This window comes from Lissotriton vulgaris, chromosome 12, assembly GCF_964263255.1.
Source record: "Lissotriton vulgaris chromosome 12, aLisVul1.2, whole genome shotgun sequence".
In the NCBI taxonomy this organism is placed as follows: domain Eukaryota; kingdom Metazoa; phylum Chordata; class Amphibia; order Caudata; family Salamandridae; genus Lissotriton; species Lissotriton vulgaris.
In genome coordinates this window covers 798773377-798845046 of record NC_141700.1, presented here as the reverse complement: position 1 = coordinate 798845046, position 71670 = coordinate 798773377, and the positions used below count along the sequence as shown (strand labels likewise).

Genomic DNA, 71670 nt, shown 5'->3' with positions numbered 1-71670 from the left:
TCACGCAAATGTTGGTAGAAGTGCAGCTTTTATAAGTGCATTCATCCAAGCACATTAGACACCACCCGAGGTCTGATAATCTTACTGCGCAAATTGACAGTCTGAGCTGTAGCAAAACAAAGCCCTGAGGGCCATTTCATAAACATTCTTAGAATCCGTGGAGCTGAAGCTTGTAAATGATCAGAGGCAGGGCTGCGCGTTGGCACTCACGAGATGGGAACTACAGGATCGGTGCATCTCCGGGTCTAAATCTGGTCTCCACACTCTTTGTGACCCCTCCGCCCTGTGAATAACCACGGGGACCCTGGAACACCGGCTCCTTTTCCGGGGACAAATCCGGTGAGTCTCCTTTCCATCTCTGACCCGGAAGCAGAGGCCTGTGCTCCAGGGTGAAGCATTGCAAACTCCTCTGTGCTTTTCGGTGGGGGCGGGGGGCAGGGGATGCAGGCTAGGGCTCAGCCCCTGCCCCTTGCTGCCTGTGGTTTTAACGGGGGCAGATCCTGGCCCCAGGATTGCCAAGGGCCAAACCTGCATTGTCAAAAGTCTCAAAAGTGACACAAACCAGCCCAAATAGTTTTTAGGTCTCGCGCCTAGCGGTGCAGTGCGTAGCAGTGCTCGCGCAGTGAGAGACTTTTTGTAGGGAGTTTGAAAACGTAGTTAGGCATGGCACATGCTCGTGTGTGTGCTTTTCCTTTTGGGCCATACTATTTATCAAAGACAGCACGCAATTGGCCAAAGGCGGGCGCTTTGCTCTGCCCCAGGCCTATTGGTGTCTATTATGTGCACCGCTGCCATATGGTTTCAATTATTGTGCCCAGACACGGGCGCAATAATTGAAACCACATATCTTGCTGTGGCGCGTGCACCACTCGCGGGCTTGTTCTTTTTTGGATCCATTTTACAGGGAAGCAACTAAATGAAAGAACCGCTGACGTCTTTTGTGCTTCTTGTATTCAGATGGAGCTGGGAGCAGAGGAGCTGCAGCCACTCCTCGGGCTGTAGCGGGGTAAGTCACTCCTCTCTATTTTTCTATTACTTTTGGAACAGGGTTGGCAACATCACCCCGGCACCTTGCCTGTCCCAGCTCTCGCCACTGTACTCTGTGTGCGCTGGCTACTCCTGGGACATGAGTGAGTGTCCTACCTCAGGTCTTACTGTGTACCTTGCAAGCGGTTTTGACAGCCATACTCACGGGCGCTGCACCCTGACTGCTTGAGAGGGAGTGGCGAGTCCTGTTCAACTGGGAGTGTTCACTATGTTTCATTGTGCAGTGCAGGTCCGGACCCCAAGGCAGCGACTGAGCTAGACAGTCTTGCAAGTGAGTGGCCTCTATACAAGCGATAACCCGATAGGAGGCAACTCTATTATTATGCACGTAAGAGGTGCGGTTATTTGTGACAATAAAAACAAAGAATATATATCGCGTTCAGACTTGGGTGGTGCTGACAGAATTGTCGCTAGGGGAGCAAAGCAGTATCCCACTAATAATAAAATAGGAGCCCTGGCTGTGCGATCAAGCTCCTTATCACCTCTTGCAGTCTGGTATTTGTAGTTTGCACAGTTCCATCTTGATGCATGCCTGAACGTTCCAGAAAGTAAAACAAATACAAAAAAAACGGAGTATTGCTACTGTCTATTTGAACCATTTAAGACCCCTGCCTCAGGGCATGTAAGTTGGTGGATTACTTATATTTGTGTAGGCGGTGACCTGGTACTTACTCTTTCTTGCGCCCTCTCTCACAAGGTACACAAAAATACTTTATCGGGCCTGTCCCTGGCAGTGTTGGGTGGTGAGTGAAAACTGTCCCACGAACAGCGCCTCTCTGCACAGTGGCTGCCAGACAAGCGAGGAACTTGTAAATAATTGTCTCGTGAGCTGTAATGTGAAAGTCGGTCGTAGAGGAGTGGGCGCTCTTCATATGGGGATCTGCGCAGACCTCCGCTGCCACAGGGTCAGCTCAGCTCTGGGGGAGTTGTGAAAGTTTCTGGCATTGCCCCTAGCTCTGAGCAGCTGTAGTCTTGTGGCAGGCGAGCAAAGGCATTCACCCTGGGTGCTTTGTATATTGAGTTCCATACACCCTGTGCGCGTCTTATAAGTCGGACTGAGAGTGGCCGTTCACCCGCTGCTGCGATTGAAGAGCTGTGCTTGCTCCTGGTGGTGGGCAGGAGACGAGCAGCATGTCCTGATCTTTGTGCAATGTGCACGGAATAAGGGCGAATGCTGTGCTCTCTCTGCCCGAGCCTTCGATTTCCAGTGCAGAGAACGAAATGGAACACAAATGGAGTCTGGCTAATGGGATGTTATCCATTACTTCCCCCTCTGTGTTGTCCCAGTGAATGCTGCCCACGCACATAGCATGCCGCTGTGAGGCGGGGGGTCTCTTTCCTACCAGGTGGATGGGATATCGCAGACCCTGTTGGCCCCTGCTTCATATATCTGGAACTATGTAGGTCTAAACGTGCCTCATGTTTGTTGGTTATAAAATGTGTGCATAGGTGTACTCCTAGAGAAAGTGTAAGGAAATCTTCCTTATTGGGTGTAAAGGTAGTGTCCAGCCAGTCCCGTTTTCCGTTGCGTCGTGGTATTTGTAGTGCTGAATTTAAAACAGGCTAAGTAAAAGTCCCCGTATGTGAAGAAAAACAGTGTGAAAGAACCCAGACACCCCGTGCCTCATGTTTGTAATCAGTAACGTATGCCAGCCCCCACCCTGCCCCCAACAGATATGGTGTCGGCAGCTCTTTCGCAGCATTAAAAACATTCCATTGTTATGGTCTGGTGTCTGCGGTGGCTTTTGCCAAGGAGAGACCAGCAGCTTCTGTCGTTACTCTGGCTGCCCACCCGGGGTAACTGAGCTAATTGCGTGCGATTCCTGGGCTTCTGGTACTTGGTGTGCCTGCACTTTCCCCACGTGTGGTGTGAGTGGAGAGATTTATTTATTTGTTTATTTATTTATTTATTTGATTTGTATCGCGCGTTATAGCCACCGGGGCCTCTAAGCGCTGGTTGTCCAAATTAACTAGTGGGGCTGAGCATCTTACTTGATCTTGGTGGGCGCTTAGTGACTGCTCCATGCCTGTTTGAATAAAACAGTTTTTAACTTTTTCCTAAAAGTTAACAGATTGCGCTCCTTCCTTAGATCTGGGGTCAGTTTATTCCACAGAGCCGGGAGTGTTTTAGAGAAAGCACGTCCCCCCACCGTGGCCAGTCTAAATCGGGGTTGGGATAGAAGAGTAGCATCCGAAGAGCGTAAAGTCCTGCTCGGTGTATAGAGTGAAATTCTGGACTTAAGGTATTTTGGTGCATTTCCGTACAGCGTCTTATGCACTATGCACAGTCCCTTGAAAACTACTCTCTGCCGAATTGGGAGCCAATGAAGCTCCTGCATCAGCGGGGATGAGTGGGTCATCCTGGGTTTCTTATAGATCAACCTGGCCGCGTCGTTCATAACCCCCTGTAGCTTATCCAGCAGCCGCTGGGGTAGCCCTATGTACAGGGAGTTTCCATAATCCAATCTGGCCAAGATGGTCGCTGAAACCACCTGTTTCAGGGTAGAGAACGATAGCAGTGCCGATATTTTCCTCAGTTGCCGCATTAAACCAATGCAGGTTCCTACTACAGACGTAACCTGTTTTTCCATGGATAGTTTCCCATCCAGGTACAGACCCAAACTTTTGACTGCTACCGCTGGTTTCGGTGGTACACCCAGCTCTACCGGCCAGAAACTCTCGTTCCAGGGGTTGCCCGTGATGGAAATGGGCAACACTTCCGTCTTCTCCGGGTTAATTTTTAGGGAGTTTTTAGACATCCAATTAACCGTGGCTTTAAGTATGTCCTGTAGCCTGGTAGACGCTCCTGGCCCTTCCTCAAGCCGGATGATGATCTGGGTGTCATCAGCGTAGTTATAGACTAGGCAGTCCATCCTATTCAGGAGAGCAATCAGAGGCTGCAAATAGATGTTAAAGAGCAGGGGCGACAAAGCAGAACCCTGTGGGACCCCGCAGGTAATAGGCGCGGAGGTGGAAAGCATGTCCCCCAGTTGGACTCTTTGTGTCCTGCCCTGCAGGAATGATGCAAGCCAAGCCAGGGCTGTACCTCTGATACCAAAAGACCTCAACCGCGACAAAAGTTGTTCATGACACACGGTGTCAAACGCCGCGGAGAGATCTAATAGTACCAGGGCGCTAGGTGTTTTAGTATCAGCCCGACTCCTCAATTCATCCAGAATCGATAGCATGACTAGTTCCGTGCTATGATTAGCACGGAACCCTGCCTGATTGGCCTCCAACAGGTTATTACTGTCAAGATGTTTAGAGAGCGATACCAGCACATGCTGCTCGATTACTTTAGCCAGAAAAGGCAACTGGGAAATAGGACGGAAGTTCTTTAGACACTTAGTGTCCGAACCAGGTTTCTTCAACAAAGGGATCAATCGAGCCTCCTTAAATGCTAAAGGGACCTGTCCTGTGTGGAGAGAAGTATTCAGTAAATGCAAGACTTCTTCTTCCATGCCCGGGAGGGCTAGCTTGAATACTTCCGGCGGGCATGGATCCACCAATGAACCGGATTTAACTCGGTCCGTGATCTTGGTCAGTTCCTTCTGCATAATGAAAGGGAACTCAGCCAACGGAGTGAGAACTAACGGAGCAATATAACCAGGTGGGCTAGGACAGTCGAGGGTTATAGTTGCAGCGATTTCTCCCAGAATGTCGGAGATCTTACTCACAAAGAAGTCCTGGAACTTCTGGCAATCTTGTTGGGTGAACTCAGTGCTTTGCTCCTTGTTTGTCCTGAGTTCTGACAAAACCCGAAAGATTTCCTTCTGTGGATTCCTAGCTGCCACTATTCTCTCCTCGAAAAAGACCGCCTTTCTGGTTTGAATGGCTGATTTGTAGGACGCCAGGGAGGACGTGTAATCTTTCCTAGCAGTGGCGTCGTATTTCTTCCGCCACGCACGTTCTTTCCTCCTCACCCCACGTTTCATGTCACGTAGGGAGTCATTATACCAAGGGGCCCCCACTCCCCTATCCACCTTCTTCACCCTACGAAGGGGTGCCACCAGTTCAATGGCTCTCCCCAGTTTGTGGTGGAGATGTCCGCAAAGGGCATCGACATTGGCGCCCTGCTCCTTAAGCGGCGGAGACTGTTGTAGGAAAGACTTCATTCTGTCTCCGTCAAGATTTCTCCATTTTCGGGCCATTTTCCAACCTTCACCCAGCTTGGGCGGATGGCCATTCAGAAGGATTTTACATTTTATTAATGAGTGATCGGACCAAACGCATGGCAAAATCTCTGTGGCGTCCTGAGCTGGCATAGTAGTCCAAATTAAGTCTAGCATGTGTCCCTTCTCGTGGGTCGGTCCATTCACCTGCTGAGTGAAATCTAAGGAGGAGATTGCCTCCTCAATTAGAAGTGCTGGACCTTCTTTAGGGGATTTCTCCCAGTGATAATTAAAATCACCGACGACAATCAATTTATCGTATCTTGACCGCAGATCCTGCAGCAGTCTAATAAACAGCACAGGGAAGTCCGGTGAAGCCCCAGGCGGGCGGTAGACCACCAGGAACGCCACACACGCCGCCCCCTGTCTAAGTTTGACTCCTAAGATCTCAGCGCCCCCCATGGTTTCTGATAGAAATCTTTCAGCGCGGAGACGAGCTTGATGGAGGAGAGCTACTCCCCCTCCTTTTTTGGCTCCCTCCCTATTAAAGTGGAGTGCCAAATAATTGTCTGGCAGCGCCGCCACTAAATCCGGTATAGAGCAATTTTCCAACCACGTTTCCGTGAGTGCAAGGGCATCCAGCTCTCCGTCTTCCAGTAATGAGAAGACCTCCAGCTTGTGTCCCTGCAACGAACGCGTGTTCAGAAGACCGAACTTTAACGCCTGAGCTTTCGCGTGGCGCGCCCGCGCTGTGGTAGTCCTAGGAGAACGCAGCAAGCCCTCGCGAGCCAGCGCATGAATATAGCCCTGGGCAGGTTGGGACTTACCGCAGTTAAGCTCCATTAGCTCACCTCTGGTGTACGACAGAATTGGACCAGGGGTTCTGGCCCCGGGCCCCTGATGGGCAAAGATGGGCTCGCCTCTGGCGAGCCTCCGGCGTGCCTATGGCGCGCCCGCTGCGCGTTACCGCTGCGCGTCATCAGGGAACGTTTAAGTAGCACCCAATCGTGCTCTGGCTCTGCAACAACAAGAGCTAAACCGCCAACCAAGATGGCGTCCCTTTTCCGGCACTTCCCCTCCCAAGATGGCGATGGCGTCTAATCCCCAGCTAATGAGCCGCCAAACAGCGGTGCAACTTCCACAAATTAAATGTGAGTATGTCCTAGAGCCCCGCTAGTCATATACACATTCCCAGACTTCTGTAAAAATAAACGCACATAAAAACGCACAAGATCGCGCTGCAAGCGCCGAGCATGTAGCGCACTTTAAAAGGGTTCTCAATTCAATTAATGTCCACGGGTCAGTAGCAGTCAATGGCAGTAGTTCTAAATGGTTTTAAACACCAAGCGCCGCAGCAGCAGAGTCTCAGAAAATGCCTCGCCTGCACTAGCGCTTACCTGGACATGGCTCCAGATGGCTCCAGGCTGGAGGCTGGACGCATGAAGTGTTCTTACTCACGCGTGCTGCTTGCAGCAGGCATGTTAGGACCAGATGAGTGTGCAGTCCCTTTGACAGGAGCGTGCTGCAGTTGTGACAGGGGCTGGGCCAGGCCAGTGCTCACATCGTCTGCTTGGAGCAGATGGGGTGGGACCAGATGCCCCTCGACTACCCTGTTGTGGTTTAGGCTCCTCCTCCAGACAGGTAGATCGGTGCTTGTGGTTTACAGAGCTCTGTTGTAAACAGGGCTGTAAATCTTGCTCTTATCGTGCCACATTTTTTGTGCATTCAAAGACCGAGGTCTGTTTTGGCTGCAGCTGCCGCCTCCTCCCTCCTACCTTTGAAACGCACCCCCTGGCGTCACGGTCACGGTCCCTGCCTTCCTATGGCTGCTGTCACCTCAGTCTCAGAGCTCAACACGCATTTGGTCTCACATTTGCAAGAGTTTGAGTTATTGGCATTGTAAAGGACAATGCCTTTTATTTATTTGCTTTGCAAACCTGCAAGCGGTGCATAAAGACGCACTTTATACTTATAGTCGTTGCTTATGAGAAGCAAGGCTGACAGTAACTGTGCCTCTTTTACTGCCAGGCTTGCTTCTCGTAAGAAAGGACTACAAGTACAAAGTGAGTGTTTACGCACCGCTTGTTTTAAATTTACTTTCCAGCTCAAAACTTGTGCTGTAAAGATGCCTAAAAGCAAAACTGCACAAAGCGCTGACTTGCCTTACATAGTGTCAAGGGGGCGGGGCATAGGCGTTCCCATGGTTTTTGACGCAAAACCCTATCTACCAAAAATTTGAGCCAGGCATTTGTGTCAAAAATTGAACGCCACCTGAAAGCAGGCGTTAAGAGCAAAATATGTTTTCATTTCTCCTTTCTTTTCTGATTTTAAATCTGTGCTGTGCTGCACTGCACACAACACATATAAAGTAGGAAAAGTTTTAAAAGTTTACGGGGTCTAGTATGTTGTACTGGAAGGGAACCCGTCTAATACAAAACCTATGCTAGACTCATGCGGACACCCTTGCTCTATGGTGCAAAAAACGGGGGTGGGGGGCGTTGCCCAGCACCGAAATTCTGCACCAGCACTAGGGGAGGGGGCATGTTTCTGTAGATGTGGCGCTCGCCTACTCTCTTTGTAACACAACGAGGCGCAGTTTTTGGCTGCGGCGCTGCATTGCGTGAGGATTTAGTAAATCTACCCCAAGTGCAGTAAAATTGCGCCCACTAATTCTGGCTGCAGGAACTTCAGGTAGTATCCCCTACCCCACAGGGACTCCCCTCTGGTAAACCTTTAATGAGGGCCTTTCTTCTTCGGAAGCCCCCTAGTCTTCTCAAGGGTGGGTCAATACACTTGTACCGTTCATTGTCTGTAGGATGCATGTTGTGTTCCGGGCACCAAAAGGGGTTCTCTGACCAAACTAAGGCCAGGTTAACTTAAAGTTGTGGCTAAAAATTGCTCAGCATTTCATTTAGAGTTGCATGCTGATTACCACAACAGCACCGCTCAAGCAAAATTCCAAAAATGATTTTGCCCAACCCTAAGCGCTGCTCCACAGTGCAAAGCGGGTGAGTGGTTTCTTGCATGACGTTTGTAGTCGGGGGGATACCTTCCAGTGAAAATGTGTGCGCGCCAAGCGAACCACCCTGGAGTGCGACTTTGTAAAAATTACACTTTGCACGTGGTAGTGTCATGCATTATTCCTCTGGCCCATTGTTTGCGCCTGGTTTCGTTTGTTGCTAGTTCACTCGATGCGTTTCATCTGGAGTAGCACATCTGGCTTTCTGTACCATCCTAGGGGTGTCAGCGTACTTCCTGCCCCTTCTGACAGTGCCTGAATTATAAGGGGGCAAATCAGTTGTGGTGATGCACCGGTGCCAACTTTATGAGCAAAACAGGATTTCAAACAAAGTTAATCAATGGTGACGACCGTGGCGCAGTGATGCATGCGGATAGCAAATCTGGCGTACGGATTGATTCTGAAATATTGTTTATATATTGCTTTCTCAAATTCCTGTACCTGGACTGATTAATTAACACCCTAAGTGCTGCGCCCGTCCAACAGCCGACGGCACCACTACCTCGGGAGTGCTGCCGTCGGCCGTTGGACGTTCCAACTGCACCTGCGCAATGGAACGTCCAGCACTGGAGCTGGACGTTCCATAGCTGCTAAGGTGTTAAAAAGCACAGAAAACGTTCATCACCTCCTCAACATTCCCTTAAATGTTTAATAATAATAAATAAGGCGGCCTCCAAGATCCTTAGCACTGAATCCAATGGAGAAACCAGAACGTATGGTAGGGCAGGACTGACATCAAGAAAAGGCCTCAGTTTGTGCTGTAAGACCATCCTACCACTGGCCTCCAGCCAGCTCCAGGAAGCACACGTCCTTCCCCAAAGACCAGCACGTCCTAGACATGAACACGGCGGCATTTACGGAGCGTCCCGGAGCCTTCCAAGGACCATTCGGCATCAAGGGTTCCAGGCGCTTGTACATGGAACTTCTCACTGCAAGGACGGTCGATGGACATTTGATTCCATCACAGAAACTGTCCTCGAGAGGCATGCTTTGGTCCATTAAGGTTTCCAGAGCTACAATAGCTTTATTGCCACAGTGCTGCAAAGGGATTCCACTAACCTTCCGATAGCCATCCGCCGGGGGTGAAGGGAATGATCAGATTCTCAGAGGGCGCAGGACCGGACGGTCTAGAGCGGGCATCAGGCATTTCCCCGGGAGGCTGGAGGGCTAGTTTGGCAGCAGTGAGGGCCGGTTCTGTTACTAGGGGCTGGTTTTGCAACAGTGCTGCATTGTCAACCCCCTGTAACAAAAGCAGCAGTGTTTTACACTTTCACTTCCTACACCACCTCAGGGGCTGGTCCAACCACATTGCCCGGGCTGCTTTGGGGTCCCGGCTCTGGGTGCAGGCCAGAGCTCAGAACATGCAGAGTAGAAGGAAGGGATTTGCTCTGTAGCTGTCCAAGAGTACAGATACAAGACCTTTATTACAAACACGGTCAGTCATGTAGCGTTGAACTGCATTTGGGACAAGTAATCTTCCTTGTAACGCGCTGGCAGGTACACATCTCACAGACTTATGGGTCACGATGGTTGAAACTGTACATGTTCGCCAAGACTGTGTTGCCAGGTCAAACTTTGGTTGAACTGTTGGGTCTGCCAAGAAATAGTAGCTTTCACTGGACCACATTCATCAGAAAGCCCTGAAATTCAAGACATTTTTCAAAGGCACGAAGATGCTTTGCCAATCTTTGGCCCATTCAGGAGGTAATCACCGGGTCATCTGTATACAAGACGCGGCGGTGCTGGACTGAGGACAAATAGGGGCAGCGCCCTTTAGCGAACACGAAAAATTGACCGTCAACTGGATCGATTCTCCATTCTGCTAGGACAGTCTCTGAACCTCCACAAGGTCTTATCCGAGTCCTACCTCGAAGGAACATCAGATTACACTTTCAATTCCATCGCCGACCAAAGATCAACAAAAGAGAGAGGTACTTTCCACAACTGAACATTTTAGATAACGTGATTATAGTTTACAGCCTAAAACTCCACCCGTGTCTTGGAATACATTCTTTCAACCTCAATCCAGTCTTGGACTCGGTTACATTTTGTTGAAGCCAAAACTAACAGCCTTAGAGTAAGCGAAAACGGCTCTGGAACAGCGACCGATGCAGCGACAACTAGGGGAGTTCAGGCAAACACTAGTAAGCTAAGGACCAGGGCCTCAAGGCAGGGAGGCAAACATTATAGGAACAGGCACAGTCCAGGACTCCACACCTAGAGAGAGCAGAAAGCCACAAGGACGTGCTCACCAACGCCCCTTTTGATTTTCCAGACCAGCTGGTCACTGAAGCCCATTCACGGTGGTCAGGCTCGCCGCACCGGGCCCATTCACGGCGGTCAGGCTCGCCGCACCGGCCAGGCTACTCTAGTTTTAAATTGGGCGCACAAAGACGCAGATTCAAAGGACACAGCAAGGTTGATCCCATTTCAACTCTGGGAGCTCTTTCATGTTAGGTGTCCACTGTCTGCACAGGCCCAGATGTTGTCAAGACATTCCAAGTCAACCACTGGCCATGCCCCAGGCCAGAGCCTCCAGGTCCATAGACACCAGGCCGAATAGGGTTCACACATGAAAAACGATACATCCTTGCTTTACGCCAAAGGTCCACGATATAAATGGACGGTGATGATCTAGTCCAGACTTGCCCTTTGGTAGGAAGCAGTGTAGGCAAGCTCTGGGCAACCCACCTGAATTTCCTATCCAAGTGCGATTGGTAGGTGGGCCAGGGCCCGGCCACTCATGGACTGCTAGGACTCCCGTTGCCCCCTTCACCAGCTCACCCTCACGTGGGGCGGTTGTATTTGAAATAAGGAGGCAGAAGCATTGTAAGGAGGGAGCAGTCCTACGGATGCAGTCACCACAACTGCCACTGAGTTCATTTGTTTCACCTTCAGGTCTACTCTAGGGCATCCCTGCCGGGACCGTCCCTCACAAGGGGCAGCGACTTCATTAGGACATCGAATCCACGACTGGATGGAATGATGGAACGTCTAGATCCTTAAGTGGTACCCAACATTCTAGAAAGCGAGGTCTGAATACAAACGAATGAGGAAACTGCAGTCGAGAGCACGGATCACACATACTGATGGTCCATGCACAAGTCATTCAGCAATTTAAAAACGTGTTGCGAATTGGGATGTTAAACATTCCTGGAAATGAAATGCACTGGTTGCTCGCTAACGGATACCTCTCGTCTGGAGGGGATGGTGCAACGGTAGGACGAAGAACCAACAGGTACCGCAGCTAGAGCGTTCTCCATTAAAGGGTCACTTAAAATAAACACTTTACAGAGAACTAGAACCATAGACACCATTACTCTGGGAGATAGTAACACGTGGGGGCAAATCACAAAATGGTGGGTAAGAAAAGTAGGAGATGCGGCATTCACTGCAAGTCAGGGCCTGGTCAAGGTTGCAAATGTCTAGAGAAGACAAACCCCCCCCAAACCTCAAAGTTGGTTGAGTAGTTCCAGGGCCGGGCTGCCCATACAGGTGTTCCCCCGCGGGTTGCAGGCTGGAGGATTGGCTGGGGGGCTGCCATGAGCCCTCAGCAGCCAAGGCTCAATAAAAGGGTGGCGTGAGCATTCTTGAGTAACCCATTTTGGGTTGCAGTCCAGCCCTGAAGACGGTCACTCGTGCGATGATAGTCTGCTGAAGTCCCCTCCTCTGGTGTCTCCAAACCACACAAAAATGGGACAAAGGCAGGAAGAGGCATTGCTTGATGAACCCCCACGAGCCACAGCCAGGAGCTGTGGGCAGTGGTTGCGCGTCGACCGCAGTGTGGTCAGAACATGTTGATGGTTGGATCAAAGGGCGGCAGGTTGCGCTTCTGCTGGGTTTCCAAAGTAGAAAGGGGCAGATGTACAAGCCCCTTGCACCACTTTTGCGTCACTTTTAACATGGGAAAAGTGACGCAAAAGTGGCGCAAGGGGCTTGTAAATCTGCCCCAAAGAGTCTTTTCTGCAATGCAAAAAAAAACAGTGACCTGAAATGAAGCAGAGAGGATTGTGGGTAGCAGACAGAGCGCAAGCTTGTAAAGGGAGCTTAATATTCAGACTGCAAACTCTACAACTTCCCTAGACGCTTCAAGCGTGGTAGTAACCCTGGGATGGGTCCGGTCACCAAAAGCAGCACCTTGGACAAGACCTTTGATGGCCAGAGGGGAGCACTGGGGCCACGCGGTAACACCCCCTCGCACCGTGAACCAGACAGGAATGTATAGACAGGCTTCCTACATACCCATGAGTGCATCAGATCTTGCAAGCTGCCAATACGGAGAGAAGTGTCAGCACTTGTAACGTCTACAGGGAGCAGTCACGTGGTATCCTCTCCCACCATGCACCAGAGGTACTTCCTGTGCTTGGACAGGAATGTGTAACAGGCATTGAGAACACCCATGGAGTACATCGGATCTGTACTCTCGCGAGCTGAAGATATAGAGAACCGTCAGCACTTGTAACTTCTACAGGGAGAGGCCGTTTGAGAGATCGAAGTGATCCAACAGGTACGTGGCTCAAGTTCCCAGAAGGCAGTATCTGTTCTGTGGCCAGCAATGGTCCATTCGATCTGCCACCAGCGGGCCCGGGTTTGCTGAACAGGAAGGGCTGGCAGGCAAGAGACGGCAGCACTTTATCACTGAGAGAACCCACGCCCTGTCCCTTCTGCCGCTTTGACACTGGTCTGCTCTGCATTTATCCACATTGAGTTGCGGAAAAATTAAGCTGCAAATAGTAATTTCCTATGTATAAAAAAGTTAATACACTTTCATCTAATTGCTTTAGGAAACAATACATTAGATGCGTTTGAAAACTAGCAGGGTCTAGCAAATCTCCAGCACTTAAGCTGCACTTGACAACCTGCAAATGTATGAACCTGGCAGACATGACAAAGCGATCACTGAAAAAGGAACAGTTTCCTTCCCATTCGGTTTTTTCTTTTTAAATTTGAAGTAGCTGGTTTTCTTTTTGCATTTCTGTAAAAACAAACCTGGGGCCCTAAGCTTTGAAGTGGACAAACGCTGATGGAGCCGCTTAGAAGCCCAGCGCCTTGCAGCAGCTCGGGAGGCGCTGCAGCCGATCGTTCTCTTGCTCCACCTCCGTTTGGTCCCAGCCATGTCCACCTCCGTTCTGACCCTGCTCCCGTGGGAACCATCCAGCCAAACTGCCAGGCCCTCTCGACCAGACAAATCATCCCAGGGCTAGTTTCACAGGAGTTATGGGCTCAGCCAGGTACATCGTAATCTTCAGGCATTTTTTTGCCTCCAGTTGTGATTCTAATCATTAGTTATGAAGCTACTTGGAGGGGCCGAGGGTGGTGGTGGCTGGGCATGGAGGGCACTGCCTGGCCTGACAGCTTTCCAAGACCGCCTCGGTCATGGGATCAGAAGACAGACGCACAGCTTCAGACAGGTGGCACCCTGGGAGCACCAGGGGATGGGGAGGCAGCAAAGACATATTGAGCAAACAAGTTGCAGCACTTGAAAGACACAAGAACTGATATTATGCTGCAGAAGTTATGCAGTGACAGGTTTACTGCCCAGGCCACATAACGCTCCATATTCCATATAGTTTGCAGATTCAGCGTTTCCAACATTGGGGTCTAAGATAGAAAGCCACTTAGCCACACCCGTAGTAAATAAAAGGGGACCCACATGCAGGGTGCTGCTGCACAGGTGACACTGCCATGGAGGTCAACATGGCAGGCCCCAAAGTGCCCAACATATTTGTACTTCCAATACCCTCTGGCAGTACCTAGGGACTAGTCACATTACTGCTGGTGGGCATGAATCTTGGGAGATGCACCTCGAAGCCCTGCTCTACCCTTCTCACTAAGGAGTGGTCAGAGACTAGCTTTAGACACCGGCAGTAAACGTCATTTTGTCCACCGTGAAACAGCCAGTTTAGTCCCCTGTAGGAGGAAAGGACGCAGAACCTTCGCCAATCACGGTTAGAGCACAGAAGGCGATGGTAGGAATGCTTGAATTACTCCGGCTGGAGCTCAGCCATACTTCAGACCACAGTCGCCATCAACCAGGCCGCTCCAGACAGAGCGCAGCACGTGCGACCCTTGGTCCTGCTACGAGAGGACCACTCCAGGCCAGAGTGCAAGGCAGCAACAGCCACTGGACCAGTTGGCACCATCTTGGGCCTACTTGAAGTGCGGCACAGAGAGTACAGGACCCACCTCTGGGCTTACCCATTGCACTTAGAGGAGCAAACCTAGCCTGCTGTTGGCTCGCTTAGGCCGCACCAAGGTGGTAGAAGCAGCAGAGGACTTTTACTGGAAGCCGGAAGTCAGCTTGGTCTCATGGACAGCCTTGGTTTGCCAGAGCATCAGTAAGAACATTTAGAGGGCGATCGGTCCCTATTCTAGGGTTTGCTCCATGTGACAATCCAAGGTTTGCTTTACCCCTGATTACGTGGTTTCTTCACCCAACAGGCCATTATGTGCAGAATGCAAAGCCATGTATGCCAGGTTAGACCCTAGGGGTATGATGCAGTTCATAACAGGCCAGTCACCCACCGTAACGATTTAAGATGACTGCACTAGAGGCTCGAAGACCATAGGCTTCGCGATGGCAGTATTACACTAGGGCCGCATCTTGTAGCATGAAGTTAAATAGTAATTATCAATTTCCAAAGACCTCAAAGTCATGTATGGTGCTGGAGTTTGGGCGCGCAGGAGCCAAAAAGAAAGGTCAACAATAGGACTAGGGTCCCCTTGCGTCCTTCGCTTCTCGGGACTGTTGGCGCACCAGGATTCCTAGAATTATTGATGCCAGCCTTGCATCTGGGTCTTCCACTGGGCATGCACCCAGCAGGGTGGACTGGCACATTGGTGCCAGAACTGGCGGGCAGATGCTGAAGCCACCAGTAAGAAATAATCACTGGACATTCACTGCTGTGAAATAGCACCGCTGGCAAACAGCTGCAGACCCCTGAACAAATTTCAGCAGAAGCCAAGCAACACATGGAACGCCGATTCAGCAAAGCTCCACTAACCATGTGAAAGGTTTTGTACAATGCGCATGTAGGAAATCCACCTTGCACGCGGACTCCAAATTATTGGCCAATATTTCACAGGTGTTCGACTGCACTTAAACCTGCTAACCTCGGTTACATTGGCATCATCCGGCTTGGTATATTTAAATTTTGTATAAGTCCCTGGTAGAGATGGTGCTAAAAATCCAACTAGTGAGCTGCAGCTCCAATGGTGCCATTCACTGAAGTAGCGGTGCAACAATGGTGTCCAGTCCGCCCGGTGGCGGCGCGGGAGCAGTTCAAGTACTGCACTTAGACCTGGAAAATAGTCATTTGACAGATCAAACTTTGAAATAGTCACCCTTGCTTGAAGGTCATAAAGTAGAGTCACATTATTTGAAATTAGGGCCTGTAGAAATGCAGCGTCATGTCCTTCGTGACCAGCACGCTAAGGTTATATTGCAGCAGGCACAGCGGTCGCAAATAGACAACCAGAGTACAGAAAGTCCTAATACTGCATTCTCAGGAATGCAACTACCTAAAGTAGTTAAAACCCCTACTCATGGTGAAGAGAGGTTTTTAGCAGGTAATGGTAAAAGTCTTGTATCGCGCAACTAAGCCCGGAGGCATCAAGGCGCCTAAAACAAGATCATAAAATGGTCAGATAACAAGCACTACGGGTAGGCCTTGGAGAAGAGCCACGTTTTCAAGGCCTTCCGAAAGTTCTGTGCTGAAGGCTGTGTTATGATTCCTTGTGGCAAGCTATTCCACAGTTTAGGGGCTACTACAGAGAAGGCCCTCCCACCCCATTTGGTTCGGCGAACACGGGGGACTGCCAGCAAATTCTTGGATGAGGATCGGAGGGTTCTCTCCGGAGCATAAGGATGGCCCCATAGGTCAGGCACAGAGTCTTGAAGGCAATCCTAGACTCAATAGGGAGCCAGTGTAGAGTTCTTCTGGCGGCGGAAGATAGTCTAGGAGCGTCCAGCACAAATTTAGCCACCGCATTCTGTACTGTCTGAAGACGCTGCAGAAGACCCATGTTGGCTCCTGCATAAAGAGCATTACAATAATCAAGCTGTGAGGCCACCAATGCAACAACGACCTGCTTACGAGCATGCGGAGACAGGTAATGCTTGATTTTACGGAGTACTTTAATGATGCCCCCAACAGGTAGCTACTGTTCTATTTACCTGCTGTGCCATTGAGAGGTCCCGGTCCACAATAACTCCCAGGTTCTTAGCAGACTCTGTAGGAGTGGGACAGGTCCCCAGCGAGGGAGGCCACCATTCAGCGGTCCAGATATTGACATTGCCACCAAACACCAGAACTTCTGTCTTCTCCCAGATCAGTTTGAGTGAGTTGTTAATCATCCACCCAGCAACCGCCTCCATACAACTTCTAAAGTGATGTATGGGGCGGGCACCGAACAGGGGAGGGACATTAAGATCTGTGTGTCATCTCCATCCCAAATGATCTCACCAACCTGGCAAGTGGGGCCACATAGATGTTAAACAGGGTCGGACTTAATGCCGACCCTTGAGGGACCCCACATTGCACAGGAGTGGGAGAAGATAAAAAGTCTCCTAGCTTAACCCTTTGCTCCCTCCGATTCAGAAATGAAGCCAAAAGGCTCAGGGCCGAACCATCTACCCCCATCTCCCTCAGACGAGATGTTAAAACAGAGGGAGACAGGGTATCGAAGGCAGCCGTCAGATCTAGGAGAATCAGCAGGGTGGTATGGCCCTGATCGACCTCAGTGCGGATGCCGTTAGGCACAGTCGTCAGGGCCGTCTCAGTGCTGTGGGCCCTCCTAAAGCCATGTTGGGATTGATCTAACTGTCCCGAGTGGTCCAAGAACGCAGCCAGATGCTTATTTAGATGGGACTCCAGCATCTTGGCAGGGAGCAAAGAAATAGGGCGGAAGTTCTTGATCACATCTGGGTCTAAAGTGGGCTTCTTAAGGAGGGCTTAACTACAGCACTCTTCCATTGATCAGGAAAGATACCATCCCTCATTGCTCTGTTCATGATGTCTAAGAGCGGGGGCACTAGGGTGTCTACACTCCTTCAGGACTTTAAGGGGACAGGGGGGTCTAAAGGAGACCCTGACCTCAGATTGCTTAAAAGCAAATCAATGTCCTGGAGAGTGAGAGGAGGATATGCAGATAGGCTCACGGTGGTGGCAGGGACCTCGGCTTCGGGAGAAGGGAAGGCAACATCAGGAGAGACAGGAGAAGTTACAGCCTTTTGCATTTCAAGGGCCGCATGGATGTCTGAGATCTTCGTGTGAAAAAATCCTGCGATCTGATCACAGAGGACCTGGGAACATATTGTGGGATCGGGCATCTGCAATGTGCAGAGGGAGTCGACGATCCTAAAAAGGTCTCGCGGGGCGATAAGAGTGGTTGTAAGATGAGCGAAGAGTTCTTGTTTCGCACTAATAACCTCCCTCTTATAATCCTTAAGAGGAGATTTGTTTCGCTCTCTCTAAAGGATCCCATCTCGTCTGCCAAAGCCTTTCCTGCCCCCTGCAGTCCTGTCTCAGGAGTCTTAGCGGCTCTGAAAACCACAGGGCAGAGGGTCTCTGCCCAGCGGAGTAGCGGAAGGTTACAGGAGCCAATAAATCCACTACTGTCGAGACGGCAGTCGTCAATTCGGCAGTGGCCATGTTAACATCCTTGGCTGAACTAATGGCAGCAATCTGAATCAGAGGGGCAAGAGAGGCATTGGTGACCTTCCTGAAGTCTCTTCTAGGTACCTTTTTACTGGGGCATGCCCACTTAGAATTACATGGCGCTTCCTGACGTTCCAGAGGGACGGCCAAATGGTCCGACCAACTCAGTGGAATGGGGGAGCCAATCAATAGGCCAGGATCGTTGGAAAAAACCCCATCTAAGATATGGCCCGCCTGGTGAGTGGGGGATTTGCCCAGCTGCTGAAGACCATAAGCGGACAGAGAGTCCAGAAGGGTACATGAGTCTCTGGACGCAACATTATCCAAATGGAAGTTTAGGTCACCCAGGACCGTAAGTTGGGCGCAGGCAAAATAGGGTTCAAGGATGTGAAGCAGGGACTGAGTAAAATCGGGCCTGGGGGCCTATAGATCAATATCCCCACAAAAGGGCTAGCCCTTGGAAGAGCAAGAGAGAAGTGAAGAGCTTGGAAAAGGTCAGAGGGACCAGACAGTTTGAGAATACAACAAGAATATGAAGTCCTATAAAGAATTCAAAGTCCCCCTCTACGCCCAACCCTATCCAGCCTAGCCAGCGCATATCCCTCCGGTATCGCAGTCACCAGATCCGGGCCAGAGGCCCAGGTTTCAGTTAAGAATACCCAGGTGGGTTTTCTTGCTGACAAAATTGTTAAAAGCGATATTGTTTCTCACTAAAGATCGTGAATTAATGAGAAATCCACTTTCCTTCCTGGGACTGGTAGTACGCGGTAGGCAAGCAAGGGAGGGCTGTCCATGGAGGTCACCAACCGGCAATTGACCATGGCTAGAAAAGCAGCCACAGCACGGGGAGAATTGGAGTGCTTCAGGGGAGCAGGAGGAGTGGCAAGGTCGCCGAGAAGGTTTTAAGGCACGCAGATCAATGGAATAGATAGGACCAGCAGGCAACTCTACCTTCAAACTGCATAGGTCCCCGGGAATCCCGTCCATTATCCCATCCTTAGCGCAGACAGGAACAGACGGGCGCAGACTGGCGCGACTGCAGCACTTACGCTGGTCGTCAGAGGGCTGCTTTAAATGCAGGTCTAGCCTGTCCTGGTGACAGCTAGCCTGCTAACAATGGCGCCGCCAGGCGTCCACTTCTACCCCCAAAATGGCCGCTCCGAACACAATGTCTAGGACCAGCCAAAGGCGGTGGAAAGCAGATTATAGTGAGTGTAAGGGCAAATTAAAACCAGGGGATACAGTTTTTTAATTAACCCAGAAACACAAATAAAAGCGCTATCGCGTTATGTTATGTTATGTTATAACAATTTATTATGCGCACAGCGACTCCAGCGAAGGAGCATCCCGGCGCAGAGACACGGAGCAGTCATAACACAACATGGAGATAATACTACAGAAAAGTGCTAAAACAGGGAAGCTAAAATAGGAAGGTTTTTATGGCTCTACGAAACGACAGCAAGTCCTCTATCAGCCGAATTTCAACTGGGAGAGTGTTCCAGATTGACGCGGCTCTCACCCTGGAGGAACGGCCCCCCATCCTGCTGAGCCTAAATCTGGGGACAACAGCAAGGGCCTGACCTTGAGATCGAAGATTGCGGGTAGGGACATAGAAAGAAATGGAGTTGGCCAGGATCTCAGGGCCTATGCCTCTAAGGATTTTGAAGGTCAGACACAAGACCTTGAAGAGAATACGCTTCCTGACCGGAAGCCAGTGCAGGGAGCGGATGACATGAGACACCGAGCAGAACTTAGGAAGTCCAACAATGGCTCTCGCCGCGGCGTTCTGCACCCGCTGCAAACGGGTTAACTCAGCCTGGTTAGCCCCCGCCAGCAAAGAGCTGGCGTAGTCCAGACGAGAGATGATGGTTGCCTGGACCACAAGCTGTCTGGTAGGGGCGTCGAAGAACTTAAGCACCGGCCTTAACCCTCTTAGGAGGCCAAAGCAGCAGGCTGCGATTTTTTTGGTGTGCCCTATAAATGTAAGACCAGCGTCTAACCAGACCCCGAGGTTCTTCACCTCCGACACTGGGGTCGGAGTGGGGCCTAACTCCGAAGGCCACCACTGATCGCCCCAGAGCTCCACTCCCTTCCCGACAACCATAACCTCTGTTTTTGTGGCATTAAGCTGGAGACAGTTACCTGTCAGCCAGCTGGCCACCTCCTTCAGTCCGGACTGAAACCTGGGGGCATCCTGTTCCGCATCCCCGCTGAGAGTAACCACCAGCTGTGTGTCGTCGGCATATGAGACCATGGTTAGGCCCCACTGCCTTGCGACATCAGCCAGCGGTCTCACGTAGAGATTGAACAGCGTGGGACTCAGCGAGGATCCCTGCGGAACCCCCATGGCCAGAGGCTGGAACCTGGACTTGAAGGGAGGGATGGCAACGCAGAAGGAGCGGTTGTCTAGGAAGGAGCGGAACCATTGCAGCGCCTGGCCACCGATGCCAATCTCCTCGAGCCGCCTAAGGAGGATGCTGTGCGATACAGTATTGAATGCGGCGCTGAGGTCTAACAGAATCAGCGCCGCCGTCTGACCAGCATCCAACCTTGCACGGAGATGTTCCACCATCACCAGAAGGACAGTCTCCGTGCTGTGGCCAGCACGGAAGCCATTCTGTGTGGGATCGAGGGCATTGGACCGGGCTAAGTGTTCAGACAGGGCCAGATTGACATGGGCCTCTGTCAACTTAGCTGGCCAGGGCAGCAGCGAGATGGGACGGTAACTTTCCGGCTTAGACGGGTCAAGAGATGGTTTTTTAATGATCGGAGACACCACCGCCTGCTTCCAGCTGATGGGAACAACCCCAGTCTCTAGGGAGAGATTGACAAGAGAGCGTATAGCCACGCGCCCCACAAAGGTCTGGTCTCGAAAGAGGGCAGGCCTCACTGGATCGGATGGGGACCCAGATTTAACTTGCGTAGCAAGTTTGTCAAACCCTTCCAAGGTAAGGGGGGGGGGAAATGAGAGCAAAGCAGGTTGATGAGGTGTCTCCTTAAGGCTACCCAGCGCTATACCAGTGCTCGGGAAAGTCCGATATATAGACTGGACTTTTCCCAGGAAATAGGAAGCGAGGGATTCACAGTGTGTGACAGAGCTCTCAACCGTAGAGATAGACCGCTTAGACATAAGATCTTTCACCGCCTTGAAGATGGCCTTCGACGGGTTGGTGCTGTTCCGGAATTCCTCGGCATAAAATGCCGCTCGGGCACGACAGATGGCCCGGTGATAGAGCTTGACGGACGCGACATATGTAGCTTTTAACTCAGTCCCATATGTCTTCCGCCAGGCCCTCTCCGCCCGTCTACAGGCTCCCTTCAGAGCGCGCAAAGCGTCGTCATACCAGGGGCTTGACACTCGAGGGTTGATCTTTGTTGTTGCAACAGGTATCAAAACATCCAGAGCCCTAGTGAGCCAAGAGCAGAAGAGATCATACCCCTCCTCTACGTTGTTAAATGGGCCCAGAGGTTCCATTGACAGAAGATGGTAAAAGTCATCCAGCCTGAGTTTACTCCAGGGTCTCCTGGGTACCTGCTTGGCTGAAGAGGTGGAAATGTTGGTAGTCATAGGGCAATAGATGGATACCAAAGAATGGTCAGACCACTCTACAGGAGCCACCGACGTGACTTTAGCCTCGGTCAGGTTGGTAAAAAAAGGGTCAAGAATATGTCCCCCGGAATGAGTAGGCTGGGAGACCAGCTGAGAAAGTTGAAAGGCCTCTAAGTCCATAAGAATGCTACGTGCTGTCAGACAGGATGGAGCATCGAAATGCAAATTTAAACCGCCCAGAATGGAAAAATTAGCACAGTCAGTGACCAAGGTGGCGACAATGTCCGGGAAAGCATTCCTGAACGCCACATCACTGCCCGGCGGATGATACACCACCATCCCAGAGAATGTAAATTCTGGGCTGACAGAGACTTTAAAAGAGGCGCTGTCACAGCCAGCGATCTTAAGAATGGTCCACACACAGGAAAAACTGGATCTCACTATCAGGGCTATACCCCCGCCTCTAGATAGCCTATTCGCAATATACATGGAATAGCCAGGAGGGCAAACAAGATTGGGAATGGCAGTGTCGGCTTCCTGAAGCCATGTTTCGGTTAAGGCTAAAATATCCGGGGCTTCATTTTCAATCAGGTCGTACACATTCTGTTGATGTTTAAGGATCGACCTGACATTAAGATTCAAAATCCGCAGTGAGGGCGGTAGCCCCCCGTTATGCCGAACGGCAGAGGGACAAAGCCGGGAAAGAAGCTGCGGAGAGTCAAGCACCAAACCATGACTGGGGAGAGTCCTGAAAACACCTGCCTGCAACAAGCGTCGTGCAAATTATCAATTCGTAGAGACATTTCACGGAGTATTGTCTGCCGTAAGTTCCTTAAGGCAGAAATTGCATTTGTCGCAATACCAGCCAATTAGATATGGGGGGGGGGGGTTCTATTCAGGGGCAAGCAGCATGCCCTGCATGGACAGAAATGACCAGATAATGCAGTGTGGGGGGTGGGAGTATCCTTTGCCATTTGTGTAAAAGCGTGCTCAACCTGTCTGCTTTTGAAAGGCAAAACAGGGCGCCAGGATCATCCGGTCTATCTACAGCCTGGCTGCTAGAAAACTATGTTCTACAGACTGTGCAGCGGCCGCTTCAAACGAGTGTTATATGGGGCTACTAGGATTATGGATTAGTAGAATAAGCACCCCACACCCCCAACACAAAGAGGCCAAGTTCATTGGTGCTGAACACTTTCACCATCATAAATGGTAGGTAGAGTGGGTCCCAGTCACTTACTCCATTGGTAAAGTCATGCCCAGGAGTCAATTGCCTCCTTTCACTTGTGCCAGGCATAAAGGTGAAGACTCCAGGGACCCACTTCAGAATGGCTGCTACCCACTGCCCATCAGTGCCAACTCGTTGAACCAGCTCACAGGTGAAGGACACAGAATCGAATCTTAAGTGGAGTGTAAGGAGGCCAAAGCCTCACTATCAAAAACCACCACTGTCGGATCAAATCTGATAGTCACCTACCTTGCAACACTCCTGGACAAGAACCGAGTACTAAACCTGCTTTTGGATCAGAGATGAGCCCGGAAGGACTGACCGTGCCCCAGGACAGTGACCTGGAACTGGCCTGCTGGCCTCTGCTTGACAGTTTAAGTGCTGCCCCAGACAAACTTTGGAAGTGTACTCTTGGTGGATTTGGACTCAAGGCCCAAGTTAAAATCTTTGACCAGGACCCCACTGGTTGGTGAATCTGCACTCCATATAGATTCGCTGCCTGGTCCCGTCCAGTGGCGCTTTGTGCTAATTCTACAAAACTTACTTCATCCCTAGTTGCGTTGAAGAGGAAATTTCTTTATTGCTCTACTCCTATCAATTCAGTTAGGGATTTATTAAATTTGCATTTCAACAATCACTGTTCTGGTACTGCATAATTATGGCACATATTGCCCCAAGTGTCGCCTTTCCATGCTGCCACAGCTACCAGGGGGTTGATCTAAGGTGTATTTAGACAATTGAATAGCTCACCATCACTGGGCAGCAGGCCATTAACATGCAGTTCCTGGATTACTATTCCACCCTTTATTGTAGCACGCTGGACCCCAGAAAACTGGAGGAAAGGGGGATTTTCTAGATATAAAGTTACCTCAGATTGAAGCAGAAGAGGCGGAGAGCCTGGGCTGAGCGGAAGAATTGGGTGAGGTCCGGGGATCTCAAGCATATGGCCAAGAACAAAACCCTGTGCACCAATGGGTTACAGTCGGGAGTTTTACGTCACAGACATGCCAACTCCACAGCTGGTGTCTTTTATAAGAATCAAAACAGGTGTGATCTGCCCACCTCAACAAGGGAGGCAGTGGTCGTACCACTCCTCAAGCCAGAGTGGGACCAAACAGCATATTGCCCCCTGGCAGTTAAACATTGATTATAAGATCCTGAGCGGAATCTTGGCCAGTCACCTGATAGTGCACATGACAACTCTGGTGCATGGGGCCAGTCTGGGTTCATCCCTACCTGGAACACAGCAATGAATATTTGGAGGCTGTTAGACACTGCGCGAGTCGGCTGCAGGAGACCAGGCATGTGTACTATCCATAGACATCGAAAAGGCCTTAGATAGCCTAGAGGGGCTGTACTGGTTTTGGGGGCCTTTGGCTTAGGTGAGGAGTTTGCGGCATGGAAGACTATTCTCTACTCCTGCTTGATGGCCAGGGTTTGGACAGGGGGCAATTTCAGATGTGTGCTGTATACAGTGGGATGAGAGGGCTGCCTGCTGTCTCCCCTTCTGTTCACCCTGGCAATGGAGGCGCTGGTGGCATGGACGCAGACTGGGGACACTAAAGGGGCCTAGAGGGGATGGGTCAGATATACCATATTGCCCTATACACCGATTTGTTGATGTTCCTTGCCAATGCTACTGATGCGCTCCATGGAGCACATGAGTTGCTGGAGAGACTGGGGTGAGTCGCAGGACTCAAGGTCAACTGGGCCAAGCGGTGTTCTAGATGCATGGGGAGCGCAGTGATCCTCCTGAGGGGATTGATGTGAGGGGAAGGCAGTTGCTTAGTATACTTGTGGGTTCAAATTGATCAGGGGCAGCTGATTTATTTGCGGGTAACATAGGACGAGCCCTGCGCACTACCAAGAGTATCCTTGAATCCAGGGGGGTCTTTACCTCAGTCAGGGCACGAGTGGCATTATTAAAAATGATAACCCTGCCCCGGTTGCTTTATTATTTAGTTACTCTGCCGCTTTGGATACCTGGAAGTACTTAGCCCAACTCTGTTTCAAGCTTCATATGGGGGGGGGGGGAATCAGGAAGGTGAAGAGTGTCACTGCCTACCATGATGCGCCCACGACAGGAAGGGGGCTTTGCAGCTCCTGATTGAGGCTTACTATCATGCGGCTCAGTTCCACTCAACAGATGGCAGGGAAACTGGGAATAGAGATAGATCAGAGAGGGAGTGACCTTGAGCTCCGCCACTTAATTCGGATTCTGCTACGGCTTCCAGTGTTGAAAGGGAGATGTCCAGAGAGTTCTGGGTCTTGAGGCAATGTTGGCATAGGGCTCTACGACGCAATAAAGGGAGTCTGCCATATGCGCCTGAGATTCCTGTATGGTTCTGCGTGGAGCTCCCACATGGAAGGGATTGCAGCAGCTAGATGAATGGGAAGAACTGGGGGAATCTCTATTGGAGATGAGTACTATTGGACTTGGCCCTCTTGGCAGGGTCATCCCTGAACTTTTTGCCTTCCTCCAATATTCTGACCTGTTTGATGGTTTAATGACTCTGGGCACTTTACCACTGCTGACAAGTGCTAAAGTGCATATGCTCTCCCTACTGAAAAGTGTATGTGATTGGTTTCCACAATTGGCTTATTTGGTGTACTGTCAGTCCCCAGTAAAGTGCACCAGGAGTGTCAGGGTTGTCACTCGGGGGGGGGGGGCTGCAGGAGACCAGGCATGTGTACTATCCATAGACATCAAAAAGGCCTTAGATAGCCTTGACTCTGATTAGGGCTGTGCTCTGCCACCACAATGCTGGCTCTGCCCCTGGGGAGCAACTGATGACACTACCCCGGCACCTGGTCCAGGAAGAGGGAAGTCTGTCAACGAGTGCTACTGACTAATCACAATGCTGGCTCCACCTCCTGCAGAGCGTCTGATGTCCCTGCACACTGAAAGAAGCCAGGGCCTGAAAAACAAAGTGCTCAGAGAATGAATGGATTAGGCATAGGGCCCCCTGGCCTGCAAGAACAAAAGAAATTGTGTATAAAAGTAGGAGCCCTGCTCCTAAGAAATCAGATCCTGTTTATGCCAAGAACCTCTGCCCGAAAAGAAGGACCTAGGAAAAGTACACGGAGGACTGTCTAATCAAGAGACTGGCCTGTGGTGGGGGCCTTGCTGCAAGGAGACAAAGACTAAAGAAAACTTTATTTCAACTGGTGAACAATCTCCAAGGGCTGGCTGGTGAACTTGCGTCCTGAACTGCACCCCAGGAACATTGGGCGCTACCCCCTGAAAGAGAAGCTGCTGCTGGAGTCACTTATTCCTGCAGTGCTGCCCACGGAAAGTTATGGGTGTTGTGCCCCGTCATTGCACCCTTTTAAAGAACCAGAGCAACCCTGTCCTGCGAAGCAAAGCGACTCTGGGCCCCGAAGCCGTAGCTTGCAACGCCAAGCAGAGGACACGTCTGGCCCAAGCACCGCAACCCTGTGGCCCCCAAGCCTTAGCTTGCAACGCCAAGCAGAGGACACGTCTGGCCCAAGCACCGCAACCCTGTGGCCCCCGAGCCGTAGCTCGCATCGTAAAGACTGGACTCCTGCCAGTGTTCGCTTTCCCGTGCAGTATCCGTTTGCAGCGCCCCACTGCTGCAAGTGACGATCTGCGGCCTGTTGTATGACTAGCAGACGCCTCACACCGTGTTACGATGTCTGCTTCGACCTTCCAACTAGTAAAGGTACTGTGCCTCCCTAACTCTGAACTGTGAGGTGAGAGTCTCACTGCCAACAACTCACACCGCCTCACTATTGAAATCTGCCCCAAGTACGCCTGGACCGTACACCGTGCTCCGGACTGCAGTGTCTGCGCAGTGCGTGCTTAGAACGCACCGAGGTACGAGTCTGGTACACCCTGTTAGCATTGCTTATGGTGTGCGATGCAGTGGGGCCCTTTTTTTTTTTTTTTTTGGGACTTATATAGCGCATGGCTGCCCGTAAGCGTCCCAGCGCTGGTCTTGCAGAACTCCTGAGGGGGAAAGACAGGGAAAAGAAGAAGATTACTGCGGGAAAAGGTGGGTTTTTAGGAGCTTGCGGAATTTCAGCAGATTGGCCTCAGAGCGGAGGTGGAATGGCAGAGCATTCCAGGAGGTGGCCACAGTGACCGAGAAACGGCGTCCTCCAGTCCGGGCTTTTTTGATTTTATGGACCGTGGCCAGATGGCCTTGAGCTGAGCGAAGGGGCCGATTGGGTCTGTATGGAAAGATCATGTCTTTTAGCATTGGGGGCCCTTGATTATGCAAGGCTCTATGGGCCGTGCAGAGGGCCTTAAACTTGACCCTTTCGCGGATCGGCAGCCAATGTAGTGCCTTGAGGGCGGGTTTAGCGGAGACCCTACGAGAGGTCCCAGTGAGAATCCTGGCTGCGGCATTCTGTGTTCTTTGCAGAATGTTGATCGTGGATTCCGGGGCAGCAAAAAAGAGAGCATTGCAATAATCTAGTCTTGATAAGACTAGACCTTGAACAAGCAATTTCTGAGAGGGTCCTGGAAGTAAAGGGAGGATCTTTCTGATGGACCGCAGTAACCCCACACAAGTCCCAGCTGTCTTTTTCGCTTGCGTTTTGAGGGAAAGGTCCTGTTCAAGCCAGAAACCTAGACTTTTTAATTCAGTCTTGGGTTGGGGGAGAGGACCAAAGCATGCTGGCCACATGGCAGATGGAAGGGAAGATATTTTGTTTCCCAACAGCATGAGCTCAGTTTTCGAACCATTGAGCTTAAGCCTTGAGGCGGACATCCATGCATGGATGCCCTCTAAACAGTCATGGAGGTTTTTTACCTTGTCCTCTTCCAGGGAGAGTGATACGATCATTTGGGTGTCGTCAGCATATGTGACGGCTTTTATCCCAAAAGGGGAGACCACGTCATCCAGGCGGGCCATGTATATATTGAAAAGTGTAGGGCTCAGTGAAGAGCCCTGAGGGACCCCACACTGGAGAGGGAAGATGTCGGATCGCACATTTCCTTCACTGACCTGAAATGTTCTATCTTTTAAGAACGATGAGCCAGCAAAGGGCTGTGCCCCTTACACCCAAACCGGAGAGGCGTTTGATGAGGGTTTTGTGGTCCACCGTATTGAATGCAGCGCTTAGATCCAGGAGAATCAGTAACACTGATCCTCCCGAATCCAAGATGCATCTTGCCTCCTCAACTACCTTCAAAAGGGCTGTTTCCGTCCCTTGACCTGGGCGGAAGCCTGTCTGAGTGGGTCGAAGAAGATTGTTAGTTTCAAGGAAGGCAGACAATTGCTTGTTGACTACCTTCTCTGCTATCTTACTTAAACCAGGAAGGAGTGAAATTGGACGGAGGTTGGTCAAATCTGTGGGGTCCATACCCGATTTTTTTTGCAGGGCTTTAACAATGGCATGTTTCCAATTAGGAGGAACCACTCCCTGATTAAACGAAGCATTAATAAGATTGGTGGCCAGGAACGAGATGGTGGGTCCAACTTGTTTGAGAATGTGGATAGGTGCAGGATCATTAGGGGAACCGCTTTTCAAGTCTGAAAGGGTTTTTACAAAAACGTCCTCAGAAAGTAAGCTGAAATTATCTAAAGTAGGGCCACTGACGGTGACTGATGGGACCGTCAGGAGATTGTCATCGTGTAAAGGAGGAAGTGACTGTAGGATCTTGGTGATTTTATTTTGAAAGAAACAGGCTACTTGGTTACATCTGTCAGTTGTGGGTTGTTGGATTGGGAGAGTGGTGGGTATGGTGAGGAGCTCTTTAACTATTTTGTAGGTCTCCCGAGAAGAGTTAGAGGCAGCTTTAATTTTTTTATCGAAAAAGGAGGCTTGGGCTGCTTTACGCGCCGCTTTATAGGTCCTCATCGCTGCTTTATATTCATCCTTGGTAATTGGATCCCATGTTTTCCTCCATTTACGCTCATGGATTTTACAGATTTTCTTAAGGTTCCTGAGTTCCTGTGAAAACAAAGGTGTTTTAAAAGTGGTATTTCTTTTCTTTAGATCTAACTTTGGGGCGACTATATCCAAGGTGGAAATGATCCAGTTGGTGAAATTATCGTTAGCTAACACAGGATCAGGATCTGCAAAGGGGGTAGATCGTATCAGCTCCTGTGCCAAATCTTCAAGAGGTATTTTTGACCATGGTCTGTCGCGTTCTCTAGACGTTTGCAAGTGACAAATGGGTTTACTGGTTTGCCACATAAAAGGAATGAGAAAGTGATCAGACCAGGGGAGAGGGAGGGCAGGGTGAGTTTCAATTTTTGTAAAATTGGCAAATATGGGATCAAGGAGGTGACCCTTGGTGTGGGTTGCCTCTGAGTTGAGCAGATGGAGGTCAAGTGCTTTCAGTTCTGAGATAAGGTCCCTCGCAGTAATATTGGTACTGTCCTCGCAATGAAGATTTAAATCGCCGAGCAGGATGAAGTTGGGGGTCACGGTGCAAGAGAAAGTGGTAGTGTCCAGTAGTGATCTGACAAAGTTACCTGTGGCCCCCGGCGGGCGGTAAATCAGAAGACCAGACATGGATTTATTGGGATTCAGTTGGAGTGAGAAGTAAACACTTTCACAGTCCTCAATCCCTCCTTCTTGTAACCTACAAGTAATGGAATTCCTATAAATAATCGCTAATCCGCCTCCTATGCCTTTTGTTCTATTTTGATGGTGTATAAGGTAATCCTTGGGTAGCATGCTCACAATATCTGCATCTGAATGGGGCGTTAGCCAGGTTTCCGTAAGGAAAAGAGTGTCTAATTGTAGGTCCTGAATTAGTGTTTTTATCTCTAACGCATGCTTGACAGCCGATCTACAGTTCAGTAGGGCCAAACTGAAGCTATTGGTTGTCTGGTTTGAGGAGAACACAGGAGCATCGTTGTGGAAGGTAATTAAAGGGATCGAGGTAGGGGGAGAATTTACCTCACAGAATTGAAGGAGGTAGTCCCTTGAGTGTCTAATACGATGCTCGTGGGAAACGGGCATAGTGGGTGGCCCTGTGCCCGGCCTGGCCGGGCACAGACGGGCGTGCCTTTGGCGCGCCTTCGGCGCGCCCGCTGCGCCCGTCCGCTGCGCGAACATACAGGTCCGTTGTTTTTATGCATGGTGATCGTACGAAGCGCTATGGAGGGCCAAGACTAAGCATAGTGCATCAACCTTAGAGACAGTGCCTGAAACAGTGAAGTTGTCTGTAGAGGTATTCAAACCTTTTCAAAGACTGAACATTATTATTTTAATAACCGCCATTTTGAGAGTAACTGGAATTGTGAAGTCTGCATTTAAAGCCTGCTTGATAATCTATACTACTATTATAAAGAGAGAACTTGCACCTTTGGGCAAGGTAATCTCGGGAACCACAGCGCCAATCTACACACCCAAGACATCTTAGAAAACCTCAGGGCAAGCAGAAGGACATAGGCTATATAAAAATAAAACGGTTTAAAATATTAATACATTTAAAAAAGTAGTCCCTTGCAAATAGCGCCGGCCGTGACGTCTGCGTGAGGGGAGGAGCGGCGTTCACCAGAACCAGGAAGAGCAGACGTCATGAGCGACGTGAGGGGAGGAGCGGCGTTGACCAGAACCAGGAAGAGCGGAGGACAACAGCGCCGGTAGCGCTGTGTAATTAAGTGCTTCGGTGCAGGTGGTGAAATGTCCGCATTCCGATGGATTTTCTGACATTTAATCGGGGGCAGATGCCGAAACACTCTTGCTGCAATGAGGCGCTTATAAAGTGATAAAATGGGGTGCAGGCTGAGGCTTCATTCTCATCTTGTATTTTAAGGGACGCAAGACTCCCATGGCTGTCAGTACCTTTGTTTCGGTAAGCTGTGCAGCGTGTACAGCGGCTGTGCTGAGCGTGACGCCACCAGAGTATTTGGCTTTGATTGTTGACCTTACAGCGCTGGGAACCATTCTTGATCCAACTGTGGCCCAGTCTAGGATGCGAGTGTCTACGTCACCGGCACACCATGTTCCCAGTACTATGTTTTAATTTCAGACAAAGTGAAGTGGAAGTCACAGACTTGAGCACTTGAAAATGTTGAGTTTTGCAGACCGGTTACACAGTCAGGCCATGGCCGGTGTCCCATCAACCGAATTAGATTGCAATGGACTGTAATGCACTTGTCCTACAGCAGATGGGACATCTGACGCATTTTCGATAGAGTGCCCTGTCAGTCAAAATCGAAATAAGGCCGTTAGCTCTAAATTCAACCAATCTGACTATGTATTCCATGGTGCACTGCTTTTAACATTTGCATGGTGTCTGGTGATTCTGAGAAGGGGAGGCCTATGGTCACTCGAGACCTGTCATCAGAGAGTTCATTCACTGATCATTGCCCGGCGTCTGGGACACTCCTTAGACACTGGTGAATCACAGGCCCTTTTTTGCCTCAGCTACCTACGGAGCTGCACAGTGTGTTTTATGTTCTCGTTTGTATACCTTGAGCTAGCAGTCTCCGCATCGGGCGCTTCCATGGCTGCCTCAGCCCCTGACCACTTTAACCATGTCCTTTCGTTCCGGATTCCCGGCTGGCACCGTGCCATTGCCTATTGCTGCAGCAAGAGGAGCATCTTGTCCCCAGCGATGCCCTGTGAGCACCGGTGCTCCTGTGGGCCGTAGTATGGCCTGTATTGGCGGCATCTGCTAAAAAATACGTCTCTGCTGCCCCGTTATGGCGGCGGCGCCACTTATTATTATTATTTATTTTTATAAAGCGCGATAGTCACCCGGAGGTATCCCAGCGCTGAGGAACCCTAAATTCACCAAATCAGCGGAGCAAGAAACTGAGGTCGGAAGAGAGGAAGGATGAAGGATCAAAAACAGGGGGGGGTGCACAGGTTAGGGAAAGAGATGGGTTTTTAGCAGCTTCCTGAAGCGCAGGTATTGAGGTTCAAGTCGTAAGTCACGAGGGAGTGAATTCCAAAGGCGGGAGGCTTGTACCGAGAAGAGTCTTCCTCCTGCTCGGGTTTTCCTGAATCTTGGGGTGTTGATAAGGTTTTCTGCATTGGAACGGAGGGATCTAGAATTTCTGTAGGGGGTGACAAAATTACTGAGGACAGGAGGGCCTTGGTTATGCAGCGTTTTGTGGACGAGACATTGGGCCTTAAATTTGACTCTCTCCCTTATGGGGAGCCAATGGAGGAGTTTGAGAGCGGGTTTAGCAGATGATCTGGCCGGGGTGTTTGTGATGATCCGGGCGGCCGTGTTCTGAATTCTCTGCAGTTTAGTAAGGGTCGCTTCGGGAGCGCCCAGGTAAATCACATTACTATAATCCAGCCTCGATATTATGAGACCTTGGACTAATAGTTTTTGGGATTTAGGGGGGAGAAGGGGCAGGACTTTCCTCAGAGATTTTAAGAGACCAAAGCAGGTCCCTGCCACCTTCTTAGCTTGTGAAGTGAATGAGAGATCGGAATCGATCCACACCCAGACTTTTCACCTCTGTTTTTGGGTCAGAGGGAGGACCCAAACAAGCTGGCCAGCTGTCCAGGGGAAGTGAGGTTCCTTTCGGGCCAAGTATAAGGACCTCGGTTTTTGTCCCATTTAGCTTTAGGGCTGATCTGTTCATCCAACGATGGACCTGCGTAAGGCAGTTGAAGATATCAGCTTTCTGTTGTTTGGGATGGGACAGAGTCACCACTAGTTGTGTGTCGTCGGCGTAGCTGACGACGCTCACTCCGAAAGGGGTGATAACCTCCTCCAATGTGGACATATAGATATTAAATAATGTAGGGCTCAGGGAAGAGCCCTGAGGCACACCACATTGGAGGGGCATTTCGGAGGAGCGGGCGTTCTTTTCCCAAATCTGGTAAGACCGTTGGGCCAGGAAAGATGAAAGCCAGGATAAGGCTGTACCTTCCACTCCAACTCTAGCCAATCTTTCGATGAGGAGTTGGTGGTCTACGGTATCGAACGCCGCACTAAGGTCGAGGAGGATCACTGCCACTGATCCTCCCCCATCCAATAGTGCTCTGGCCTCCTCTACCGCAGCCAGAAGGGCGATGTCCGTGCCCTGTCCTGGTCGGAAGCCCGTCTGGGAGCTTTTTAATTTGTTATTGGCCTCTAGGAACTGCGAGAGTTTCCTGTTGACCAACTTTTCTGCGATCTTGCTAACTCTTGGGAGTAGGGAGATGGGCCTGTAATTAGCCAGGTTCTCCGGGTCGAGCGTAGGTTTCTTCAGTAGGGCTTTTACCACAGCCTTCTTCCAGCTTGAGGGTACAACTCCTTGTTGGAGTGAGGTATTAATCAGATGGGTAAGGGAGGGGATGATAGTAGGGGCTACCTCTTTAAGGATGCGGAGAGGAGCAGGGTCACTAGGGGAGCCGCTCTTCATGGAGTTGAACGTATTTCGCACCTCGTCTACCGTGACCTGGCCCCACGTGGACAGACAGGTGGAGGTGTGGGAGAGCGATTTCTTCCTCAGGACTAGAGGGGGGATAGATTCCAGAATTAGTCGGATTTTATCGTGGAAGAAGTTGGCCAGTTGCTGGCATTTCTCCAGGTCGACTTTAGGATCGGAAGTAGGTCCTAGTCCTTGTCCTGGGGGTTTTGAAAGCTCTTTAAGGATGGGGTACGCTTCCTTACTAGAGCATCCCGCTTTCTCTATTCTCTCCTGAAAAAACACGCTTTTGGTTTTACGAATAGCGGTTTTATAGGTCAGAAGAGAAATAGAGTAGATGTTCTTATTGGTTCCTGTTTTGTCGCGTCTCCAGGAGCGTTCGGTTTTTTTACACTCTTGACGCAGAGCTTTGAGCTCTGGGGTGTACCATAAAGCGGGGGGTATTCTTTTAGGTTGTTTGAAGGTGGTAGTTTTCGGAAGCAACGTATCCAGGGAGGAAGTGATCCAATCGCTGAATTGTTTGTCAGCTGTATTGGAGTCAGAGGAGAGCTCAGGGATGGACTCTGCAAGAGAGTCAGCCCAAATCTCAGGTGATAGTTTGCGCCATTGTCGGTCACCTGGGTTTTAGGGATTGAGTGAGTGGGTGTGGGGATTTCCCAGGAAAAGGGGACCAGAAAGTGGTCCGTCCATGGTAGGGTCACAGGTAGGTTAGTGGTCATTGTTGCTATGTTGGTAAGGATCGGATCCAATAGGTGGCCCTTCTCATGGGTAGGCTCGTTATTCACTAGACGAATCTCTAAAGATGTTAAATCGTGTCTAATGTCCGATGCTGCTTGATCCGTGGGGTCCAGGAAATGGACGTTCAAGTCACCTAGTATAAGGAAGTTGGGGGTGGAAGAAGCTAGTTGTGAAACGGATTCGAATACAGCGTTGATAAAATTACCCGGGGCCCCTGGGGGGCGGTAAATCAGAAGCCCTGCCAGGGTAAGAGCTGGGGAGATTTGGATGGAGAATTGGCCGCTCTCGCAATCCTCAATACCAGCGTTGGTCATCCGACAGGTAAATTGTTCCCTAGGATTATAGCTACCCCGCCTCCTCTCCCTCTAGGTCTATTTAGAGCTTGGCAGATATACCCGGTGGGGAGGGCCGCAACAACATCCGAGTCGGTGTTGTCTGAGAGCCATGTTTCTGTTATGAACAGTAGGTCAAGCTCCTGGTTCTGGATCAGGAGGTTCATTTCGGTAGCATGTTTGGGGAGGGAGCGGCAGTTAAGAAGTCCTAGTTTCAAAGCAAGAGTGGTTGATTTCAGGGTGGGGGTCGGATTGCATCGTGGACAGGTCGAGAATGCCTTACCTGCAGTAAGCGTGTGGTGGCAGGCAAGGATGTTCTTAGGTCGTAAGTCGCGTAATGTATCCGCTGTATACATTACTCGAACCTGAGGGCTACCCAGCATAGTGACGGGGCCTGGGGCCGTCTGGGCCCAGACGGGCTTGCCTTTGGCGCGCCTTCGGCGCGCCCGGTAGTTGCACATCTTTAATGTGTAGGAAAAAGGGCGGGTGGGCGTGGCCTCAAAGTGGGCGTGGCCTCTCTCCCTCGCCGTGAATGGCGGCAGAGAAGTTTGTTTGCTGGTTTAGAGTTGCGGCGAAGGGGGTCGCTGTTTCGGCGATTCTGTTCCGTGTCTGCGGCGGCAGCAGGAGCGTCTTTAGTGTTAAGTAGTTGTGGATTCCAGCTGGGAAATTACCACCTATAATCCGCCCACCTCCTCTCTCGGAGCAGGTAAGCCTAGTTTACGCGGTTTAATGTGTTCACTGTTTGCAGTAACAGTTTACACCAGGGCAGGGGTGGACTGCGCTCCTGAGCTGGGCCCGTGCAAGGCTGGCAGAACGGGCACTCGGTAACCAGCCTGGCACACCGGTGCACCTTTCTTTACATATCCTTAAAGCATGTTCACCAGGGTAAAGGGACTCGTGGTCCTGGGGAATCTACTTGCTACTTTTACACCCAATTATCCTACACAAGGCACCAGTGCTGTCACTATATGCGCAATAAAGAACAGAGGGCTACATGTGCTGCCATCTGACAGGTGAGGGTGCTTACCATTCAGCAGCGCTATCCTGTATGCACAATAAATAAAAGAAGGCTAAAGGTGCTGCCAGCTGAGAGTGCTTACCATGCAGCAGCGCTATCACTGTATGCTCAATAAAGAACAGAGGGCCACAGGTGCTGCAAGCGGAGACGTAAGGGAGCTTGCCATTCAGCAGTGCTATGACCTATATGTGCAATAAACAGCGGTCTACAGGTGCTGTAAGCTGAAATGTAAGGGTGCTTATTCAGTTGCGCTGTCACCTATGTGTGCAATAAACAACAGAGGGCTACATGTTTTTTGAGCTTAGAAATAAGGGCAGTTACCATTCAGCAGCGCTATCACCTATATGTGCAATAAACAGAGGTTTACAGGTGCTGTAAGTGGAGGGGTAGGGTTTCCACCATTCAGCAGCATCACCTATATGTATAATAACCAACAGAGGGCAAAAAGTGCTAGAAGCTGACAGCTAAAAACGTATGGGAGCTTACCATTCAGCAGCGCTATCACTGTATCTATACTACTATTATAAAGAGAGAACTTGCACCTTTGGGCAAGGTAATCTCGGGAACCACAGCGCTAATCTACACACCCAAGACATCTTAGAAAACCTCAGGGCAAGCAGAAGGACATAGGCTACATAAAAAAAGTTGTTTAAAATATTAATAAATTTAAAAAAGTAGTCCCTTGCAACTAGCGCCGGCCGTGACGTCTGCGTGAGGGGAGTAGCGGCGTTCACCAGAACCAGGAAGACCAGACGACATGAGCGACGTCTGCGTGAGGGGAGGAGCGGCGTTCACCAGAACCAGGAAGACCAGACATGAGAGACGTCTGCGTGAGGGGAGGAGCGGCGTTCACCAGAACCAGGAAGAGCGGAGGACAACAGCGCCGGTAGGAGCTGCGGAGCGGCGAGGAGCAGTGGCAGCGCAGGGAGGAGCGGCGGGAAGCGGAAGAGCAGTGAGAGGTACGTTGCTGGAGGTGTTGCTGGGGCGGGAGGGAGTCGGCGGGTGTACCGCGCGGGCTGCTACTGAACTTAAATATGATGTTGCTGGAGTCCAGGCGGGAGGCGGGAGGGAGGCGGCGGGTGTACCGCGCAGGCCGCTACTGAACTTAAATATGATGTTGCTGGAGTCCGGGCGGGAGGCGGGGCGGGCGAGAGGGAGTCGGCGGGTGCACCGCTCGACAACATGCTGCCCCAGCCACCTTCTGCCCCGGGGTAAAAATGCAGCCCCCAACCCCCTTCTGCCCCAGGCAACACTGGGGCGGGCTGCTAGTATTTATATAAAATGGATATTTTTACAACCAGTCTTGTCTGTGTGGTACTCTAGGGATTAACCTGGTATGCTTGCGACATGGCGCCAAGAGGGTGAGCAGGAGTTATTTCCAGGAGTAGTCCTTTGCCCCGACTAGAGGAGAGGGTCCCTGCTTGTCACAAGTGCATACTTGTGCCAACCAGAGATCCCCAATTCTAATGTGTACAAAGATGGTAAACATCTTCCATTTCAAGATCTCATGGAAACTGCCTGCTCAGGACTTGCTTATACTCGCAAGCGTGACAGCTGCTGTGCGCAAACATTGGAAGAGAGCTGGAGGAACCACGGGTGTTCCTCCCTTGCGAATATGTGATCACCTCTGCGGGTAAGATAAAGGCAGTTACGTGATTATCGAAGACTGGCGCAGGGCTTGAGGACTCCCCTAGAGGAATTGTGCACTAAGTGGGAGGCTGACCTGGGAACGCCTCTAGAGCCTAAACCCTGGGAAAAGCCAATGGTACAGGCATGAAGTTTTCCTGGAATGAGAGATTCCAACTTATCCAATTCTAAGTTTTTCATCTGGCGTACCTCACTCCTTACAACATTTATGAATTTGGCTCCCACACTGCCTGCGATGCAGACTGAAAACGCATGTTTATGCACATGTTCTGGGATTGTCCATGGCTCCAGGGGTACTGGCCAAATTGGCAGAGGTGACAAAGATACCTGCAGCATACTCCAGGGGTGTGCCTGTTGCACTGGTTCCCACACTACCGCCAACAAAACCACCAGTAGGTCCCTGGAGTTGGGGTTAGTCCTAGCAAAGCCCGAAACCACTAGCCATTGGAAGGCAGTCACGGCCCCCAGTGCTGCGCGCTGGCTCCAAGACATAAAGTGGGCGGACTGTGAGGGGACCCATCGGCTCCAACTAGCTCAGAGAACAGACAATGACAAATTGTGGAACACAGAGCCTGGGTGGCGATGGAAGATTTGCTTAAAAACCTGACGATGACTGATCCTGCCGGCTATGAGCACTTCCTTTGCTTCATGAGACCTCTGCTGCAGGCAGTGGTGTTAGGGGGGGGGTCACTAAAGTAGGCGCATCCTCCCAGGTGGGACATGTGCTACTGCCATAGGAATTGAAATACAATGAGTAAGTGCTAAGTTAGGGAAAGCAGCATGTCTGAGGGGAGGAGTGGTGGGGCTGAGTTCTGATGAATGGATGACAACAGTGCTTGTATAAGCAAGTAGCAACTGGATTGAGCCCTGCAGAGCTATACCACGTCAGCTGAGTTAGGACTCTTGATCCAGGAAAGGCTGCATTCCTTGCGCTGAACCTGCAGGGGGGCCAGACAAGCTAATGTGAGGCAATGCCATGCTGTGATCACAACTGTCAGATGGATCTTGCAGATTTACTGTACGATTACATGCGGCATATGAGCACGTTATGAAAAATTAATAAAATCAGTTTTAAAAAATTAGGATTAGGACTGCTTCTTTAGGCAGAAGACACACCACAAAAGAACCTACATTTGTATGCCCAGTCTACTGCAACAGCACCACCATGGGAGAGGGGCGGGGAGGACATGGTTACTCAAGCTGGAGTGCTTGCCAATGTGCAGTTTGACAGCAAACGATCCATGCTGTGGCACAACTCTATCCTTGCCATGAAAGGTGTGTAGGCACAAACAACTGCTCAAGCAACCTAGAACTACATGTCACTTAGTAAGACTACAGACCCAGCCATCTTGACTTTTGAAGCCACAGATCAAAGAAAGACACCATCCCTGGAATGAAAAGTCTGGCCAGAGCTCAAGCACCTGGAGCAGTCTGCCCTTCACAAAGATAGATACCATGTAGGCAACAGCTGGGAAAGGGGTGCACTGGAGATAAATAAAGGAGACCGTGGACCCACATAACGAGCATTCACTGGGGCCTGAACACTAGTGCCAGCCAGACTAAAGACACAGACATTGTATAGAAGACTTTAATTCTCATAATTCAATACAAATTGAGACCCTTTAATCTGTAACCAGATCATTGGCAGCAAAGGGGATTCAGAAAGTGGTTGTGGAGTGGGAAAAGGCTGGGCTAGAAAGCCATGATTGTGAAGGTAAGCGGGGAACGATTCCAGTCTATTCGGGTAGCTGGCAGTTATTAGCCATTCGTTCACCGTGCCATCAGTAGTACCGCCATGGGGAGCTGGGGGACTTCAGAGGTTCATACCCCGGAGATACTTTGTCATGTTGTGAGCTTTGTCGTTCAGTTTCCCTCCATGGACTCCAGTGCGACCCTTACAAACCACCAAAGCTGAAAGGAAAAGGAGATTTGGTTAGAAAGAAGAACCCGAACTTCAGGCCAGCATATTCAGACAAACCACTTCAGAGACATCACCCAACAATCTTACACACCGACTGGTCGAGCAGGTCTGACCCGGAAGCTGCAGCCAAAAGGTTCAGACATGGACCAGCAGCACCTCAATTGTTTGTAGAGCAAAACTAGCAAAGCAGGGCTTAAATAAGAAGTGGCCTTTAGTATAAACCAGGCCGAGCCCCCACAGTTCTGCTCTAAAGCAGAGTTTTATGCAAGCTTTACATTGCCAACAGACCCATACACATGGCTACAGCGTCAAGCTTCGCTACAGTTGAACATGGCAGACACCTGCTCATCATTCCAGGGCAGCGACAGTGCTCCAGTCTATTCCAATATACAGATGGAGCAGACATAAGGCGGACTGCTGCACTTGGGTCTAGGAGAGTCAGTCACACTTTAAAATCAGGGAAAGTCTTTTACTGCATGGCAGAGCAGAGCATGCATCCCTGTATGCAACTGCCTTGTGGGACAGTGGTATAGAGGGGGCTTCCTTGGTTGAGGTAAAGATGGCCCAGACAAGACCAAGGAAGTCCCCTCTATACCACTGTCCCACAACCCCAGCTGCAGGGCATCTTCAGACAGATGTTAACAGAAGCAGGGGCACTTGACCCATGCCATGTCAATAAAACTGGATGTCACATCCCATTGGCAGCAAGGATAGGTTTTGGTACAGCAGGCCTAATTGAGAAACAAAGCCCTCTGGTCATTCACTGATTAATGGGGACCCTATACCAGGTTGACGCTTCTAGGCACATTATCTTCCAAGGTCTAAAGTCAAAGCAAGTGCAGCAGGCTCATGACAGTGCATGGACCTTCCATCAGATGGATACATGAGGCGGTGGCCTGGTGCTCAGCCTTTAGTAGACTCTACAGCGAGACAGTCCCTTCCATCAACCCAAGCGCAGCAGGCGAGTGCCTTCCACCCCAAATGGAGGGGCGAGCTACGCTGCGTGCCCAGCACTCACCTGTCAGTGTCCTGCCGATGGCAATGCTGACTGTGGGGTCTCCGCCGGTGCTCTTCGTCTTTAGGTCCATGACGTAGTCACTCTCCACTTCTGAGTTGTCCCTGATGAGAGAGCACTTCTGGCCACCGATGCAGGCCCCATTGATAAACATCCCACTGCGCTCCTTTCCCGTTAATGTGGCGACCTCTTCAGCCTAAAGGGACAGGAGGAAACCGGATTAGATTAAACCAGCAGCTCGGCAGGGCAGGGACCAACATGCCCCAGGGAGGCAGCAGTATGGGGCACAGAGAACCACCAGTGCGTGGGCCGGTCCAGGAGCTGCACCCGGCTTGGGCCTGGGCCCTGGCCAGCAGCAGCATGGTCACTCAATACTGCTAGGACTGCACCATGCAGGGCAGTGCACACCAGTCTTTTCGGGCTGCATTTATGGTTTTAAAAGTGGATACAGAAAATTGGGCTTCTTTCAAGTCACTGTGCTGCCTCTCGTGACTATATGCCAACAGCTGAGCAGATAGACAGCATGGGAAAAAAAAATGCAATTTAACTAAATAATGTGTGTCAACATACATTTGCTGTATAATGCCATTTACCTGTGGATGTTTGGTTATATAATTTGGCAGCTGAAATAGCAAGACAAAGTATGTGTGGGCGTCTATCAGTTAAATTTGGAAATTTTACTACAACACAAAATGTGGATAAATACAGATGGAAACATTAAAAAAAAACTAAAACCGGGAGTCCTATATTAATGTAGGCTGACATTTGCAAAGATACTGTAGATGGACAGAATGCGGAACAATGTCATACATTCAACCCAGTACAGAGATCTGGGACTAAATCCACCGTTTTGTTTTCTCATCAGGCCACCCCAGTTTAGACTTGGCGATATGCATATACAAATCAGTCTTGACCCTGTGAAAGGTATTCTTGCAATACTTTGGGAACCCTTCAAATGTGTCATTTAACTGAAATAAACAGGACTACTAACACCCTGGATCAGAATCCCTCGCACAAGCTAGAGTTTTAAGTATCAAGGCGAATTACAGTTACTCGTCACGGCTCCCCTTTCTTGGCGAATTTGACTGCGGTTCACATCTAACTTATTTTAGAAATTGTTGGACCCCTCCCAGGCAGGAAGTGTTAATGAGGCCCGGGCTATCAAGCTTTGCAGCCATGCTGGTTCTACTTGACCTGCCCACAGCATCTGAGAACCATCTTTGAACAGTTGGGTGGAGATTGTATTGGGTCAAGGCATTCGGCTGGCTGAACAGTCATGGATGATCAAACCTATTCAGTTCAGTAACTCGTTCCAATGCCAGAACTATTAGAAAGTTTGAGTGAACTTGACCCTTGTGGTTATACGGACGCATTACAAATGTGAGCAGCATCGCAATAACACTTCTGTAAGAAAAGTCCAGGCTATACTTGGCACAGAGGGAGGGTACAATTTAATGTTCAAGAGGTAAGGGGCTAGCTGGATAGAAACCCGAGGGTAGACTCCGGCCAATGAACTTTGAAAACCCTGAAATCTCGCGATTAGTCATGGATGAGATGGAGGGAAGAAAGGTATCACTTTCTATGAAAGAAGTTTGTGCATAAGGAGTGCTTTGACTTTAGGGGGAAAATAGTTGTTCCAGATGATTATTGGGCCCCAGAGAGCAGTGGCAAGGTCTAAGTATAGAATCTGGTTTCAAAGAAAGGAGCTGGAGCCTGATGGGCCAGATCCACCGGAAACGGTGGCGCGAGATACCGAGGGGAGTGAAGGAGAGTGCTTGGTCTCAGGCAGGCAGTTTTTAGTTGGATTCTAGTGATGTGGCGTCTTTGAGCAGTACCAAGCCTTGCAGCAGCATGGAGCCGAGCCCCTAGGGAAGCCAGTTTGGATCTGGGCAGCAGCATGGAGCCGAGCCCCTAGGGGAGCCAGTTTGGATCTGGGCAGCAGCATGGAGCCGAGCCCCTAGGGAAGCCAGTTTGGATCTGGGCAGCAGCATGGAGCCGAGCCCCTAGGGGAGCCAGTTTGGATCTGGGCAGCAGCATGGAGCCGAGCCCCTAGGGGAGCCAGTTTGGATCTGGGCAGCAGCATGGAGCCGAGCCCCTAGGGGAGCCAGTTTGGATCTGGGCAGCTGAAAGTTGCACTTCCTTCGTCCAAGCAGAGTAACTAGGGCTTGCACTGCATGCTTGAATTCGTTGGGGAGGGGAGGTGAGTTCTCTTCGAATGTTCAATTGGTAATTCGCCCCTTTGGTGGCAGCACCAAAAGTGAAAGTGGATATTGGAAGAGCTCAAAATTTCTGTTAAGAGGCTCCATGAACAGTTTGAGAAGAGTGGGCAAGAGTGAGGAACCCTGCAGGGCATGTGAAGTGACTGCAGTTGTCTGAGATTGTGATTAATTAACCTCAACTCAGTCCCGTTATGGAGGTAGGGTGTGCATCAGTCAAGGACTTCCCGTTAGCCAGAAGGTCTAGTAGGTGTTCTTGCTGAACTGTATCTACTGCAGACCTTATGTCAAGTAGGATAAAGAAACAAAATTGGTTCAGATTCAGCATTTAATGCATTGTCGACTGTCAGATGATTTAGTGCTGTGCCCTGGTCAAAACCTGGATTGAAATGTGTCTAATATGTGCAATTGTTTGAGGTGCCTACAGAGTTGTGAACACATTTCAAGGAGATTTGCCAGGGTAGAAATATTGAAGATAGGAAGTCTAAATTAGTTCACTCTGCTTTTGTTTCTTAGGATAAAGTAAACCGGACTGGATTAAGCAATCCATGATAGTGCCTTGCAGGGAGGAGTTAGCAATCTCACTCACTCCAAAGTGGGAGTATTGAGCTCAAGATCTGCTTGAAGAAATTGGGAGGTAGAGTGTCAGTGAAGTGGTTTGAGGGTCTCATCAGTGGTAGAATCTTGTGGATGTACTAGATGTGGATGTACTAGATATGGGTGTGCCACAGGGCTCACCTTTGAGCCCCACCCTTTCACACATTTGTCACACAACCTCAGGGCCACGTTAGTGTGGCTTGGGGACATCTCATTAGCAGTTGACTCAACTTTCAACCCAATCCTAAAACAAAGTTAAAGGAATTTACATTTCAGGGCATTTACGAGTAAGATTTCCCCATGGATGTCCACCATCTTTAAATGAAGACCGGCAAGACTGATACTGGTTTCAGGAAGGCATATTCCTTTTGGTCTAGTGACCTGGAGAATTGGGGAGCACTCCCATTCCAAGAATTTAGTCACACCTAGAAGTTTAAGTTGATTAAGCCTGTCCATTAAAGAGCATGTAAACCCAATCCCTGGAACAGGTTGGCCTCCTGAGTATTTTCATAAAAGCCTTTCAGTGGCTACCTTTACAGACCAGAAAGGTCACTCACCCAGGCACTGGCTTTGAGCTGCCTGGACCTTGGACCTTCTCAAACTGTTGCAATGAATGAGGGTCTTTTCCAAACCCCAGGTGATACAGAACAGTACCGTGGCTGATTTGCAACGACCCTCTAGTTCTCTTTCTGAGCCCACATTGAGAGCTCCGCACTCCCTTTAAGCTTGTATGTCTCGTCCATAGGTCTCTTCATGGAAACGGGCAGAGTTCTCTACAAAATAGGTTGCAACTTTACATTCCTACACACAACCTGAGATCCAGTGATTGTCCCCAGCACATAGGTATGGGGCGGTTGACACCTGCCCCCACCACCATCATAATCAGCTGCCACCAAGACTATGCCTGTGTGAATGTGGCCTATTTTAAAATCTCCTGAAAAAAGGCCATTTCATTTGTAGATCAACTAAATGGGTGTGCGGTCTGCTCAACCCCTGGGTGGAGCAAGGGAGATTTGAGCACTGTATAACTGAATCACTGCATGCAAGCCACCCTGGACGAGGTCCCAGCAGGTACAGGCTCCATTCAGGCCAGCCAGCCGTTCAACTACTGCACCACGACAGTCAACCACTACATGGTATCAACAGCTGCAGGCGTGGTTTACAGACCCCTGCAGGTGTCATGGCCCGCTATAGAGCCATGGCCGGCACAGCAGCACGTGTCAGGGCAGTCAAACAGCACGGGGTAGGGACCACAAGCTAGAGTGCCCTCACTGATGCAGCCTGCCTTGAGTCCAGCTCTTTTTGAGTCCCAGCGGAGGGTTCAACCCACCTCATGCCTGGCCCAGCCATTAATAGTCATAACCAGGCTGAACCAAGTACAGGCAGCCCACAGAGTACAGCGCCCCAGCTTGAGGACTTGCGGGATGCCAACCCTCAGAAGCCCCCCTACTATGCCTGGAAGCCAGTATGACCGGCCACACACCGCTAGGCTGAATTGAGTTCAGGCAGCCCACAGGACTAGAGCCCTCGAGCTCTCCCAGGATGCTAGGACACCAGACCTCAGGCGCCATGAGCATGCGCCAGATCCTGGTGTGTGCCAATTGTCTCTACTGGGCTAGTAAGCTGGCTACCAGTGACTGAGCAAATGCAAGACACCAGCTGGACAGCTCCACTGGGCATGTGAGCTAGAGCACATACAAACAAGCACTGGCTCCCATAATCAGCCACATGAGCTGGCACAAACCTTCACCCCCTGCATGTGCAGAACCATGCCCATGAGCTGTGCCATTTACACTCCTTAAGCCTGGTACATCTTGCCCCTGCAGGGGCGATTCACATGATACTGTCGATCCACTTTGCAAATAGTCTCTGCCCTGGCTCTGTCAACCCAACTCCTGCACCAGGGTACGCCCCCTGGGTGAGATGTGTCCTACACATCAAGAGACTTACTCTGTGTTTTGAGAAGCTGTTGACACCCCAGACAGCTGGTAAAGTACAAACCTGGCAGGGAGTGACTAGGTGTGGCCAAGAGTACATACATTTAAGACTGCAGGGCCATGCTTGTTGCATTCCAGATAATGCCCCAGGCACAAGCGTGACAGTTTTAGTGCAATGTTAGATGTGCCTGTCCACACTATCCTGGCCTTGTAAGACATCTGCTGGATGACGGGGAGGTCCGTCATCTAAACCTCACTCCCAGGAGGTGGGTGCATGCATTTTAATACAAACTGTACATTGGCCCGTGGCTTCACTGTCCCAACAGGCCCGATGAATGGTTTGGGATGATTGCAGCGCTGCATGTGAAGATTCAATGGTCTCCAGACATAAGGTGGTGTCCATCACCAGCAGGTTGCACCTCAAAACCAAGAGCTGTCTGGGGTGCCTGGGAGGTTCCATGCGAGTTGCACCATACCACCTGCCCAGTGGGCAGACGCGTGTCATCCAGCAGCAGGTGATGAACTCGACCCCACAAGGGCGCAGTCCAGGATAAACTGTTAAACAGAGTAGCAGCCATGAGCATGAAGGCTGCCCCGTAGCTTCTGCTCAGAGCTGCACCCCGACTGTTACCTGAAATCGCTTTGATACAGGGCTTTAAATTCCTCCAAGAGGCACGACGAATAAACCACTGAAGTTTGCAGACTCGAGATGGCCAAGCAGGGAGGGGAGACAAACTGGTCCCAGCCACAAACCCAATATCCAAGCAACTGGGCACCTCTATCTGCTCGGAGCAGTGTACATTTGCTGGGCCCTCTGCCAATCTATTAACATTATAGGGCTTCATGTTGTCTTAGTTAACATTTCTAGGTTTAGCGATTTGACAATCTTATTGATTTTCATCCATATTTATTTTGGGTTTTGAGAATAAATGGAGTCATAAAATGGTGTATTTCAACTTCTGAATGATAAACATGCGCTCCTGTGATGCCCGTTGGGATTTAGCAAATTAAGCAGCAATATATTAAAACATTAGATCCAAAGGTCGCAGTCAGCTTTATACTGCAAATAATTCTTAACATGCCTGCATTTAGGAAGGCTCAACCGGTTTTTAAACTCCAGCTGATGTCTTGGGAATTCACAAGAAACAGTTTCGGTATCTTCCGCTTTTAAAAATACAGGCTAGAAACATTGGTTTCACTCAACCCAGACCTGAAGTCCTCAACATGGCTAAGAATGCATGTGGTCTTGAACGTACCCCTGGTGCAGACGTCCAACACCACGTCAAGGGAAAGCTCCATCGCTCACTCATTTGAGCAAGCACTGGAGTGGGCTGGCACTGCCCACGCTGTAATGGGCTCATTAAGAGTTTAAACTCTAATCCGAGTTTCCATAGTGAAGTTAAGAACGAGAGCAGCCTTGTGTAGGTTCTGTTTGTGGCCCTCCGGGAACTGCGTTCTTACCCGGCTCAGCGCTTTGAAGCCTCATAGGTGAGCACTATACAAATTATTTACATTTACGATTCTTTCCAAGAAAAAAGTGCGACTGGCAATCATCAAATCGACGAAGAGGTCGGGCTGAAACCCCACGAGCACTAGGCATGTAGTATCACACAATACCTTTTGGAGTTACTCATGTAAAGGTCTTCGATAAGGGGGGCCTTCATAGAAAGATGGGGGCCCCCCCCTAGTTATTCCTTACCCCTCAGGACCGTGGTCTTTTAGCGCTGGGATGCCCTAGGGTAGCTATGCGCTCTAGAAAACCCAATCAAATCAAATCATGCAAATAAAGAAAACATTGCTCTTGACCCAGAACCAAGCAATGTACTATGGACTAAAGCCCCCACCCCCGGGGAAGCGACCGCGCAGGCAGCCTGCCTCCAACATCTGCCCCCTCTGGACCCACCCCTGGTCCGGCGTCTGCAGCACGGGCGCCTACGGCGGGCGGACGCACATTCCTGCGGCTTGCCTGTAGTGTGCCTGGGCATGTGGAGTTTTGACTTGTTCATCCCCTCTGTACAGCCGCGGGGGGGGGGGGGGGATGATCAGCTACACCATCAAGCTGATTTATAGCGCAGCTCGTCGCCCGAGGGGCGATTAAGGCGCTAGAGGGTCACGATGGCTCAGGCGACATTCCAACAGTCCAGTCTTCAGCGATCCACCATTCTTCCTGCCATCGGGCTGGCAGGAGTGGACTGTGGCCCCCGCTCCAGTTACCACAAACACTGGTGAATTGAGATGTGAAAACTGCATCCCATAGTCTTCGAGCTGCAGACATAAGCCCCCCCCCCCGGAGACAACCCTACCAAGGGCCTAGACCACGCGGACCAGGAATTACAGGATGAAGCTGATTGGAGACAGCACATAAAGCTGCACTGATCGCGTCTTGACGCAGCTTTGGCGAGAAGGAACGAGCCCCGGGCCCCTTCCAAGGAGGGGAGGGGGGCAGCAGAGCCCCAGGGCGGTATGAAGGCACAAGTCAGCCGTTGGAGCCTTGGACTGATGCAAGGCCATCCTACAGGATGCGTGGAGACACGCAGTGCCTAGAGGCACCCGGCTGACATCGGCCGCGCAATCAGCCAGGCTGCAAACCCACTCAAGGCGGCCAGGTGGGAGGCCCCGCGTGTCTGCAGGAGCTGGAGACCTGGTGCCGAGGATCACCGCCGCAGTGAGGAGCGCCGGGAGCGCGCCCACTGCTGCACGGCCTCGGCGCACCTAGAGAGGCCTCTGCCGGGTCTAGACTGCACGCACCGGGCAGGGGCAGCCATGTGTGATCTTGGACACCGATGGGTGGCACCATGAGGCCAGCTCAGCCCCCCCACAGGGATCACTCAGCCAGGCGGTGGCACCGCCATCTGGCGGCCAAGGTCCCAACTGCAAGCTCAGCCCTTGAACTGGAGGCCGCGGCGCCCTCTGGTGGCCACGGAGGGGATCCCAGGGTGGAGGGGCGGACTGAAGGCTCAGTCACTGCCAGGGGGCACAGGGAGTGTCCACACGGGAGGACCCACAGACCAGCTGGAGGGTGGGGCGGGCTCTGCCGCAGACAGGCCACCCCAGCAACAAAGTGGGCCAAGCTCAGCGGCGCAACCAGGTGTCACCGATGATCCTGCGCAAACTTCATTCCACCAACCCAAATGGGTGCAAAGAGACAATGTACCCGGCAGCTACAAGGTATCACAACAACCTTGCAAGGGGAGGGGGGATAACAAGGTATCACCGCTGATCCTGGGCAGGGAATGTAGAGCCCCAGAGCGCTGCAGCTTCAAGCCAGCCCGGGGAGGAGGACCCACTCCCGAGCCAAGGGCCACTGGCCCCTTAAAAACACCCAAGAGGAAGTAGAGGGATCAGCTGCCCTCTGAGGCCATGCGGAGGTTGGGGGGTCCAGTACCTACTTTCAAGACTCACTTTCCTAGAAGCCCCCTCCGATGCGAGTCCAGGCATTACAAGCCATGCCTTACTGAGCCTTCGGACCACTGAAGAGAAGACTGACAGGGCGGGCAGCCCTCCCCCCTTGGATAATAGACCCAGGCGTGGAACCCTGCACACGGGCCCAATGTGGGGGGGTCGCCCACCCAGGAAACGCACCAGGCCCGTCAGATGCAATATAGTCACCCCGTCAGCCCCAAGGCCTCTGAAGCATGCATGGGACAGGAAACAGGGAGGGGCTGCCTCTAACCAATCAAGACACTTACTTAGCATGCATGGGACAGGAAACGGTGAGGGGGGCTGCATCCATGGGGTCTCTAACTAGGCCTGTCAGATGCACATGGGACATCAGATGGTTCACCCCACCAGCGCCCAGGCCTATGAAGCATGCATGGGACAGGAAGTGTGCAGGGGGGCCACACCCAGGCACCTCCCCGTCACACATGAACCATACCACCCCCTAGGGTCATACAGCCCTGCCACCCCCAGGACCCTAGAGCCCCCTTGGAGAGCATCTCAACAGTCCTCCCCACCAGCCCCTTGATGCTAGTGCCCGGCACCCCCTCCCTGGCATCCCCCATGCTCACCACCAGGATCCTAGAGCCCCCCACCCCTCCTTAGCAGAGCACCCCACAGCCCCCCCTGCTCCCCCCAGGATGCTAGTGCCCTGCACCCCCTCTCGCTCACCACCCGGATCCTAGAGCCCTTCACAGCAGAGCAGCCCCCCCTGCTCCCCCACCACCCCCAGGATGCTAGTGCCCTGCCCCCCCCTCGCTCACCACCCGGATCCTAGAGGCCCTCCACCCTTCCTTAGCAGAGCACCCCCACCACCCCCCAGGATGCTAGTGCCCTGCACCCCCCCTCGCTCACCCCCAGGATCCTAGAGCCCCCCACTCACCGTGATTTTGCAGAGCGTGCTGTTGGGCGTGCAAGCCCAGACGGAGAAGGGGCAGTAGCCCACGATGGCCGCCTCCCCGCAGCTGTCGTCCTCCAGGCTGGTGATGTAGCTCTGCCACCCGCTCATCCTCGGGGGTCGGGGGGGTCCTTCCTTGGTGCTAGGGGGGCGGGAGGGGGGGGCTCAGTGCTGCCGCTGGGGGTGCAGGGGGAGCGGGGGCTGCAATGCGGAAGTGTCAACGCGCCTCTGTTGCTGCTGCGCGCGCCACGGACTCTGCTGCTGCTGTCCGCCCTTCACTTCCGTCTTCCGCCGCCCGCGAGCCCAACGTTCCAAAGCAAGTGGCACGAGCTACAGGAACCGCCGGGGCTTCTTAAGAAGGGCGGAGGGGCGTGGCCGGGCTGACGTGCCCTCACGTCCCGCGCAGGGCGGACATGTTGGGGTCAGGTACCGCTTTTCCTAAGGGTGACGGGCGAGCGGGCCGATGACGCCTCGCCTGACTCAAAGAAGGCCGCGGACACGCCATATCCCATGCAGGGTTCAATCCCGGAAGAGCAAAAAAAGAGAAGCAAGGGCGGGTCGCGCTGGGCGTGATGACGCTCGTTGCGTTTGGCGCTGAAGAAGACGAGTCCCGCTCGCGGGAAAGCATGAAAAGGAGACGCATTCTTCCGCGCTGTGCGTGCCGCCACTTCCTTGAAGGCGGCACTCTTTTTTTTAATCAAAAGCAAATAGATTGATAAAATAGAAAAACACCTTCTAATGTTCTTGATAATACAAATATATTCGAAGACTGATTTGTATCTTCCTCATGTACACGAATGATGCGTTTTCAATCCCCTTCAGTGATATGTTCTCTAGCCTGCGGCGGAAGAATACTTAGGTGTGGCTGATAAAACTTTCTCAAAACTTTTCTGCTGTGTGGTTATGTTATGCTACTTGGTAGATAGCATGGCAGGGTATGGGGGAAGATAAATGCATTTCTCAGTCTTGCGAATTCGGAAAAGCATCTTATGTATTTACTTTTGCGGGTATTTGTTCGAGTTCCCTATTTTTAAAGGTGCATTATAATAACACAGAAGTTACTTATTTATATACAATCTTTTATGGTTTCAGTTTTAAAAAATACATACAATTAATAACGGATTCATATAAACAGTAATTCACCTAACTTTAAGTACAATTAATCACGCATGACGTGCAAATTATAAAATATATATGCTACTTTAGGAAACTATAAGAATAACCTTCAGTATTTTTGCAAACGCCCTATACAGCAATTGTCTGAGCATGGATTTAAGATTTAGCAGGGTCAGTTCTAGTGGCTTTCCATATGCAAAAATATATGAAGCTGACAGTGAAAAAAAAATAGCTTCAGCTTCTCCATGGTAGCATAAAAGTAATGCCTCGCCGCAACGTCTGATGCTGGGAATTATACAGAGTAACCAAAGGCGCAGTTTCCTTGCTTGCAATGATTATTCGCATAAGAGCATGACATGAAGCACAGTTTCCCAAACATGCCAATGGACCTGATGGGCTCTCGATTGTTGAAGCAAATATTGGTTTATTCCAGGTGACTCCTGCATTAAATTGCCCCAGCGTCATTATAAACCAATAATAAACATATATTTTCCTATTTCTTTTTTTTTTAATCTCGCTCAAAAAAGTTGGCATGCATAGTTTTCCTACGTCCTACAATGCAATTACAGAGACCTGAACACATTTTAATATTACACCATTTTTGGTGTAGGCCAAAACCGGTAATGTTCCTAGTTTGAACTTTAAATTCGATGACCTTTTCGTTTCCGGAAATATCTGATCTGAATATGTTTCATTAGAGGCCCCAGTCTTGATTCCTGAGGGTTGTGTTAGTAGTTTACCTCCTTGTGTGGTGTGATTCATCTGGAAGTGGGCCAAATATTGCTTTTTCATTACCTGCAGGCTGGATTTATTCATTAGTTCAGGCTTGATCTAAAGTACAGCATTGTTTATTTCGATGAGGATTAGGGCAATTTGATTAAGCCTATGAAAGTCAGAGTGCATTTTGCTTGGCCATACATCGAGCATGGCTTTTAGATATACTCGCAGCTTTAGATTCGTTCACAGGTGAACCCAAAACAGTACATATTTTAGGCCAATCAAGGCTTCAGATTTACACACGCCCAACTCAACCCTTAAATGCAGTCTTTTGATTCCCAGGCTTACATATAAAAATCACAATAAAATAGATTCTCTGTGTTTTGTATCCCTGGGACTTTCCTGAACACCCAACGCTCAGGCCCATAGGTTCTAATATCCAGGTCTTTCATCTATATGATTGAAGGATTGCTCTGTCAGTCTTTGGCTCCATTTAATAGAAAATCCTATGACTGCTCCAGCTTTGTGGCTTAGAATGGTTTCACCGTTTACAGTATGCTCGGCCCAGGATTGTTTGTCCACGAATTGAGTCTCCAGATAGTGGTCATGGTGAACTCGATACAGCATAGGACCATGTCTTTGAAATGTAGTCTCCAGGTTAGTCCTTGAGTTCAGTGACATGAGACTTTTTGGGTGATAATAATAAGTTTTAAAAAAATGACAATCGTTTTCAAAACATTTAAGTAGCTGGTAAATCGCTATCTCAGTGCGAGCCAAAAGACAGCATCATTCGCAAATTATAGGATCCTTAGTCTATCCCCACCTATTGCTCGTGCCTCCAAATTCAGTAGCCCCTTTTCCCACATTGTTTATGAAAAGACTGAACACGATGGATGCAAGCACACAGTGTTGCCTGAAGCCAGTGTTGATTTCAAAGTCAGGTATGCATTCACTTTTCAGCCCATATCTAATCCAATCCAAAAATTCTTTATTTCGGCCATATAGGCCATAAAAGATGCAATAATATACAATACATACATTTAAAATACAAAGTTAAATACATGTTAAAACGGTCTCTAGTGACCCAGCGAGGAATAGAGGTTGCAGGGCAATATCAGTTCAGTGGGACATTTTCTTTCTAATTAACCATGCTGCCATTAAGAATTTAGATACGGCAAACACAATGTGGCCCAGAGTGCTGGTCTTCATGACCCTGTATGCCTGTAAGTACTTCCTGAACCCCAGGTTCCGGCAGAGCGGGGCTATCCAGTGTTTCCTGGGTCTGTGGTAGGCATGGCATACAAACATTATATGCAGGTCATCTTCCTCATGGGCGTTGCAGCATGGGCACAGTTTGTCACCCCCTGTGGACCATTTGCAAGTAAATGTTTTGGTGGGAAGTGTGCCGAACCTCCATTGCACAAACAATTTCCTCGCCAGGACAGGGAAGATAAAATCCATAAAGGGTTCAAAGAGATAAGAATTTTTGGATTCCATAAAGCGTGCCGAGAGGGTGCCACTAGTGTGAGCATTTTCCATGAGAGACAGGTTCTTGTTCTTATAGATCTGGGCCAGGGTTTTACGGGTAATCCTTAGGCAGCCTTGGGCTGGATCCTCCCAAAGGTCTGGCAAGTTCAAACTGAGCAATTCATTTTTGATGAAGGCAAGCCAGGGAATTTTATTGTTACCATTCAAGCTCATTACGTGAATAAGGTCCTGTCTGTAGTGGTGCAGTTCATCAGTGGACCAAAGCCGGTGCCAAAACTTCACAGGTTTAGACACAAGATCTTCAGCGATGGAGGGAAGGCCCAAGTCTAATCTTAAGGGCTGAAGTGGTGTGCCTTGCGGGAGACCAAGTAGGCGTCTTAAAAAGCTATTTTCCACTCCTGCCAATACTTTCCCTGCTTTCTGGCCCCATAACTCACTGCCATACATGGATGCTGCCTTGGCTTGAGACCTATAAGTTTCGAGGGCCGGGCTTAGGGGCTTGAAGGTGGATTTGTTTGCCACCTTCAGAATTGCACCCGATAGCTGGGACAGTTTTACCCTGGATCTGGCTATCTGGTGGTCCCATGAGAGGTTTTCCTGGAGTGTTACCCCCAAGTATATAAAGGTCGACACCCTCTCAAGGGTAACTGATCCCAAGGTAGGGTTGGGTCTGGTTTTAATGGGAGGATTGAAGATCATGAACTTGGTCTTTTCTGTGTTCACCTCCAGCCCATGTTGGCGGCAGAAGAGACCAAAACCGTTCAAGATCCTCTGAATCCCCATGGGTGATTTGGAAAGCAGGAGGGTATCGTCAGCAAACATTATTGCCGGGACCCTCCTGCCTGCCAGGAGTGGGGCATCATTGTCCGTAACGTTATCTAGATGCAGTATAACGCTGTTAATGAAAAGACAGAATAGGGTCGGTGCCAGGACACAGCCCTGTCTGACTCCTCGGTGGACCGGAAACCTGGACGAGAGCTTACCATCCCTCCCACACCTCACTTGTGCATAGTTGTTCTCATGCAACCTGATTATAGTGCTGAGTAGTTGAGAGGGGACTCCTAGCTTTTCCAGAACCTCCCATAATTTCCTTCGAGGGACTAGATCGAAGGCTGACCTCAGATCCACGAAGACCATGTACAGCCTGCCCCCCTCCAATGTCACCGTCTTCCAGTAGAGGAGGAGGAGGCGGAAGATCTGGTCCATGGTGGACGTATTCTTTCTGAAGCCAGCCTGGAGGGGGCTCATGATGTCATTATCCTCCACCCAATCCAGCAGATGGTTAAGAATGAGACGCGCAAAGAGCTTTTGGGGTACATCTATTAGGCTAATCGGCCTATAGTTGGCCGGGAGCAGAGGAGACCCCTTCTTGTAAATAGGTACAATCTCTGCTCCCAGCCAGGAGCCGGGGATCGCCATACCTCCTAGAATGGCATTGAATAGAATAAGGAGGTACGGACCCCAGATGTCCGGATGGTGCCTGAATAGATCCCCCGGTAACTTATCCAGCCCCGGCGCCTTCCCCAACGTTAAGTGCTCCAGAGCAGACTCCACCTCCCCTAGAGTAAATTCCAGGGCCGAGTCCGGGGTGCTTGTGTGCGCTAACAGGACTCCGTCTGGCCAAGTGTTAGTGTCTTGGTAGAGCGCCCCAAAGTGGGCCTCCCAAAGCGAGGGGGCAATATTAGGTTCAATTGCTGTTTTGAGTTCCCCCATCCCATTATTTACCAGGGCCCAGAATTTCCTTGAGTCTCTGGCTTTTAGGGCATCATGGAGGTCGTGCCAGTGGTTCCAATCCCACTCGGCCCTTGCATTAGCCAATACTGATTTATACTCCCTCCTTAGGTCTCGTACCTTGGCCTTGTTTGACCCCTCCTTGATTGTGGCAATGAGCTCAGATTTAACTGCCCTGCAGGAGGAGGTATACCAAGTGGGAACACGGGTCTTTTTCTTTCGGGTTGGTACCTCCGGATGGAATACCTCTGCCAGATCCCTCACTAACTCCTGGTGGATGCTACCAAGTTTCTCGTTGTATTCTGGGGTTCTTGGTTCATTTAGAAGCGCATCCACCTCCATGAACCTAGGGAGTGCCAGACCGTATAACTTATTGATAGCATCTTCTGAGCTCAAGAGCTTTCCCCATTTGATCCGGCGTCTATTTGTTGTGAGAAGTATGTCCCCCAGGTCCTCTCCGCCGCTTTCGGCGGGCAGGCCCACTAGGGGCAGGGGCTGCTGGATGTTTAAGCAGGGGGCATTATGGTCACTGTCTGACCTATTTATCACCCTAAAGTCAAGGACTTTTGGCCACAGTGTTATGTCTATCATGATATAATCTAACCTCGACTCATGGCCCTTTCTGTTGAACGTACACACTGAGGGGGTATCGGAAGGAGTACGACTGTTACAAGCCCTCAGTGCGAAGTTCAAGGTGAGGGACGTGAGTTGTACTGCTAGAGGGGACCAAGCTTTAGGGTAGGGCGAGGACGGGGGTGGGACCCCCCAGTAGTCATCCTCAGCAGTGAGGGCACCCTCCAGTAGGCCTTCCAGGGGCTCAAAGTGACAGTTAAAGTCACCTCCCAGCACTACCTTATAGTCTCCTGGCAGTTGGCCTAGGAAGGAGGACAGTTCGTTTAGGGTGGGTGATTCGTTTGGCGCGGCAACTGGTCGTGAGTAGACATTAACAATGGCCCACGGTGGCTTGCCAGGCCATGTGAGCAGCACACATTGGATGTCCTGCGAAGACGTATGCATCTTTTGCGCCTGGCACCCAATGTGGCTCGCCAACCAGATTGCCAAGCCTCCTGAGGGCCTCCCCCTCCCACTCCATTTAGCAGGGATTTCAAATATTTCGAACCCTCTCCTAGTTTGTGGTTCCCTCGCCCATGTTTCCTGAAAAAGGAGAATATCACTAGCACCCAACAGGAGATCCCACTCCGGTGTGCCTTCCTTGTTTGCAATTCCTGCCACATTCCAGGATAGAATTCTCAACCCTGGATCTTGTGGTAGTTGGCCTGGGCCTCCAGTGAGAGGTGGTACGGTGACTGTCGGGGGGCTGGAGTCCTGCGGGCCATTGTTATGAACCGGGATAATGGATAAAACATCCATCTCCACTGGTTGTAAACAGTGACCAACCCCAGTATTAGATGATGGCCCTAGTTGGCCCAGAGTATCATCCAGGGTACCCAATCGTTCCTTGGCGGTATCCTGTGGGCCATAGTCAATCGCAGGGAGAGCACTCAATCCCATCCCACTCGAGACCTCACCAACTAGTTTCCCAGGGCTGAGTGGGATCTCCCCTGTTTGTGGTCAGTCCACTTGATCTAGACAGGAAAATCTATTGTGATGCATGATATTGGTCGGAACAGGGGGTAGGTAATGCTTTGATCTATAACGTGAGCCGTCTACAGCAAAGCCTACTCTAGTCCACCCTTGCTCCCTCCCTGCTTCCGTGTTGCAAATGTTTGGGTAGAAGTGAGAGAGGGGTACTAATTCGATGGTGGACTTATCAGGCCTTACAAGCCAGTTACAAATATAGTTGGCAACATGGGGGCTTTTGAAACTGCCACGATACAATCCCCTGCCCTGTTCTTTGGGGTAAAGCCAATCCTAGGGATCCTCCTGACCATCAAAACCTCACCTTTCAAGTTCGGGGGTAGAGGCCTGTTGATACTAAGCCAACTTATGACCTTGTTACGTAAAGAGTCCTGTGGCTCCCTTGTGTCACCAGTTAGCTCAGGCACTCCCACCATGATTGCCGTGTACGGTACTGCTTGGGGGCAGGTTAACCACTCTACGCCTGTCATGGTGGTTGGTGATATGGCCAGTGGGACCGCTAGTTGAGTTCTCATCTCCCATCGGTTGAGAAGCTGGGGGTGGCTTAGATCTCCTGGGAGCAGGAACAGGGGGCCTTGGCGTTAGAGATGGCAATGGGTGCGTTTGAGGGGCAGGCGCACCGTTTTTATTGCGCAAGTCCAAATTTGGATCCTGGCTGGTCAATACAGGAGCCGGCGGTCTATTCCCAGACGTCTCCCGGGAAACTGATGGAGCATTTGGAGCCAACCCAGGGCTAGTCCTTTTGTGAGTATTTTCCATAGCCAGGAGTCTAGCCTCTATGGCATCCAGTTTGTCAGAAATAGGGGTCAGCAAGTTCTTGACAATGTCTGAAAATGAGCTGATTAGCATAGCTGTGCTATTTGAAGTTGCCCCGCCGAATATAAATGGACCCGGCTGCAGTGTTAGGGCCTTAGATAATGAAGGACCTGCATGATCCGACGTAGACCCTAGTGAAGTTACCTCTGGGGAGACCGAAATGTCTGTACTGAGATCCAGATTTTGCTCGGTTGTATCAACTTTGGCCCTCTTTGCCCTCTTTGGTTTCCTAGACCTTTTCCTTTTTGGTGGATGCTCCACTCCACTATTAACAGGCTCCGTGAGGAGGGCAACCTGGCTCACTTCCTGCGATTCTAGTGCCATATTGGCCACACTAGCAGAGTGGTCAATGATCTGTGACGGCCGAGGGGAGTCTCTATCCCTCTGAGAGTTTGATGGAGTTCTTAGCTGCTGCAGGACCGACTCAATAGTCTGATCGATACTGTCCATAAGTGACAGATGGGTGGCGTCCAGTAGTATAGGGGTACTGTCATCAATGGAAGAATCCGCAGGATCCAATGTCACACTTTCGGAGCCCAGCTCCAGTTGTGTTTCCATAACTGACTGGCATTTATTAGCTAGAGCACTGGCCTTAGGGAAGAATTTCTCCAATGTACTAGAACACTGTTGTGCAGATTTACTCCTTGAGACCCTGGACGCCATGGTGCTGTAATACAGGTAAGGGGCGTGGGACAGGAGACGTCAGAGGGGTGGCCCGGTCCGGTCTCTTCCGACCTCTAACGGCCTAAAACGGCCCGCTCTTTGCCCGGTCTTCACCCCGGTCACCGCCCCGCGCGCGTCCCGCGATGCGCGTAACCAGGGTCACTTATGTATGGCAAGGGGGCGTGGCTCTGGAAGGGGGCGCGGCTCGGCGGGAAGAGGAACCAGCTGATGATGTTGCAGGAATGCTGGTCCTCGCAGTCCCGTTCGCCGCGCCTCTCACCTCCTCTGCGGCCACAAGGCACCAGGAACAGCCTTCTATTACTCCTCAGTGTCCAGGGGAAGGTAGGGTTCTTCTGCGCACTCCCGTGCGTGTGAGCAGGCTTCCCGGTAACTGACAGACTCTCGAGCAGCACCTTCTCACTTTAGCTGTATTTCTTTTGTGAAGCAGCTTCAGGTCACTGAGTTTTTCCGAAAGCCCTGGTTCTTTTAGTGTGCACTATAGCAGTGTTCTGTCTGCTGACTCAAACACTGTCTTCAGGACTCTGAAGACCATGTACAGCGATTCAATTTGTATAGCGATGTCTTTGGAATAAATAAAATACAGTTGCATCGCTTGGTCAACAGTGTCATGACCTTTCCTAAAGCCAGCTTGAAGGTGTGCGAGGACCTTTCTGTCTTCAGCCCAGCCCTCTGTGCAGGGGAAGAGCAATTTAACAGCATTTTTTCCATCTCCTCCCAACAAGGAAATGAAATGATAATTTGTAGGATATTTGCAAGACCCTTTTTTTATAAAGTGGGACAATAAATGAAGATCCCCAGGAATTAGGGTACTGCTCTTGTTCCCAAATCACTTCGTATGCTGTAGTCAAGGCAGAGGTCTAAATTGTTGGCTTACTCCTATAGACATATGATGAAATTCGGTCGGGACCTGGCACTTTCAAAGCTTTTGAGCTAATCTTGCCTCATAAATCTCTTCTGTGAACCTGGGAACAGCCTTTACGGTGGGTGTATGGCCTGGGTGTTGTTGAAATAGTTGTCAGTTGTTAGCTTTACACACACCTCCTCTTATTTGGAGGGTGGGGGTTCAGAGGCCAGAAAAGATCTTTATCCATACAGCCAAGCAAATAGCCATTTCAAGATTTTTTGTAGGACCCTCACAGCCATATCCGACTAGTTCCCAGAACTTGCTTGTGTTTTTTTCCTTAAGTGACAATTGGTAGGTATGCCATGCTTTCATATGCAGCCACCCCCTGTAGCACTTGATCAAAGGTTTATATGCATGTCCCAGACTTTTAGACGCTCCTCCCCTCTTGGTTACTATGCTGACTTTTTCAGGCTTTGGGGCAGATGTTTGAGCTTTAAGCATTCAAAGTCGAACCATTTGACTGATCTGTTCTCTAGAACACTTGTTTAGGGTATATCTTAGGTTTGGAAGGTTCTCCAGACTCTTCATTGTGCCAAAGTCTAATGAGGCCTTCCTTTCGCATACTTGTAGATGTTCACGCTTCCAGTGGCCACTTACTTCGAGACTGGTAGGGCTTCTTTATCCAGTCAATACTCTTTCTACTTGACTTCAGAGCCAAGCTGTCAGGCTCTAGATAGCACTTTATTTTGTGTCCCCGAGGCATCTAGTCAGGAGCGACTTTTTTGCTCTTAGTGGTTCGCGATTACACTCTATTCTTCTTTCAATTTTCATCTCAACAGCCAGGTGCCAAGATTCTAGAAGGCGAAATTGAGACACCCACATCAAGTCCCATTACGTAGATTCATCCCATTCACAAGCCTATACACCGCTGACAATCAGGATGCTAAACGCGTCCATCTGCCAGGTTTGCACACCGAAGGAGCAGTCATTGAATATGTGCTGTCGAACGAAGAGAGGCCACAGGAAATCACACCACAGAAAGTGCAAGGTACAGTGAGCTCAAATTGTCTTCTGCTTTATTCAGTGCTGTTCTTAAAGCGCTACTATCCACTCTCAGGTGACCTCAAAGCACCAAGGATTGTGAGTGCATATAAAGATTAGCAGGATACGGCTCTGCAACACCTGATGGTGTGGTACTCAAATGTTCATCAAGTGAGACATTTGGATGCTCCGTGCCCACCCTCATGCTCCATACTCGGTCTCCCCCTCGCTTCATCTACGCGGCCAAAAGAAACAACTGTATCACGCCTATGCTGATAACTCTACGCTGGCTTCCTGTTGAAGCCAGGTCAATATTTTTTTGGGGGAAAACCTTTATTGCAGCATTCATAAAATACAAGGATGGGCCTACAACCGCAGGGGCCGGCTGCTAAACATAATTAGAACCCAATATATTGTGGTACAACACAGTTCGTCAGCCGAAAACCCTGAGGTCCGGCAGCGATTCCGGATAGAACTTGTATTAGAACGCATGAATGGGTCACAGGATATAGTGGAGGTTTTATTTTATATTATCTAAATAAACGGATCAGGTGCCATACAATCTAACAAAAGGATACGGAGGACAGGCCAAGAAAACAGGATATGCATCTAGACACAGCCGTATGTGGAACTCTGGCGTCAATGCTTATGAATCGGAGTAAACAACAATACATTATACATATTCGTGAACGCCAGTTCTCAGGGACTGCCCACCCGGAAGTCCGAATAACGTAAGGAGCATGGGCACTAAATTCCAGAGCACAGTGAAATCAGAATACATCACAAACCATACTGATCCTAAAGGAAAGAAGGGGAAGGGAGAAAAAGGCCATAGAAAATAAAAAAGGCAAAATAAAAAACCCCTCCAACCCCCCACCCTGCACCCCTGCCGATGGCTATAGCCTAACCCCACTAGCAGCTTGCCTGTCGACCCAGGTAACTTAAACCCTAAAAGAAGGAAAAAGAAGAATGGAGGAGGGCCTATTCGTATGTGCTCCCGGCCCCTTAGTCCCCCCGCCAGAAACAGACACCCCCTGGTCCGGCACCACAAATAGCATTCCAGATAGGCTTGCATCCATTTTAGTCAATAAAACATCCACTTGTGAGTGAAACGCCCAAAGTTCTGCCAATATTGACCTCAGCGATAGCTCAGACACTATTCGATCCATAGTCTCACGCCCGACACCAATCACAATCAGCTCCCCGGGTGAATCTGGCATCTCCGGCGGGGACAAACAGGATCACAAAAGGGCAAGCGTGGACAGTAACCCGTCGTTATCTACAGCCGCGTTCACCCGGCTTAACGCCGCAGGCCGGGGTCCCGACCCGCAGACCCCGGCGGGAATCTACACCGGGTCCGCGGGACGGGGACCCCCACCCACAGTCAGTAGCAAGCAAGGTCACCTCTCTCTCAATGCTGAGCAAAGAAAGTAATCGCCGCCAAATTCGGGCACAAATGAAGCCTCCACTACGATTGACCGGACCCTGCCTAGGTCTCTCGGCCGATGTTGTTGCACTGCAGCCTCGCCTTGCAGATACTCGAGGCCCCGGCTTCACCGCTAGAATAGGCCACGATCTTCAACTCGATGTAACTTCGTAGAACCAGCCGATAAAAATTTCCAGATTTCACCATTGGAATAAGGAACAGTTCATCCACGAAGGGGCTGGGCGTAAGATCAGGATATTGTACAGGATCTTGTGGCAGGATACGGAGGTCGGCGGAGCCGGGAGTCTAAGCAGCCATCTTGTTTGCCATCGAAGCTCCTCCCCCCAGGTCAATATTTAAGACTACTTGTATCACCCATTAAGCCATTCATACTGTAACCTCTCTCTATTTAGCCAACAAACTCAAAATTTCAGGTGGATCAAGACAGTCACGTAATGCTGAAAACTTTCTGCTCGAACCTCCGACTTTCAAAAGGGAAAGACTTATGGTGCAAAAGTTCTCCTGTTGTGTGAGCAGAATTTGGATTCACTGCCTCCATACTTCCGCACTACCTCCTCTTTCCACACCTTCAAAAAGGACCGTAAAACCCTTCTCTTTCAAAGACACTGTTAGCAATAATTATCTGACTGTTTATATTTCTCACTGGAGAACTAGGTCGTCCTTCTGCTTCAACAATGGAATATGTTCTTTTGAAACCCCGATCGCTCCAACTTTAGCTTGCAATGTGTACATTTTAAGTAAATCTGTATTTTGTAAATATATATCCATCACTTTTTTGTAACTGTGGTAGTTATATGTCCTTGCACAAGTCGTATGTCTCCAACGTTAGTTTGCAATGTGTAATTTTTAGTGAATCTATATTTTGTAAATATGTAACCCTCACTCTGCGTAACTCTAGTAGTTATACATCTAGTCACCTCTGTCATGTTACCTGTAATGTCTGATTTAATGTACTTCGCTCTGTTGTAAGGTGCTCTGACACTTTGGGTAAAGTATGCACAACATAAAATTGCATAAATAAATAAAGTGAGAGATGAATACTGCTCTAGTCTACACCTAAAAATGGCCATTGTTTTAACACAATGCACCAGCAGTGACCCCCAATAGTGAATACAATGCACCAGGGGGGCCCCCAATACTGAACACAATGCACCAGGAGGTGCCCCGGGACTGAGCACAATGAACTGTACAGAACATACTGCCGCTGGAACTGGGCGCTGTACAATAAATATGGCGGCTGAAACTGGTCACTCTACAATACATAAGGCCGCTGAAACTGGGCGCTGTACAGCAGATATGGCCTCTGGAACTGGGCAGGTACCACAGATATACCTCCTGAAACTGGGCGCTGTACAATAGATATGTCTGTTGGTACTGGGCGCGTTACAGCAGATATGGCCGCTGGAACTGGGCGCTGTACAACAGATGTAACCCCTGGTAATGGGCGCTGTACAAAAGATGTAACACCATGAAACTGGGTACTGTACAACAGATATGGCCTCTGGACACTGTACATGAGATATGGCCACTGGAACGGGGCACTGTAGATAAGATATGGATACTCTACAACAGTTATGGCTGCTGGAACTGGGCGCTGTACAACAGATATGGCTGTTGGAACTGGGCGCTGTACAACAGATATGGCTGCTGGAACTGGGCGCTGTACAACAGATGTAGCTGCTGGAACTGAGCATTGTACAGCAGATATAGCGGCTGGAAATGGGCGCTGCACAGCAGATATAGCCCCTGGAAGTGGGCGCTGTACAACAGATGTAGTCCCTGAAACTGGGCATTGTACAGCAGATATAGCCCCTGGAAGTGGGCGCTGCTCAGCAGATATAGCCTCTGGAACTGGGCGCTGTACAACAGATGTGGCCGCTGGAAATGGGCAGGTACCACAGATATACCTCCTGAAACTGGGCGCTGTACAATAGATATGTCTGTTGGTACTGGGCGCGTTACAGCAGATATGGCCGCTGGAACTGGGCGCTGTACAACAGATGTAACCCCTGGTAATGGGCGCTGTACAAAAGATGTAACACCATGAAACTGGGTACTGTACACAGATATGGCCTCTGGACACTGTACATGAGATATGGCCACTGGAACGGGGCACTGTAGATAAGATATGGATACTCTACAACAGTTATGGCTGCTGGAACTGGGCGCTGTACAACAGATATGGCTGTTGGAACTGGGCGCTGTACAACAGATATGGCTGCTGGAACTGGGCGCTGTACAACAGATGTAGCTGCTGGAACTGAGCATTGTACAGCAGATATAGCGGCTGGAAATGGGCGCTGCACAGCAGATATAGCCCCTGGAAGTGGGCGCTGTACAACAGATGTAGTCCCTGAAACTGGGCATTGTACAGCAGATATAGCCCCTGGAAGTGGGCGCTACTCAGCAGATATAGCCTCTGGAACTGGGCGCTGTACAACAGATGTGGCCGCTGGAAATGGGCGCTGCACAGCAGATATAACCCCTGGAAGTGGGCGCTGTACAACCAATGTAGTCCCTGAAACTGGGCGTTGCACAACAGATATAGCCCCTGGAACTGGGCGCTGCACAACAGATATAGTCGCTGGAACTGGACCCAATTCCCCAAAGGTGTGACAGTTGTGGCTCAGGTGTAGGCGAGGCCTACACAATAGCTAGCGGAGCAGAGAGCGCTACAGAAATAGCATGGGGGGGGGGGGGCAGCTGCGGCTGAAGGTGGCCGTGTGAGGTGGGAGCCTGCCCCCCGGATTAAGTCTGGCAGGAATGGGGGGGGGGGGGGGTTATTGGCATCATCAATACGCCTTTCTCCTGCTTTGCCTGACTGCTCTCCTCTCATCGCCCTCCCACCAGCGCTAAATCCAGACTGAACCTGTGCGACCGGAAGCGCTTCCAACAGCGGTGGGCGCTGCCCTCGAAGACCCTCTCTTATTGGGCCTCTGGTGCCTGCTGCTTTGGAGAGCCCGTCCGCTGGGCTCGCCCAGTTACTTATGCAATACAGCTGTTGATGAAAGAGGCCAGGGGTGGAAGGGGGGGGGGGGGAGCGGAGGAGGGCCAGACGGGCTTCGACTGTGGACACCAGGTCACCGGCCACACTGCACCCAGCCCACCTCAGGCCTGAAAACATCTCACCTTAGGCCTGACTGGCCCCAGTCCACCTCAGGACTAAATCCATCCCACCTCAGGCCTGACTGCACCCAGCCCACCTCAGGCCTGACCGCACCCAGCCCACCTCAGGCCCGACCGCACCCAGCCCACCTCAAGCCTGAAACCATCCCACCTCAGGCCTGACTGCACCCAGCCCACCTCAGGCCTGAAACCATCCCACCTCAGGCCTGACTGCACCCAGCCCACCTCAGGCCTGACCGCACCCAGCCCACCTCAAGCCTGAAACCATCCCACCTCAGGCCTGACTGCCCCCAGTCCACCTCAGGACTACATCCATCCCACCTCAGGCCTGACCGCACCCAGCCCCCTCAGGCCCGACTGCACCCAGCCCACCTCAGGCCTAACTACACTCAGGCCACCTCAGGCCTGACCTCACCCAGCCCACCTCAGGCCCGACCGCACCCAGCCCACCTCAAGCCTGACTGCACCCGGCCCACCTCAGGCCTGACTGCACCCAGTTCACCTCAGGCCCAACTGCACCCAGCCCACCTCAGGCCTGAAACCATCAGGACTAAATCCATCCCACCTCAGGCCTGACTGCCCCCAGTCCACCTCAGGACTAAATCCATCCCACCTCAGGCCTGACTACCCCCAGTCCACCTCAGGACTAAATCCATCCCACCTCAGGCCTGACTGCACCCAGCCCACCTCAGGACTAAATCCATCCCACCTCAGGCCTGACTGCACCCAGCCCACCTCAGGCCTGACTGCACCCAGCCCACCTCAGGCCTGAAACCATCCCACCTCAGGCCTGACTACCCCCAGTCCACCTCAGGACTAAATCCATCCCACCTCAGGCCTGACTGCCCCCAGTCCACCTCAGGACTAAATCCATCCCACCTCAGGCCTGACTGCACCCAGCCCACCTCAGGCATGACTGCCCCCAGCCCACCTCAGGCCTGACTGCACCCAGCCCACATCAGGCCTGACTGCACCCAGCCCACCTCAGGCCTGACTGCACCCAGCCCACCTCAGGCCTAAAACCATCCCACCTCAGGCCTGACTGCCCCCAGTCCACCTCAGGACTAAATCCATCCCACCTCAGGCCTGACTGCACCCAGCCCACCTCAGGCCTGACTGCACCCAGCCCCCTCAGGCCCGACTGCACCCAGCCCACCTCAGGCCTAACTACACCCAGCCCACCTCAAGCCTGACCGCACCCAGCCCACCTCAGGCCCGACCGCACCCAGCCCACATCAGGCCTGACTGCACCAAGCCCACCTCAGGCCTGACTGCACCCAGTCCACCTCAGGCCTGACTGCACCCAGCCCACCTCAGGCCCGACTGCACCCAGCCCACCTCAGGCCTGAAACCATCCCACCTCAGGCCTGACTGCACCCAGCCCACCTCAGGCCTGAAACCATCCCACCTCAGGCCTGACTGCCCCCAGTCCACCTCAGGACTAAATCCATCCCACCTCAGGCCTGACTGCACCCAGCCCACCTTAGGCCTGACGGCACCCAGCCCCCTCAGGCCCGACTGCACCCAGCCCACCTCAGGCCTAACTACACCCAGCCCACCTCAGGCCTGACGGCACCCAGCCCACCTCAGGCCCGACCGCACCCAGCCCCCTCAGGCCTGACTGCACCCAGCCCACCTCAGGCCTGACTGCACCCAGTCCACCTCAGACCTGACTGCACCCAGCCCACCTCAGGCCCGACTGCACCCAGCCCACCTCAGGCCTGAAACCATCCGACCTCAGGCCTGACTGCCCCCAGCCCGCCTCAGGCCTGAAACCATCCCACCTCAGGCCTGACCGCACCCAGCCCACCTCAGGCCTGAACCCAGCCCACCTCAGGCCTGAAACCATCCCACCTCAGGCCCGACTGCACCCAGCCCACCTCAGGCCTGACTGACCCCAGCCCACCTCAGGCCTGACTGCACCCAGCCCACCTCAGGCCTGACCGCACCCAGCCCACCTCAGGCCTGACTGCGCCCAGCTCACCTCAGGCCTGACTGCCCCCAGCTCTCCTCAGGCCTGACTGCCCCCGCCCACCTCAGGCCTGACTGCACCCAGCCCACCTCAGGCCTGACCGCACCCAGCCCACCTCAGGCCTGACTGCACCCAGGCCACCTCAGGCCTGAACCCAGCCCACCTCAGGCCTGACTGCACCCAGCCCACCTCAGGCCTGACTGCACCCAGCCCACCTCAGGCCTGACTGCACCCAGCTCACCTCAGGCCTGACCGCACCCAGCCCACCTCAGGCCTGACTGCACCCAGCCCACCTCAGGCCTGAACCCAGCCCACCTTAGGCCTGAACCCAGCCCACCTCAGGCCTGACTGCACCCAGCCCACCTCAGGCCTGACCGCACCCAGTCCACCTCAGGCCTGACTGCACCCAGCCCACCTCAGGCCTGACTGCACCCAGCTCACCTCAGGCCTGACCGCACCCAGCCCACCTCAGGCCTGACCGCACCCAGTCCACCTCAGGCCTGAACCCAGCCCACCTCAGGCCTGACTGCACCCAGCTCACCTCAGGCCTGACCGCACCCAGCCCACGTCAGGCCTGACCGCACCCAGCTTACCTCAGGCCTGACCGCACCAAGCCCACCTCAGGCCTGACCGCACCCAGCCCACCTCAGGCCTGACAGCACCCAGCCCACCTCAGGCCTAACTGCACCCAGCCCACGTCAGGCCTGACTGCACCCAGCTCACCTCAGGCCTGACCGCACCCAGCCCACGTCAGGCCTGACCGCACCCAGCTCACCTCAGGCCTGACCGCACCAAGCCCACCTCAGGCCTGACCGCACCCAGCCCACCTCAGGCCTGACATCACCCAGCCCACCTCAGGCCTAACTGCACCCAGTCCACCTCAGGCCTGACCGCACCCAGCCCACCTCAGGCCTGACTGCACCCAGCCCACGTCAGGCCTGACCGCACCCAGCTCACCTCAGGCCTGACTGCACCCAGCCCACCTCAGGCCTGACCGCACCCAGACCACCTCAGGCCTGAAACCAGCCCACCTCAGGCCTGACTGCACCCAGCTCACCTCAGGCCTGACTGCACCCAGCCCACCTCAGGCCTGACCGCACCCAGCCCACCTCAGGCCTGAAACCAGCCCACCTCAGGCCTGACTGCACCCAGCCCACCTCAGGCCTGACCGCACCCAGCCCACCTCAGGCCTGAAACCAGCCCACCTCAGGCCTGACCGCACCCAGCCCACGTCAGGCCTGACCGCACCCAGCCCACCTCAGGCCTGACCGCACCCAGCCCACCTCAGGCCTGACAGCACCCAGCCCACCTCAGGCCTAACTGCACCCAGCCCACATCAGGCCTGACTGCACCCAGCTCACCTCAGGCCTGACCGCACCCAGCCCACGTCAGGCCTGACCGCACCCAGCCCACGTCAGGCCTGACCGCACCCAGCCCACGTCAGGCCTGACCGCACCCAGCTCACCTCAGGCCTGAAACCAGCCCACCTCAGGCCTGACTGCCCCCAGCCCACCTCAGGCCTGACTTCCCCCAGCCCACCTCAGACCTGACTGCACCCAGCCCACCTCAGGCCCGACTGCACCCAGCCCACCTCAGGCCTGAAACCATCCCACCTCAGGCCTGACTGCCCCCAGCCCGCCTCAGGCCTGAAACCATCCCACCTCAGGCCTGACCGCACCCAGCCCACCTCAAGCCTGAACCCAGCCCACCTCAGGCCTGAACCCAGCCCACCTCAGGCCTGAAACCATCCCACCTCAGGCCCGACTGCACCCAGCCCACCTCAGGCCTGACTGACCCCAGCCCACCTCAGGCCTGACTGCACCCAGCCCACATCAGGCCTGACCGCACCCAGCCCACCTCAGGCCTGACTGCGCCCAGCTCACCTCAGGCCTGACTGCCCCCAGCTCTCCTCAGGCCTGACTGCCCCAGCCCACCTCAGGCCTGACTGCACCCAGCCCACCTCAGGCCTGACCGCACCCAGCCCACCTCAGGCCTGACTGCACCCAGCCCACCTCAGGCCTGAACCCAGCCCACCTCAGGCCTGACTGCACCCAGCCCACCTCAGGCCTGACTGCACCCAGCCCACCTCAGGCCTGACTGCACCCAGCTCACCTCAGGCCTGACCGCACCCTGCCCACCTCAGGCCTGACTGCACCCAGCCCACCTCAGGCCTGAACCCAGCCCACCTTAGGCCTGAACCCAGCCCACCTCAGGCCTGACTGCACCCAGCCCACCTCAGGCCTGACCGCACCCAGTCCACCTCAGGCCTGACTGCACCCAGCCCACCTCAGGCCTGACTGCACCCAGCTCACCTCAGGCCTGACCGCACCCAGCCCACCTCAGGCCTGACCGCACCCAGTCCACCTCAGGCCTGAACCCAGCCCACCTCAGGCCTGAACCCAGCCCACCTCAGGCCTGACTGCACCCAGCCCACCTCAGGCCTGACTGCACCCAGCTCACCTCAGGCCTGACCGCACCCAGCCCACCTCAGGCCTGCCGCACCCAGCCCACCTCAGGCCTGACCGCACCAAGCCCACCTCAGGCCTAACTGCACCCAGCCCACGTCAGGCCTGACTGCACCCAGCTCACCTCAGGCCTGACCGCACCCAGCCCATGTCAGGCCTGACCGCACCCAGCTCACCTCAGGCCTGACCGCACCAAGCCCACCTCAGGCCTGACCGCACCCAGCACACCTCAGGCCTGACATCACCCAGCCCACCTCAGGCCTAACTGCACCCAGTCCACCTCAGGCCTGACCGCACCCAGCCCACCTCAGGCCTGACTGCACCCAGCCCACGTCAGGCCTGACCGCACCCAGCTCACCTCAGGCCTGACTGCACCCAGCCCACCTCAGGCCTGACCGCACCCAGCCCACCTCAGGCCTGAAACCAGCCCACCTCAGGCCTGACTGCACCCAGCTCACCTCAGGCCTGACTGCACCCAGCCCACCTCAGGCCTGACCGCACCCAGCCCACCTCAGGCCTGAAACCAGCCCACCTCAGGCCTGACTGCACCCAGCCCACCTCAGGCCTGACCGCACCCAGCCCACCTCAGGCCTGAAACCAGCCCACCTCAGGCCTGACCGCACCCAGCCCACGTCAGGCCTGACCGCACCCAGCCCACCTCAGGCCTGACCGCACCCAGCCCACCTCAGGCCTGACAGCACCCAGCCCACCTCAGGCCTAACTGCACCCAGCCCACGTCAGGCCTGACTGCATCCAGCTCACCTCAGGCCTGACCGCATCCAGCCCATGTCAGGCCTGACCGCACCCAGCTCACCTCAGGCCTGAAACCAGCCCACCTCAGGCCTGACTGCCCCCAGCCCACCTCAGGCCTGACTTCCCCCAGCCCACCTCAAGCCTGACCGCACCCAGCCCACCTCAGGCCTGACTGCCTTTGTGAGACACCAGACTGTGATGTAGTTCATACTCTGTGGAGTGTCCTAATATTCGCATTTTCTGGCTTCAGATCCAAGTTTTCTTGAAGACACACTTGATTATCAATGTTTCCCTTACAGAACGTTTATCACTTCATGCTGCATCTGACATATCCCATCTATCCATTCATACTTTTAAGTGTCTCTCTTCTGCTCTCAGTCTTTGCAAAGTTCATATTTTACGGTTTTGTGGGATCCAATGTTATTCCATCGCTTCAATCTTGCCTTGAAGACATGTTTGCTGTAGCTCACTTCGAAAAATAATTTATAAGTTGAATCACAATTTACATCATTTCGATCATATATGGGGTCCTTTCATAGATTCAAGATGATCCTGATTATATAATGCATATTTCTTATTGATGGGATCTCTCATGATTCTTATGTATTGTGTATATGATACTCTTTATTTAATGTAACAATACATTTTCGTCCTGTTTCTCGCACATGTATTTAATCGAGGTCCTTGTAATATTGTTTTGCTTGTGTTTTTTGTGAGGTTTTTTTCTTTCCCTTTTGTTATTATTCTTTTTAGGTCGAGTCTGGGCAGCGCATGCCTGCTCTGCGAAGCATGCTGTATTGGAGTGGAAGCCCCGCCCACTCTCCGCCCCTATTTGTCATTGGCTTGTTTCATTGTCCTTCATAAATGCTGGCTTCTGATTTGTTGATAGGCTTGTTAGTCCCTTCGTTGTACCGCCTTGTCTTCATTTGTAACCTCCCACGAGGACAGGCTCTTTTACTTCGGCTGTTACACGGTATGACTTTTTTAGTCTGTAAACACTTTTCTGTTTTGAGTTTCTCCTACTGCAGGCACGACATGCTTTCCTGCAACATTCAAAGCACCATGCGCACTTTAGCGTTCCGAGCAGCTGGGACAGTGGCAGCTGCTTCTTTCAATAGGTCTCATATTTACAAGAGTTTGAGCGATTGGCATTGTAAATGACGATGCCTTTTATTTATGTGTTAATTAGGAAAACAGATAAATATAAGGCATTGTCATTTACATTGCCAATAGTTTAAACTCTCCAAATGCGAGACCGAATGCACTGCAAATGCTTGTTTCTTATTATTGTCTTTAGTCACATGTATTATTGTATAACCGTTTTTTCTGTTCATATGAAGATATTTAATTGGTGATCATTATGTGTTTAATTAAAAAAATGTTTGGAAAGAATTGAGACACGAAAATGAGAACTTGTCCAGTAATGGGTGTCAGTGCCTAGTCTAGCCCTGGCAGTGCCCACATGGCAGGAAGTGAAGCCTCTCAACAGGCTCCTAGGGGATGGCGCTGTCCCAGCAGGAGTGGTATCACAAGTCAAGACATGGGAGTGTGAGTCCAAAGGCCGAGCTGCACCCTGGGGGGGAGGGGGGGGGAGGGGGTCTGTGCTTTAACTACAGGCCGCGGCCACGGTGCAGAGAGGGTTACAGTTTATCCATGGACCCATGCCCCCCCCCCCCAGGCAGACCACTCTGTGCCAGAGGCAAATCTTAATCCGTGGTTTAAGTGGGGCGGGTCCCTCCAGGTCTCATACCCAGTAGTAATTAAACACAGACATTGAAACGGGTCCCCAACAGACTCTATTGATGTCCATGGCTTTACAGACAAAAACACTGATCAATTTCTGAGCAATGACTAAAAAATACAAGGCCGTCCAGCTCAGCGACGTAGAGCCTGTTTATGTTTCACATGTATGACTCACTCTTGCACTCCCTAGGAGTATTTGCTTCATCCCGGATGTGAGGTGTCTGTAGCTTTTTCAAGGAACATATTTCTCTGGTAGAGCACGCAGGGTGGACACATCTGAGGCCGCCCGTTCCCCACTACTTAAGCAAGGAATGTATTTACTATTTTTTATGAGCACTCCTTATTCACTCTGCCCTGTGTGAGATTGCCTCCAGGTGCGCCGCGTTCAGATGGCGCGTTATGTCCATCCTCAATAGTAAATTCATGCCCTTGAGCACGGGGTCGAGGGCATCATCCCACCCAAATCTACCCAAAGTTTCTTGGAGAGAAAGCAAAAGCAACATTTTGATTATGTTTCTAAACATTTAAAGACCCAGGGTAAACCGTTTGGGAAACAGTAGGGTATGTGACTTTTTCACCTTCGGATAGTTAAGAAAAGTTGAACAAAAACTGTTGCCTCACCTGACCCTTCACTAGACGTCACAGCCAAAAAATAAACGAGGCCGAGCAGGTGATGTGGGTGACAGCCTCACGCCTAATGCCCGGATGTGAGGTACCCACGCCTGGTCTGCAGTCTCACAGCAGCAAGAAGACCCGACTGCTGCGTTAGAGCGCGTCAGGACTCGACGTTTATCTCAGAACTGGGAGCCGGACCACCAGAGAGAGAATTAAAGAGCACCGATGGGAGATACCACCGCAACTGATTCAAGGGGTGGGTGCTCAGAACCGGACAAATAAGGAAGAGAAGAACAAGGTGGGACAATTCCTAAATTCAGACAACCTGGGCCCTCCATCAGCATCGGAAAGTAATCCGTGTCTGAAGATTAGTCTCAGCAGAGAGGCCAGAGACAGAGGTGGCACTGTCCCGGGGTTGAATAAGCAGTACCCACCCACCCTGGCAAACTCTGCCGGTGCAATGGTCCACTGGTCACTGGTAGTGCTTATGGAGGGCCCCCAGGAAGGTTGGGATCTAGACCATTGGCCACTCCGTTCTTGTCTTAATGGCTCTGGTCCTGAGCCAAGTTCAAACCACGAGCCTGACTCATCCCCAAGTGACAAAGAACAGGCAGAACTTTCAAGATATGTGGGATGGAAATTACACCACAGACAGATGATAAGTATATTACAAAGACTTTAAAATGTAGTAAGTGTTCCTTTGACATATGGGAGTATTTACATTTAGTACATTGGATTAAAACTATGCATTGACGTTTATTTGAAGCAAAAGTTACCAAACATGAACTTTAAAACAATTATTAACCCTCCCTCCAGACAAAACCATGAGTGAGCAAAGTG

General features: G+C 51.5%; 1 protein-coding gene across 1 annotated transcript; it reads right to left on the bottom strand.

Moving 5' to 3' along the window:
- Positions 1 to 38223: 38223 nt before the first annotated feature.
- On the bottom strand, positions 38224 to 49155 carry PFN1 (profilin 1). The gene is made up of 3 exons (XM_086946211.1): positions 48659 to 49155; positions 39591 to 39783; positions 38224 to 38562 (listed from the first exon to the last, which is right to left on the bottom strand). The coding sequence occupies exons 1-3, from the start codon at positions 48782 to 48784 to the stop codon at positions 38465 to 38467; spliced, it is 417 nt and encodes a 138-aa protein (XP_086802337.1). The 5' UTR covers positions 48785 to 49155; the 3' UTR covers positions 38224 to 38464.
- Positions 49156 to 71670: the final 22515 nt, after the last annotated feature.

Coding starts and splice junctions, on each gene's coding strand:
- PFN1 (XM_086946211.1), bottom strand. CDS start 48,784: ATGAGCGGGTGGCAGAGCTACATCACCAGCCTGGAGGACGACAGCTGC. Junction 39,784..48,658: donor GCACGCTCTGCAAAATCACG/GTGAGTGGGGGG, acceptor CTGTCCCTTTAG/GCTGAAGAGGTCGCCACATT. Junction 38,563..39,590: donor CATCGGCAGGACACTGACAG/GTGAGTGCTGGG, acceptor TTTTCCTTTCAG/CTTTGGTGGTTTGTAAGGGT.